At 36.7% G+C, this 72,089-nt stretch overlaps 2 protein-coding genes and 1 pseudogene across 3 annotated transcripts; 2 read left to right on the plus strand and 1 right to left on the minus strand.

Moving 5' to 3' along the window:
* Positions 1–33,903: 33,903 nt before the first annotated feature.
* Positions 33,904–39,172, minus strand: IAA9 (indole-3-acetic acid inducible 9). Its single transcript, XM_068459033.2, has 6 exons — positions 38,732–39,172; positions 36,473–37,139; positions 36,160–36,386; positions 35,912–36,053; positions 34,872–34,933; positions 33,904–34,211 (listed from the first exon to the last, which is right to left on the minus strand). The coding sequence occupies exons 2-6, from the start codon at positions 37,123–37,125 to the stop codon at positions 34,174–34,176; spliced, it is 1,122 nt and encodes a 373-aa protein (XP_068315134.1). The 5' UTR covers positions 37,126–37,139; positions 38,732–39,172; the 3' UTR covers positions 33,904–34,173.
* Positions 39,173–50,831: 11,659 nt separating this feature from the next.
* On the plus strand, positions 50,832–51,754 carry LOC137719375 (uncharacterized protein At5g65660). Its single transcript, XM_068458419.2, has 2 exons — positions 50,832–51,213; positions 51,519–51,754. Exons 1-2 carry the CDS (start codon positions 50,983–50,985, stop codon positions 51,684–51,686), a joined length of 399 nt encoding a protein of 132 aa, XP_068314520.1. The 5' UTR covers positions 50,832–50,982; the 3' UTR covers positions 51,687–51,754.
* Positions 51,755–66,245: 14,491 nt separating this feature from the next.
* Positions 66,246–71,744, plus strand: LOC148699204 (uncharacterized; annotated as a pseudogene). Its single transcript, XR_015965133.1, has 2 exons — positions 66,246–67,124; positions 70,867–71,744. The product of XR_015965133.1 is annotated as an uncharacterized LOC148699204 (transcript).
* Positions 71,745–72,089: the final 345 nt, after the last annotated feature.

Raw genomic sequence — 72,089 nt, forward strand, 5'->3', positions numbered from 1 at the left:
CAAGTAACACCGTTAAACTCTGTTAGTTATTTAACGGAATATTCTGTCAAACTGACAGAATATTCCTGACAGAAGTCAGGGCCTTGCCTATGCGTGGTGAGGCATATGGCCTTGCCTTAGCCGACGCATAGCTGCGCGTCCAGCCTCCGATTGATGTTCTGTCAATTTGTGTAGGTCTGTGACATCGAGTAGATCGATTTCGTATATTCAAACCCTATGTTTGAGCAATCTACGGAGGTTTTATTTAAGTTTCCATTGATGTGTTATTAAACTAATTAAAATAGTAATTTCACATTTAGGGGAAACGTATCCCGAGGGCGTACGGGTCAAGTAAGGCTCGAAGGCTTCGTTTCGACTACGTAACTATGAATGGGCAGTTTGTTTTTATACCTATATATAGGTATAGTTTCCATAAATGCGTATTTACTTCATTTTTACGCTTATATTGCCAAGCATTGTTATTGTGATAAATGCTGATATATGGTTGGGATATTACTGTTATGACATTCATACATATTTGTACATGCTCATCTTGTTGCACCTCAGTGTTAGTACTCCGCCTAGGACCAGGGCCAGTCCTTCACGTGTATGTTCACATCCGCACTATTGGCTTGCCTTGGATCCAAGTTAGGTGATAGTTTTGTCGTACAGATTGCATTAGGCAATTTCGACTCGTATGTGACAGCGCCTTGACCCTGAACACGTGATTATAGTAATAAAGCGTATTGATTACACCCAGTCTTGTAGTACAAGTTGCATTATGCAACTCTGACTCATGTGCTAGCATAGATAGATGAGCAATTGATCATACTTGATTATCATGATTATATTACTGTGGCATTTGATATATCGTGACTTGACATATTTTTGGTTATATTACTGTTGTATTGTTGTTTACATACTTATGTAGTATGTTTTATGTAAACTATACGTGTTTTACAGCGATGGGTTACTATGCTCGAAAATAAAGGTTTTCTCATAAATGTTGTTTTGTTGACCCACTCAACCTTGTTTTTCGCCCCTCCAGGTTTAGTATCTGTGCTTATGTGTAAACAAGGATTCTGGCAAATCTTAGGAGATGGTTATCTTCAGTGGTATAACCCTCATCCTATTTACTATATTGTCTTATGCTTTGACATCACGTGTGAAATGGGTTCAATCCCACTCACATGCGCACTTTTTTTATTAGGCACTTTTAGGTTTAAATTTATTCATATCTTTTTTCCACTACACTACACTTTATGGCTTCGTCACCTTCTAGGTGTCGGCCATCACAACTTGATTCGGAGTTTAAGGGGACATTCTGGGTCAGGGTGTGTCAATTACCATCCCTAATCCTGTTGATTTCATTGCGCTTCTTCCTTATCGTGCCACTCAGTTGGAAAAATCTTGTATTTTTATCTCCATATTTTAGCCAGTTAGCTTTAGCTTTTTGAGCCCACATTACCTCTTCCTCCTTAAGAACTTGAGTAAGTTGCTCATTTATATAAGCCTCTAATTGGATTTTATCAAGATGAGTATTTGTAACATTTGAATTGTTATTAAAAGACATAATTTCCTACTAAACTCGGTCAAGATCATTTAAAATCTTTTCTTTTCTTTCTTTGATCGAACCAAAAATCACACAGTTCCAATTTTTAACAAGGAAGGAGATCTTACCTAAGTAGCCCCTAAAATGATCTATAGGAGACATCCCCTCACTACAACTCCAAGCACCCTTCACAAAACTTTTAAAGTCCGATGTAAGTTCCACATGGCCTCAAACTTGAAAGCCCTCCTTTGTTGCCTAGTTTGAGAGCCAACAGTGTCTAATAAAATAGGACTATAATCTGAACCCAAGATAGGATGATTATGGAGGGAGTTGTTAGGGTGCATTTCAAGGCAGTAGGAATTAGCAACCACTATATCCAATCTCTCAAAAATAAGCGTTTCATCCTTGTGTTTATCTGTCCAAGTAAAAGGAACACCCGGAAGCTTGTAAGGAAATAAGGCCATCATTGTTTAAGAAATTCACAAACTTTGTCATATAAATATTTCGACTCTGATTTCCACCCCATTTTTCCTGAATACTAGTAATACAATTAAAATCACCTAGAACCATCCAGGGTTTATTAACGGGGTTAAGACCTAATACCTCATCCCACATGTTCTCTTGAAGAGACTTATGGGGATAGACATAAACAAAAGTAGCAAAAAAAAACAATGTTCAAGCACACATCTTTGACTAAAGCGTGAATAAATCTAAAAGAGATAGAAAACATAGTAACATTCATCATGCCAGAGTTCCAACAAATATAGACTCCCCCGGATCTCCCTTCAGGGTTACAACCAAAAAACTAATCAAAACACCTACTAAAACAACTAACAGGGGGCCTTTTCTACATCAAATTTAGTTTCAAACAAAAGAAATTTAATTTAGCCAAACTACAAAGATAACTAAAATTAATCTTGAACTTTGGTCTTCCCATACCCCTGCAGTTCCACACAATTCTTTTCATCAATCTAGCTCGTCAAGGTACGCAGATGGTCCAACCTCATCGACATTTTCCTCTCGGACGCGTTTCCTCGGACTCAGTATTCCCATAATTGGCCTAGCACTTGTTGAAGTTCCTTTAGCCACAAGTATCGCAGCCACAAAACTCTCAGAGTTCTCCCTAGCCTCAATATCACCACTTCCCACATTTGACATCACAAAATCCTGATTTTGTTCCAAAATACACATGACATCAACGAAATTTATTTTGCCTAAGCTAAGATCACTAGCGTAATAAGACTCAAACTTAGGATTTAAATCAGATAGATCATCAAACACAGCATAATCGGGCAAGACCCAATCATTAAGGAAATTAACAACTAGTCGAAATTTGAATCTATAAATGCCCCAATAATCTAAAAACCCTACACTTACCTGCTGATCATGTTCATTTGCTTTCCCAGGTTTCCTCCAATCCTGCACCAAGTCCGTCTTAGCCACCTATTTTGGCTTCGGGCTAGTAACCACCTCTTTATACGATCTATCTTCCCTAAAACTATCACCCGATTTTCTCTTATCCCATTTTCTCCTCCACCTTGGAATCACTGAAGTCTATCCCTCCTCATCCGGGCCCTCATCCTCCACTCGCTTTCCAGATTCCTCATACTTAGTAAAATCCTTCTCCACAGTTGTAGCATTAGGAAAGCAAAGCATCACATCCTTCTGTAAGCAGGCTTTGACATCCTCATCCACAATCACATCCTCCGGGTAGACAAACAGCTCATCCTCAAAAACTTTATCAATCATAAAGCAGCCACCGTCCACTTCTACTTCTAAACACACATGTCTTTTAATCATTCTTCTTCTGCAACAGAAATAAACCTTAAAAAAAAAAAAAAAAAAAAAAAAATTCATAGATAATCAGGATTGGACAATCCTCATCATGGTTGACAATGAGCACGCATTTAAGGGGGAAACGCAAATCCACCTGTAACAGAACTTTTACAAACAGGTCATTCAATCCCAGCGTCACTTCATCCACTTTAATCACTCGTCCAATAGGTTGAGTAATATCCTTGATAATCTTTTCCTCTTTATATTGCACCGTGAGCCAAAGTAAACACTCTCACACAACCAACATAGTAATGACATCAGTATCCTTAAAGCTTGTTGTCCACCTTTCAAGATGGAAGATTTGGCCACACACATACCACGACCTATTTGTTATGACAAATTTTAGATCATCTTCATTAATAAACTCGACAGAAAACCATTTTCTACCGAAGTGATCTAGATAAAATATGCTCTTCACCTCATTCTTCCATAAGAGTCCTAGCTTCCACTTGATCAAGCGAGCGTCAAGTTGTTGACCAAACATCTTCCCTATAAATACCCTAGAAAGTATATGCTCAACATTGATGGATGAGCAAAGGTGGGTATTAACCCTAGTCACACCACGTTCCATAGTGAAAGTGCTCATAGCTTTTTCGACAACCATTAGGTCATGCCTAGGCTGAGGAACAGAAAAAGGGTTCTACCAACTCGGGATATAACCCTCCGAGTAAATTCTAGGCCTACGGGCATTGTTAGAAGAGGAAGCAGCAAGCTGCGGGTATGTCATTGTGAAAGCACTAGGAAAGGAAAAGATCAGAACCAAGGAGTTTTGTGGGGAGAACAAACACCCCAAAGGTTGAAATATATAAAGCCACTTAAGGGGAAACCAACTATTAAACCCTACTAACACAATGAAACTAAACAAGCTAAATAAAGCTAGAAGACCTACAACATAGGTCATAATTACAAAAAAACACCAAAACCTAGGAAAGAAATCCACGTGCAAGACATCATGACCAAAACACTCCAAGGTAATCAGTCTAGCTCCAATCAAAATAAATGAGTCTGAGCTTGGAAAGACCAACCATCTCCATGGAGAACAGACCCTAAGGGAAGTTAAACCATCCTAACACCCCAAGTAAAGCCAGTAACGATTTAAAAACTCTCAAACAATTCAAGCGCAGGGCAACAAGTTTTCCAGAGCACATCACACAAAGAGTCACCAAAAATCACAAGCCAAAAAAAGCAAATACCAAAAACACAGCCAATCACACAGACCAATTAAAAAGTGGAAAACACAACAAGCAATACTTAACTAAGTCGAGAAGCCTAAAAACCCTAACAAATCATACCACTTCACCAGACACCACCGAACCCTTTTAACCCTTAGGAAACGAGAATACCTTAGTTCAAAGGTCTCCTTGGGGTTCTTTCCCCACTCCACTAGTACCCAATTATCAATCCATCCTACCCTATTCAAGTCATGATTAACTTTTTCCCAATTATCAAGCATCCAATTAGGTTTTCTAGGAACTCACCCAATACATAATCATCAAATCTCACCTTACCCCAAAGCCACTCAACTTCCTGCCAGTTGATCATAACCGACGGTGTATCCTGGATATTAGCGCGATAGCGCCCACAACGCCTCGCACCCAGAAACCCTATAGCCCCCATTCTTGTATTTTTTTTCGTTCATATTATAATCTCATCTACTATAAAAATAAAAATGAAATGATATTTATCCACCGTTGTGATTCCAAAAATAACCTCGAACTAGTCCCATTCTTCTGCAACAATTTTTTCTCTCCCTGTTACCTCCCATGCTTCTTTTCAATTGAACATTTGTTGCCTAATTTCTGATTGCAAATTTGCTCTATGGTATGAGACTTTAAATCAATGTAGCACCAAAATTTTCTATGTCAAATTCCCTATCAAAGTGTAAAAAACCTAAAAATCACAAGACTCGAAGAACAACGTCATTAGCAAGAAGGCACCCAACACTGGCATCAAGAAGGATGAGAAAGTTGTAAAAAATCATGTTGACCAACCTATGTTCAAGAACCGGACCGAATCGCTCGTACCAGTTCCAATTTCAATTTTCATCTTCGTAGAACCGCAGTAACCAAACCAAACCTTTTTTTTTTTTTTTTTTTTTTTTTTAAATATCTAATTCACTTAGTCCATTTTATATATAGACCCAAGCCTAAAAGCCATAACTAAACCCTAATGTTGAAAGCTGGTATTATTGTTTTTTTTTCCTCATCTCTTCCTCCCTTCTTTTTTTGCACCGCAACACTTTCCCAATTTTTTTCAGTCTTTTTCTTCATTTTTTTTTTCTTCAATTTTTCTCCTCATTTTTTTTTTCTTCTTATAATACCCCAAACAAAGTTTTTTTTTTTTTTTTTTATCCAATAAGTTGTGCTTGATGTTTTCTAATGGTTTACCAATATTAGAATTTATTTTATTTTATTTAAGAGTGTTGCGTGATGTAGTATTGTTAGTCATTAGTTGAATATATACTTCTTGCTGGCACTTATTTGTGTATTTATGGCATGCTTTAGCTTGGTATTAGGGTAGAGTAAAACTAGCTAGGTCATGCAGTATAAGACTGCTACAACTTGTCAACAACAAAGTTGATCAGCAAAGTATCCTATACATGTTCCATAGTAGGAGAGTCTTTCTACATGGGCCTCTCTGCTCCTTCGGTGGTTGCAACCTCAGGAGTTTCGTTACTCACTCCTGAAGTAGCGTCAGTGGTGTCGGGGGTTGGTTGTTGCCGACCTATGCGAAAGAGACATCTGTAGCTGGGCCACCATCAGCTGCCTGGGCAAGGCTAGCATTGAAAAATCTTTCTTTGGCGTTCATCGTTCAGGGGTAGAGTGATCTAGTCAAGAGGTTCTTGAATTCAACTTTCAATAAAAGCAACAATTGCTGGAACCAAATTCACGCAACATCGTGATTGACAGAGATGCTTGAATCCATTTACTTGTAAAAGAACACACAATCGTTGGTACATCTGGGTAGGGTGTGCCAGTTAAAGGTAGTAAGCAATATTAAAACTCAAGCAGTGGACGAGAGAATAATGTGTAATGTTTGCGTTACTAGAGATGAACCCTAGAATGGTATATTTATACCAGTCGAGGAGAGGACTTTTTAGGATAGTAGAATCCTTACTAAACTAAGAGAACTCATGAGGATATCTAAGACGTAGTTATTACATCATCTCAAGAGTGTGATTACTTGCGACGCACCCCAACCCTGAGATTGTAAGGCCTCCAAGATTAAGGGAAACTTGCTAATTCCATACTAGATTGGATTACTGAATGTTGCGGAACCAGAATGGTCTATCTCAGCAAAGTCGACGAAATTCGTCCACTGATTCAGGAACAAGATGATGGTGGCATCGCTAATCTGTTTAGTTAACCCTACTATGAAAGCTATGAAGTCTATGACCGGTCTTCTGAGGTAAGCGTACTTCGATCCATCTTACTCCAACCTTAGGAAATCATGGTCCCACAGCCTTGATTTCTCCTCCAACCCACGATGGACACATAGTCAGCATGCATCCACGATAAGTTGCACTAATCTCCAACTCCTAAATTTGAAGGCTGATGAAATTCCGAGTCGAGCGTCCAAGGCCTTAACCACCATTGCCCTTACTCTCGGGATACTACACAAATTTCAAAATGCCATTTTTAGGTCCCAGCCAACTCTTGCAACGCCTTGCTCAAGGACTCTTGGGCAAGGAGTTGGATGGATTTTTAATACAGGGTCTTTTTCGACCCTGACAGGTGCAAAGAAACACGGGACCCAAATGAGAGTCAAGGCCCAAAGAATTTGCGCGCTCTGAAGGGCCCATGGCCTCCGAGCATCTTATCAATAATCAAGTTGAGTGCTTCCTCTTAAGGCATTTTCCGAGCACCAGAGAGCAAGTTGGCCACTAACAACTTTAAGGCACGAGGTCCTAGAGAAAACAAGAGCACACCTAGTCAGACGTCAACTCCAAGTCACATGGTATCTAGACAAGAGAACATAAGCTTACAAAGGGACATAAAGGCTGATATGTAGGGCACTTAAATACAAGATCTACCAATCAAAGGTTGAGCAAGGCGCTCGGCTGCATCATCTTAGAAAATGACAAATGGACTTGCTCCAGTATCCCCTCATTTCCACGTGTCAGCTAAAGAACTGAGGGACGGTTAGTAGGTCTAGTATATGGATTTTGCACATTAAATGCAAAGAAGTGGGGGACTTGGACCCAAAAGCTGAAGGTATAGAAGAATGCTTATATAAGGAAGACGAGTAATTCTTTGAGGGGGGTCCGATGAATTGAGAGATGAATTATACTATTCTAGCTGAGTGCTATTTGTAACCTTGTCCTCAGTTTATGTAAAAAAACTCAATGGATGTTGCCCAGTTTTGAGGGGTCAATCACTTAAATTCTATGTCTATTCATATTTGTTTGCAAAGGCTAAATCTATCAAAGATAAACACTCGATCCATTCAACTTTTGTTAGCCTCATTAGTTTTGAGTATTAACAACAAACTTGATAAATTAAAATATATGTATATAAACGACTAGTTCGGCTATTGATAAAACATCACACTTGCTGCCATGTTAAATCGGTCAAGTTAGATAAAGTACTCGTGTTGGACTAATTAATAGGAAGCAAGCTACCAACGCTTTATCGGCGAAAACCAAGTTTGGTTAATAGTGTCCACCAATTCTGTCTCGTCTGCCTGTTGGCCCATGAATTCTTCATATCGAAATTACTAAATTGTGTCTCAGTGAAATCTATCTTTATTTAATTTTTTACCACAAGTTAAAATTTCTATAATGTTGCGGCTTAATTTGACTATCAATGCAACTCATGCATATGGCAACCATTTATCATGCTCTTTTGCTTGAGTTTTACGAGGACACAAGATCAAAAAATCGGCCACAAGTTGCTTGGTACTATCTAAATCATTTTCTCCTCAATATTTTTATCGACTGTTTGAATGATTAAGTAGTGTATCCCCACGCCCATACACAGAAAAACCACATGGTAAGGCAAATATTGCCAATAAGATAACCCTTTTCTCATATATTAAAGGGGACACATGCCTTTGACCACACTCCATGAATATACGTAAGAAAACGACTTGATATAAAATATATAGCAAGAAGGTTATGTATTGGTGAGCTTTATAATAATTAATAATTATCGATATTAAAAATAATAAAGGGTCCCAAAATTGTGACCACTGACCAGCCCAACTTAAGCTACCCCATTTCTCTTTTGACCTATAATAATGAGAGATTTTGATTTTGTTTTTGGCTACACAAAAGAGTATTTGTATCAAATCAAATGAGAGATTTTTCAAAACACAGCTCGTATATCACGTATAATAATAATATAAATAAAGAGAAAATGCATTTTGTAACATTCTTCTATTTATATTATGACGGTTCATGTTCAAAACATTAAAAAATCTCTTGTATCAAGGATGGGTATCTTACAACTTCAATGTCATTTAGGCACCCACATCATTGCCATTCTTAATCTATATATAGTTTTGTTAAATCACCATGGCACATGAAATTTGAACCAATGCACATGACAGATCGATCCAATAACAGTTGAATAAGTTGATCCGGTAAAAATAAAGTTTTGCAAAGTTTAGGACAACATAATCATATCTGCTTAGATCTTAGTTAGGCTTTAAGCCTACACGATTACATATTTTACAGATTGATGCACATTCCTGCAGCCATCAATGTCTCCCTCCAAAATTTTCTTTTATGAGTATCATTCTCATCATGAGAAACTTTAGTGCTGACCCGGTTGTATTCGACTATCTATCTTTCTTATTTTTTATCACATAACCAGTCTCGCAACAAAATAGATAAACACATAATTACATATAAGGTGATAGAGAAGTTTTTTCACCATTCTCAAAAGAGAATACCTCATGTGTAGAAGGTTACATATTATAGACAAATTATGCTCATTTTTCTATTATCTTTTTTTTTTCTTTTTCTATCGTTCTCGTCACAAGCAAACTTTAGTCTTAACCTATTGTATACGATTGTCTATCTTTCTCGTTAAATGACTAGTCTTGTGATAAAAGAGAGATACATAATTGCATACAACTGGTGGTAAATTATAATTTTTTTTTCTTTTTTTTTAGAGAATATCTCAAATGTAACCAGTTGCATATAAATCATAGGTTAAAACTCAAAAATCTTGATGTTTACATTTTCTAACCCACCCCATGTTATAAAAAGCAACATTTGCATAATGAGGATGTGGGGCGGATAAGCACTAATGTTGGAAAGGAACACCAAGATAACACTTGAAAAAAAGGATGATTAATAAGCATTTGTCAGGTTCTTAAACAGCTGGGGCTCATAAGAATTTGGTGAAGAAAAGATAAAGGTTTATAGTAAATCATCTCTTCCACCAGCATCTGGTGGGAATATTATTTCTCTCCTTGCTAAAAGTCTAAAATTCATCCCAAAAGGGGCAGAACCCAATGATGGGCTAACTAAATTACTCGGTCTACATGTCCAAACATAATAATAACTGTTTTATATTTTTTTAATCCAATCTTGTTTTTAACATACATATCGACGTGCATGCATCCAATGATCCAAACGTATGTACGTATAATATAAAGTATGTGGTTAAGTTGTACTTTAGGCCTAATTTCTTACAATCTCTATAATTGCATCCAATTAGATTTATTAATCATTATGTATAGTTTGCTAATATTTCAAAGTGCTCTAAAATGTATATCTCCCTGGCATTGATGGGTGGGAGACACACAATTTTTCCCTAACTTAGTTAACCAGGATAGAAGAATTAAATTAATCTTTTCACTTTCCATTTTCTTTTAACTAATGTGGCGATAATAATGTTTGCGACCTCTTTTCAAACAACTTTCTCAGCTTTGCTTTTAGTTCTACAATGTTGCCTTGTGATTTGAATCGTTTACTGTTTACAACACTCTTTAAGGATCAATTATGCAAAAATAAAGATTGGATCATTCTGCAACTTTTCAAGATAAGAAGAATACTTAATAAGATAAAATGAGAAGGTCTAAATGAGAAAATTGTTAGCATTTCTCTTATAAAGATTGGATGGATGAAATTAAGTACCAAAAGTACTGTATTGATTTCACATAACTGTATTCAATGGCGTAGCCATGTTAAGGGCTACCCTGGGCTATAGCCCAAGTAGCTTTCCGTAAAAAATTAATATTTTACATGTAATTTTTATTGATTTTCAAATGTGGCTCATTATATATTTAGTCACTAATCTTAATTCTCTTGGTTTAACCATATAAAATGATATAATACAGTTTACAAACCATCTCTTTTTGTTACATCCTTTTTCTCATCGCTTCTTGTACATGTATAAGTTTGGATTTGTTTGAATTTTAACACATATTTGTTTAATAACGAAAATTCTTGGCTCACCTTGTGAAATTTTCTTAAGTTAGAGCATACTCTTAAAAATACAGTATTAAGTTTATTTGTTTATAAAGATTTAAATCTTTAAACTAACCCACCTGGTAAAAATTTTCTAGCTCCGTCACTAAATGTATTAGGTAACCCTCTCAGTGCCATTAGATGATTAAAACCTAGCGAGGTAAAGTTGCATGCATGCATAGTTAATCATATTACGTACATAAAGGATTAATCAAAGTAGCTAGATATAATTAATCAGTTGGCAAATACATAATAAATAGAACTATAATAATCCTTCAAAATTGAGATGAAACTCTGAACGATTATCCCCGGCCCCTGGTTGGTAGATGCGAGAAGTTGTCACTGTTGAAGCACATGCCAATGCCATGCATATATAACTGCTACGATCCCTGTGGCTGTCACCCAATCATAATAATTGCATCGAAAAAGAGAGAATGTATTTAGAGCACGTAGCTTCCCCCATCAAGATTATCATTCATCAGCAGATGCGTCGGACTCTTTCACATTTGTTATGAGATTCCAAGGCCTCGATTATCACGTATTTAAGTAGTGCATGAACGTTTCCTTGTTTCATTTCCGCGGGACGTCGATTTCGTGAAAAACTGCTGAAACTTGGTTGATGTGGATGAAGGAGAGAAATGATGACGTCTTAAAAGATTTGTAACGAGAAAATTTATTATTAGAATGGCATATTTTTGCATCAAAACCAACATATGGCATACACAAAATGATTGATCGATTTATATCGGAAACGTGTGAGAATATTTATTTCTAATTGAGCAGAGGTCTTTTGTGAGACAATTCAACATCTGTCGACATGTGCAAAAAGTTAAATTAGAACAACAATGTAATTAGTAGTTAACCACTAGCTAGTATGTCTCTAAAACTTTGACGAAAATTATCATTAAATACGTGTCGTAAGTAGCTAGTTGAATAAATTATATACGTAGATCAGTGGCACGAGCATGTTTCACTGAAAGGGAAACTGAGAGGGAAAGATTTCCAGCCATTTGATTAGTATAGAGAGCTAGTAGCATTGTGGCATAATACAGAGCACATAGCAATGACAGCAATGTGGCAGCATAGAGATCATGTATATCCACAATATATAGTACGTGACTGAAGCATCATGGCACTGGTGAAAGTGAATGCTTTGATGAGCTTAGTGAATGTGGTGGGGGTGGACCGGGTGGTCAGGGCTGTATTAAGAAGGACACGAAAGGAATGTATGAATTTGCAACACTGCAATGGGAAGAAGGATTATTAATTGCTGCGCAACGACTCTCATTCCTACGTTAAAATCTTCATTTTTTCTTGTGGACCTACTATTTAGGGCATAGGTATTGATGAGAAAGATGGACAACAACTACTATTGCGATACAAAATACTATCAGACCATCCTCTGGAGACGAGATTTCTATTCTCGTTAAACTTAAATACTTATCTCATCCTTTAACAGATATACCGTCCCAACCAAACTCCATGTCCTACAATATTTGTAAACAAAGCATATGCTCTCCATCGATGTCTATTTTTCAAAATTCTATATGCTAGAGAGAAAACAAAGCAAAGCCTCCCCATCACCGACCCCTTGCCTTTGATCTTGGGATCGGTGACAATTTCTCTTGGTCTGCTCCCTCTCTTCTCTCTCCCTAATTCTCTTATCCTCTAACTTTATTCATATCAAGGTTTTGATTACTCTTTCGCTCCATTAAAAAGAGCAGTTGTGGTTGTAGTCGCTCTCTCCTCTATTGAGGACAAACTTTTGTAGCGGATATGACTCACTGTTCAATCATAAATCATGGAGCAATGACTTTTGATCATATCTTGGATTGTGGTTTGTGCGCTTGGTAAAAGATTATGAAGAGGAAGTTTGACATTTGTTGGAAGTAATTCATAGCAATGCTTCTTTGTCGATCATTACAAGATCAACAGAGTTTGGCCCAATTTTTTTCCTCATGGTGCCTTTACGGTAGTTCATTGACTTGCAAGGTTTATGTCTTGGGAATATTATCTTGGCGTTTTTGAACTTTAATATTATGGGGTTCTTGAACTTTAATCCTTGAAGAAGATTAAAATTCAATAAAAACCTAGTGTTGGATTAGATATTGATTTTAGTCCTCTAATGTGTACTTAATTCAAATTTATATTATATTTTTGTTTTAATATTTAATAGATATCTTATTTAATGTCATTACATTAAAATTAAAATTATTTATAATTATATATTTTTTAATTCATTATATTTATTTTACTTCCTCTAATTAGTGTACCTAAACGTTCGTATCATAATATATTTTACTAAATTAGTGTACCAAAATGTCTACACCTAAATATATTGTAGTGAATTAGTGGCATATAAGAAAATATGCATAAACATAAGTGTACCGAAAAATTCCGTACCTAAATATATGATACTAAATTAGTGTACCGAAATGTTGGTACCTAAATATATTATAATAAACTAGTGTACCGAAATGTCTATACCTAAACATATTATACTAACCTAATGTAACAAAATGTTCATACCTAAATATATTGTAATGAATTAGTGGCGCATAATAAAACATGAAAGAACATATGTACCAAAAAATCTTTACGAAAATTTTTCTTATATAAGATACTTACCATAATGAGAATTAAATTTATAATATTTTCACAAAATTTAATTTACGAACATGATAAAATTATAAATAAATAAAAGACATTTAATATGTTGTCATTAAATAGAGTCTATGGACTAAAATCAAATTTTAATCTTGTATAAGATATTTTCTAAACTTCATCTTATTTAAGAATTCAAATCTAGTTTTCTATATTATGTTTCTTATAATTTGGATGTGAATCCACTGTGGCTGAGAAATTGTCTTTTATTTGTGGTGAGTTTGTAATTGTAGAGTTATGATGTTTCCTGTGGCATGTGTGGCCTCTTATTCATACTCCAAGAGTTGTGTGGTTTCTCTTTGACACACGTTTTGACACGCATTTTCTGTGTTAGTCTTAATTGTTCTTAACGAAGATTTGTTTGATATTAAAAAATAAATATAAAACTCCCTCACTGATTGGTTTAGGTTATATAGTAACAAATCTTTAAGTTATCCAATAAATTAAAGAGTTGTTATTATTGGATAAGTTAGTAAATTGGTGATTTTAAGTCACGTATTTTAGGAATTTTATGTGCTAGAATTTTTTAGTAGGATAAGAAATATGATCACTTTCCTATTATTTACTAACATTTACTATTGCTTTCTTGTTTATTAAGAATTTGGTCTTTGTAATTACAAATTGTGACTTACTTGGCCAACATTAAGTTCGACAAACGTAGTCTTTTCACGTCATGCAACCGTCATTGCAAATATATAAGGTCAATGAAATAATGATATGAGTTTGTAATCAATTTGTTCTTTTCTTTCTTTGAATTTTAATAGCTTTTGTCAAGTTTTACCAAGCCACAAAGGTGCAAAATTTGGTAGTTTTCATTTAGGCCAACCCAATAACCAAACCCTAAATCTGTCAAGGGCATCCATCGTACGTGTATAAGTGGCAAACAGGTCCTACGTACCAATACTTATATTTAATATTTATAACTTGACTTGGAAATGTATCGATCTATGATTCGGGCAATTGCTCTTCGCACTAACCTTTAAAATTTGACTCAACCAGTTTCATTTCTTCTCCCCCTTCCATATGTGCCTAAGTGCGTGCTGATCAGTGCCACCATCTGGTTTAAAAGGGGGATGTATTTGTCAACTACAACTAGAAACTTCAACTTTACGGAAAAATAAAAACACCAGATTGGTTTGATGTACCGAATGTCAACATACATGTGATCCAATTTCTTTTCCGAATGATGAATAAAGTTTCATCCACAAATATTTGCACACCAACGAAATTTGGGTAATAATATAACACACGTGGTAGTTTTTGATGTTTCTAAGTATCGGATACTATGAACCTTTTAACCATTAGATCGTTAATAAAAAATACATTAAGATTCAACAATTAAAAACTTCGAAATATCTTATACTCCGAAACATCATATGTAAAATTTTTGACATAAAAAAGGTGAATATGTAAAACTCCTGTTTCAAAATCTTATCCTGTCCTGTATATGAATCATTGCTAATCCTAAAAAGCACATAAGACAAAATAAAATGCATATGTAAATACATATAGTTGTTGTGAGATGCCAACACCAATAAATGAAATGTCACACTCATGGCAATTTCATAAATGTGAGTTGTTTTTTTGAAAATGATCACTCAACTCCTCCCATGTCACAGCTTTGATCAAACGTCCCATTTTAGAAGGACTTCTATATCACTTATGGTAAAAAAGGAGAGATGATCGTATACATTTTCCACGCAATAATTTGAACATCTTCGGATAACATTGGGTGGCCGAGATCCTAAAGCGATGGTTCAATACATTACGTTTGATATTTAACTTGCTTAGCTTTCGTCACGTCCACGTAGTTTCATTTTGATAAGTTCTATCCTCGTTGTCTAGAGTTTGCAATTTAAATACAAATCTCTTTTTTTTTGTGAATCAATGGACGGCATGATTATGTCTTTACACATTTTTACACATGTTAAGTTATTCAAATAATTTTAAATAGTCGAGACGACGTTAGTGAAATTGCCAAATTATAAGAACTTGGTTGAAAATAGGGCAAGTTAACTACAGAAATCTCTAAATAGTTTTTTTTTTTTTTTTGGGAGGAAATTGAAGGCGGCAAAAATTTCTACCATAAAATTAGAACCATAAGAACTTTTGGAGAATTCAAGTCAAAGATTAAATTAAATGTTTTTTTTGTTGAGCGCTTCACCGATGTTAGTGCAATACACCGCGTGACAACATCTAGCTGATGAAATAATTATGATCACATAATTAGAAGTCTTAACGAAACACTTTCGGTACTGTTCATTTTAACGAAAAATGATATTTTTACTCTAAAAAGTCATTTATGGTACTATTCACTTACAACACCTTTTTGTCCTTTTGATTAAAACTCAAAATTTTCAAACCATTTTCATTAGTTTTCCTCACATATTTCACTAAAATGATCATCATGATATATTCCTCTTTTGGGTTTGATGTTTAAACGATGTTAGTTATGATGTCACATTTGAAGATTGGAAATAAAATGGAAAGAAAATTGCTAACATCGCAAGATGGATCGACGTTAGTGGGATTATATGTCACCTTTCCACCTCCAGAATATCACACGTTTAGGAACAATCTACACGAAGGGGAGAGTACTTCCAAATTTTACCAATCCTTAGAGCAAGTCCAGCGTGGGCGCATGCTCGGGGGACAGGGGACAGAACAAGGGCCCGAGGCCCGGTGGATCAGCTTCAGCGTGGGCAAGCCCGAGTGAAGGTGGAGGCCCGAGCTCCGGGCCCGTGGGGAATTGCCAGCCCGAGAGCCTGAGGCCATGTGACGTCAGCCTGGCGTCAGGCAATATTTAATTTTTTTTGTGTCAGGCCCGTGCACCCCACTCACGCGTGGGGGCGCGTCGCCGACACAAAATCAAAAAAAAAAAAAAAAAACTTTGTCAGTTACTGTTGGGAAGCCACGTGGCTTCCCACTGTCCGTTAGATCTCAACGGTTATTTAATTTGGACCGTTCGATCTCAACGGTCAAAAAAAATAAAAAAGTCTTATTTAATATCCACCGTTCGATCTGAGATCAACAGTGGATAGTAATATGCTTTATAAATAAAAAATAAAAGAAAAAATAGTTTTAAAATTAAGAAAAGTTACTGTTGTGACACGTGGCACAATCTGGAGTGTTGGAATTCAAATTTTTTTATATTCAACGGTAGAGATTAATTAATTGAATAAAAATTTTAAAAAATTCAAAAAAATTCAAAAAAAAAAAATCTGAAAAGTCTGAAAAAATCTGAAAAATCTGAAAAAAATTGTAAAAAAAATTGTTTTTACTTTTCTATAAATACCTTCTCATTATCATCTACCTTACACAACATTTTCATATTTTCTCAACTACTTTCAATCACATTCCTTTCTTTGTCTCAAAGTTTGAATCCATTTTTTTTTCAACAAAATGACCACTGATGCAGGTACGAATTGGTCGCTTATTGAAGATGTTGCGTTGTGTACTAGCTGGGTTGAAGTTACTCATAGTTTGCTTACGGGTAATGTGATGCAGTTGCGAGAAATGTGGAGTCTTATTCATACCAATTATCTTGAGAAAATTAGTGGGAAAAGAACCAAAGAATCGATGTCCAATCGTTGGAAATTACTTAGCAAATCGTTTAGTACGTGGAGAGACGCCTTGGCACAAGCTAGTAGTAATATTCGAAGTGGGGAAAATTACTCGGATCAGGTAACAATATATTATTTATTTGATACCCAAATTTACATTATAATTATTTGTTTGTATTATTTATTTGTTACCTACATAATTTATTATTTATTGTTTGTATTATTTATTTGTTACCTACTTACATTATAATTATGTTGTTTGTATTATTTATTTGTTACTTATTTTCATTATAATTATTTATTTGTATTATTTATTTGTTACTTATTTTCATTGTGTAGGAACTTCAAGCACAAGCTTGGTACGCTGCCAAAACCAAAAGCAAAAATAAATCATTCAACCGGTGGGAATGTTGGAATATTGTCAAAGATTGTCCTAAATTTAGAGTTGTGCCAGTTGGTCCAGAAGTGCACATGAACAGCACCCCTCTACACTCTACACCCGATCATGTCTCGCATGTTCATGAAGATGATGCAGAAGAAGTGCCCGAAACGCCCCTCCCTGAACAAGCGTCGGGTTCGACCCATTATCCAATTAGGCCTCAAGGTAAGAAGGCTTCAAAGAGAAAAGGAAGTGCTTCCAAGAATGATTATGCAAAGTTCATGGAAGAACTTACTTGCCAAGGTGAATTGACTTTGGCGAGGGAACTGGCGAAATATGAGGCTGATAAGGCTAGAGAGGACGCAAAAGCTGCAGCTATTGAGAGAGAATTTCAGGCTAATGAGAGAGAAAGAGAGCTACTTAGGCAAGAAAGGGAACATGTTAGAGAAGAAAGACGGGCTCAACGAGATCGTGAGATTATGAACACGCCTTTAGAAGGGAAGTTTCCAAATTCCAAATTTTTTTGGAAGTCAGAGAAAGCGGACGTGGTGTGAAGGAGGCGTGCAAGAGAAGCGATAGCAAGCCAATGTGGTCCTAGCACCACAAATTGGTTAAGTGATGATGAATAGAGTACTTTTTGTAATCGGAGCCCATAATTTTCCAATCACTTTGGGTTGTAATTTATTATTTATTGTTTGTATTATTTATGTTGTTTCCAATTTATTGAATATTTATTCAAATTAATTTGGTAAGTTATTTATACTAAGAGAATATTTATACTAAGAGAATATTTATTGGAATGACAAAAACACACCAAATAAAATTACATAAGCATACGGAATAATTAAAAACTCACTAAAAAAATTACATAAACATACAAATAATAAAACACACCAAATAAAATAACATAAACATACCAAATTCAAAAAAACACACAAAATGAACTTAATTATCTTCAGCTTGTTTCAATGCCCACTGGTGCTCTATCAAGTCAATTTGTTGGGCATTGTGCATGTCTAGCATTTGAAATGCAGTATATCGTTGAATGAGCCTTTCATTGTAACTTCCATCCCTTTGTAATGGCTCATGTTGCACGGGCTCATCGGTGGCGTCATGAGCACAATATATACGTGTTCTTGAATTGTTCATCGTGTCTGGCTCATATTCATCAACGACTTCATAATCGTACTCATCTTCCACAATCATGTTGTGAAGAATGATGCACGTCATCATGATGGATCGAAGTGACTCTACATCAAACAATCTGGCAGCACCCCTGACGATCGCCCAGCGAGCTTGGAGGATACCGAAACAACGCTCCACATCCTTCCTGCACCCCTCTTGACAGCTTGCAAAGTGTTTTTCCTTTGCACTTCGCGAACGTGGCACTGTTTTGACAAATGTTGACCATCGCGGGTAAATGCCGTCAGCTAGGTAGTATGGCCCGTCGTACATACGTCTGTTGACCTCATACGTGACTTTTGGTGCCTTTCCTTGCAGGACATCATTGAACACAGGGGATTGGGCAAGGACGTTGATGTCATTTTGAGCTCCCGGGACCCCGAAAAAGGCGTGCCAAATCGATGTATCAAAAGATGCCACCGCCTCTAGAATGATACTTTTTGCTCCTTTTCTGTCCCCATAAGCGCCTTGCTATGCACTTGGACAGTTTTTCCACGTCCAGTGCATACAATCAATGCTTCCAATCATCCCAGGAAAACCACGCATCTCGGCCTTCTTCAACAGTCGTTCCAAGTCCATGTTTGTAGGTTTGCGGAGGTACTCAGCGGTGTAGATAGATTCGATTGCTCCATAAAACCTCATCAGGGACTCAAGAATGGTTGATTTCCCCATCCTCGTTATCTCATCCACTTGGTCTGTAGATGCTCCATATGCAAGCATCCGCAAGGCAGCAGTAATTTTTTGCTCAGGCAGTAGACCCATAACACCAAAAACATCTTTCTTTTGCACGAAGTAAGAATCATGGTTGCAAACAGCAATCATGATTTTGTTGAACAAATGTCGTTCCATTCTAAAACGACGTCTAAAGTACGTATCAGGGAATGCATTATTAGGAACAAAATAATCATCCAAGAGTTCCATACCTCGTCGTTGTCTGCTTCTATCAAGGTTTCCGGAACGGCTAGGCCTGCAGATCTGAGCCATAGCTTGGACGACTCGACGGGAATGTGAGGCTCTGCCCATTCTTACTTCGTCATCTCTCCTTTTACGTTCCTCATCCTATTCCCTCTCATTTCTTGTCCCCTGGTGATTAAACATTGCTTCTGATTTGTTAAACAATTCTTCCTCTTCCTGATCGAGTTCCCACATCATCCTTGAGGAAGAAGAAGACATTGTAAGAAAGAAACAGAAACTATGAATAATGATACAGATTTTTGTGAAGAAGGAAGCAGAAACTATGAATAATGATAGAGATCTTGAGAAAATTGGTGTGAGATTTGTGAGGATTGATGGTGGATTATATGAAGGATTCATAAATGATTAGGTTGTACATAATGCCACGTGGCATGCCGTCATTCGTTACAAATCAGATGGAAATCTATCCTCAAAGATTGTGAACAGATTATGACACATGGCATGCCGTCATTCGTTAAAAATCTGATGGAAATCTATCCTCAAAGATTGTGAACAGATTATGACACATGGCGCGACGTGATTGGTTAATAATCTTATCAGAAATCCATCACCAATAATTGTATTTTCAGATAATGACACGTGGCATAACGAGTACGATTAAAAAATTTATCGGAAATCCATCCCCAATAATTGTCTTTTTGGATTTTATGACAAGTGGCGCAACGACAACGATTAAAAATCTTATCCGAAATTACAAATAAAATTATTTTGTATTATTTAATAATACTTCGGATAATGACACGTGGCGCAACGAGAACGATTAAAAATCTTATCCGATATTACAATTAAAATTATTTTGTATTATTTTATAAATAAATAAAATACTAATATTTTATTGCCTATTGCCAGGGCTATTGAAGTGTAACGGTGGATATGCAAATGCTACTGCCAGGGCTATTACTATTCATTAAGGGCAGTTACTGTTCATTAGGTGGATTGAATAGTGCATAGCCTTGGGGGAGGGCTCCAACGCTGGAGTTGCTCTTAAAGATTACTGAGTACGAGTGTGACATCCCACATCGCCCAGGGGAGTGATCCTTATATGTATATTCCAATCCCTACCTAGCACGAGGCCTTTTGGGAGCTCACTGGCTTCGGGTTCCATAGGAACTTCGAAGTTAAGCGAGAGGGGGGCTAGAGCAATCCCATGATGGGTGACCCACTGGGAAGTTGCTCGTGAGTTCCCAAAAACAAAACCGTGAAGGAATGGTAAGCCCAAAGCGGACAATATTGTGCTACGGTAGTGGAGTCGGGCCCGGAAAGTGGTCCCACCCGGGCCGGGATGCGACAATTTGGTATCAGAGCCTAACCCTGGTCGCGAGTGTGCCGACGAGGACGTCGGGCCCCTAAGGGGGGTGGATTGTGACATCCCACATCGCCCAGGGGAGTGATCCTTATATGTATATTCCAATCCCTACCTAGCACGAGGCCTTTTGGGAGCTCACTGGCTTCGGGTTCCATAGGAACTCCGAAGTTAAGCGAGAGGGGGGCTAGAGCAATCCCATGATGGGTGACCCACTGGGAAGTTGCTCGTGAGTTCCCAAAAACAAAACCGTGAGGGAATGGTAAGCCCAAAGCGGACAATATTGTGCTACGGTAGTGGAGTCGGGCCCGGAAAGTGGTCCCACCCGGACCGGGATGCGACAACGAGTTTTACCAGCATGTAAGTATGTTCCCCAGTCCATCGGCCCAACAAATAATGACCTTTGCCGTCTATCACATTTACTTGGTACTGCGCCCAATGTGCAGCACATCAAAGAAGATTTGAGCCACTTTATAGGCCTATTATTGGTCACCGTAAAAAAATAATAATAATAAAAACTCATATTTACTTATATATATATATATATATATATATATATTTTTTTTTTTTTTTTTTTTTTTTTTTGTCAAAAGGCAAACTTTATTAAATTCTAATAGGAATGTTTACATCTTCAGCAAGAACATTAAATAAAAATTCTGGACCAATAGCATCTCAACGGAAGGCACCTCCATGTGAGGCAACGTATGAGGCTACAACATGAGTAGCGACATTTCCATTCCGCTTGACAAACCCAAACCGAAATTGAGATACCAACTGACCAATATCATGAATATAGCATTCCAAAGTTGCATTTACCACATATTTCCCATTAATCATACTAATTATCACATGAGGATCAGACTCAATTTCCACTTCCTCATAACCCAATTCTAGACAAACTAGTAATGTCGCACGAATCGCCGTAGCTTCCGCCATAGCCGCCGTGTTGAAAAATAAACCGCCCACCCCCCAGCCACGCGCAACAACCCAACAAAATCCCGCATAACCCAACCATATCCACCTTTGCATGTCTTAGCACACCATGCACCATCGTAATTGACCTTAATCACTCCAAAACCTGGTCGCTTCCATCGTACTGGCTGCCTAGCAAAAACATCCCCAGCCACGGCCTCTCTCCCCCAGATTCTTGATTTGCCGCAGAAGAGCAAACTTTAAATTCCAAAAGTTGCTTACGTACCAAGTGAACCATCTCCATGGGATCATTTAACACCTCATGAAACACCGTTTCATTCCTACTCTTCCATATTCTCCACATAATAAATACACACTCCTGCATCAACTCATCTTTCCTATCATTTTCATGAAATCTCATACATAACCCCTTCCACGTCTCATGAAAATCTCGCCCAATAATAGTTGTGATATCTAACTGCAGAGAACAACAGTACCACAAAACATGACTAAACTCACATGCAAAAAATAGATGGTTCTCTATCTCCTCGACGGCTCCACACATCACACAATTACTTTGTACTCGCATTCGCCGTCAAAGTAGGTTAACTCTAACTGCTAACGAGTTATTCAGCAGCGCCAAATAAAAAATTTCATTTTATTTGTCATAACCAAACTCCAAATTTCCCTTTAGCCCCAGTCAAAGTGTGAAATCTCGTTCCCGGATTTCACTGTTATAATCTACGTATTTGTATTATTAAGATTTTATATTATTTTTGAGAAATTATATTAATTTATTTGAAATTAGATTTCAATTAAACTAGACATGAAGGGTGAAGTTTGGAAAATTATTATTTACTCGTTGATCTTTTGAGGTCACAAGTAAAGTTTTCGAATAGGTCTTGAAGCCACGAGCGAATAGGCAAAAGCCATTTGCGAGTCTGAATTATAATGGTATAGTTACGGACGTTTGAAGTTGTGAAACTATAGATTGTGGAAATTATTTTAATTTTCACTTAGGGGTATAAGTGGCCCAAACCCTTTTTGGGATGAAGGGGGGACCGGCCATTTTAAGGGGAAAAGGAGGGGGGGAAAGAAAAGAAAGGAAGAAAGAGATCTCCCTTTCCCGTCCGTACACCCGTGCCCCACCCCAAGCAAATTCCGGCGATTTTCGCCATCTTTTCCGTTGAACCACCACCATTAACTACCTGCAATCTCTTCCACTACCTCCCTTCTACCTTTCTCGCCTAGGATTGAAAGGTTTTGGGTCCAAAACCATGTAAAAATCATGTGGGTGACCCATGGAGTTTTGACGGCGAATCCGCCGTTCCGGTGAGTTTCACCACCCACCACCACCCTTAGTCAACTCCCCTTGGACCTAGGATCAAGACCCAATAGGTTATAGGGGCGTTGGGATACCGAGGAAATCGAATTGAAGAGCACCCATCTTTGGGTTCCGGCGGTTCGTGGCCAGTTTGGGGTGTTTTCCGGCCAAATTGGCCTTGGCTGCAGGTATAAAGTTTACTCTACTTGTTGAGATCTTCATTCTTGTGAAATTTGAGAATTTTTGGGAAAAGTCGAATTTTCTGATATGTAACATTTGATTTATGAAATGCTTCTTTCGTTACCAAGCTTCTAGACCTAGAAGGGAATTCTAGTTGAAATAACATCTTTGTTAATTTTGTGCTTATTTCAGTGTGTTTGGTTGGGGTTTAAGAGTTTAGTTTGTTTACGAGTATTTATATTCAAATCAATGGTAAACGAACCAATTTCTCTTATATATGTATATATGTGTGTCTATATATATATATATATATATATATATATATATATATATGTATGTATGTATATTTGCGGCTTATACATGTTGAAAAGGGGTAGTGGCAAGAGTGAAGAGTTAGTGTTTCGAAAACCATTAACTTTAGGTTGGTTTATTAAAGGATAAAGAAAGAAGGTTACGAAACATAGGCATAGAACCTTACGATGTTGATTGCATAGTTGAGAAATATTATGCATGCTTACTAGTATGAAAATGTGAGTTGGTTTTATAATGTGATTTCTATTGAAATGTGAATTTTATATACTTATAAACCTATGCTTATTAAATAGGATTTGGCTTGTGTACTGATGAGGATTGATTGTACTTGGTACATTTTGTAGGCGATCATATTTGGTTTGGTTCCGTTGAGTGGTCCGGAACCCGAGTCATTGTATTTCATGGAGTGGCCTAAAATCCCATTATTTGGAGAAGTAAGCTTGGCCTAACTAAGTCACTCTAGCCTTAGTTTTTACATACATTTTTGTCAATAGTTTCCAGAGTCTTATGAATTGAGTTAGAAAATATGTTGGATGTCTGAGTGACTCATTCGGGAGGTTTCATGATTCGATTATGATTTCATAAGGTATGAATTTAGAAGATATGGGAATGATTGTTATTACTTTGATCAAATTAATTAATTAGTGCGGCTAGAGAATGGTTTTGTGTTTCGTCGGTTCTTAAATATGATGTATGTTGTGAATTGCGATGTCATGATGAGACATAATGATTTATATGTTGGATGGGTGTGAAATCATGATTTCATAGGGGTTGCTTATGTAGCCTGAGTCCAGGAACTACATGTTATCAGGTTATAATAAATGTTTGAGGAATGCTTTGTTTTCTTTCTGAACTTAGTGGAATAAACATCTGATTTTGTGTTAATGAACTACGAATGGCTTGATCCTTATTTGAGGGTATGTAGGCATTCTAACGAGGAGGTTAGATGCAGCCATAAGGTAAACGAAAAATTTCCTTGAGATTTGATTCTCAAATTGTGAATTGCCATATTTATGAGGCGGGGTATGTGAGATTTACGAATATTTGAGTGACGTCATGTGTCGATCCTGGACGTATGTCGGGATCGGGGCATGACACAAAGTCCTCTTGCCGGCTGCTAGTCCCCATCCCTTTCCTTCCAAGTTCCCCATTTTCTTGCATTTCCATAGCAACAACATACCCTGTTCGAACCATATAATCACCATTTTTAGAATAATGCCATATGACTCTATCAGAACAACCTCCAATACTCACTGGTAATCCCAATATAAGATTAGCCTCTTCTTCCATAAAACATCGTTGAACTAAATCATGCTTCCAAACCCCCACCTCGAGATCAAGCAGCTCCTCTACCATTACAAGCATGTCATTAGGTTCAATCGAACTCTAAAAGTATGTGGTCGAGAAAGCCATGGATCATGTCTAATCCAAATACAACTCCCATCACCAATCCTTTATCTCATGCCTCTCACAAGAATCCTTCGTCCTTGTATAATACCTTTCCAACCCCACGAAGACCGTCTACCTAACTTAGCCTCCATAAACGAACAATCTGGAAAATATTTTCCTTTAAGGATTTGGCCCAAAAGCGAACTCGGATTATGCAAGATACGCCATCCAATCTTTGCTAAATAAGCTAAATTAAAGGAAACTAAGTCCCTAAAACCGAGCCCACCAAATTTTTTTCCTTCTTTTCATTTTCTCCCACGATAGCCAATGCATGCCATGTTTATCCTTGTTCCCCTGCCACCAAAACTTAGCAATAGTAGACTCCAATTCCTTACACAGACTCACCGGAAGTTTAAAACACAACATCACATAATTTGGCAATGCCATAGCAACCGCTTTAATTAGGCACTTCTTTGCCAACAGGGGAAAGAAACTGCTTCGCCCACCCATTTATTCGCCCTTCCAACACTTCCCTAACCCCTTCAAACACCGCCTTCTTAGAAGAACCAAAATCAGCCTTTATCCCTAAGTACTTACCAAATTCTTCTTTGCCCGTGATATTTGTACAACGAATAATTGCCTTCCTCTGAATCCGCGAACATCGCGCCCCAAAATACAACGAACTCTTCTCTCTATTTATAACTTGCCCCAAGGCTTCCGTATAGCATTGTAAAACATCCATGACCACATGAGCTTCATCCTCCTCGGCTCTAAAGAAGATAACAGCATCATCGGCAAAAAATAAATGGGATAATGACATTCCCCCAGGCACCACCCACATCCCATGCAACGCACCCCGCTCCTCCCTCTTCCGCAGCAAAGCCAAGAACCCTTCAGCACAAATTAAAAATAGAAACGGAGACATATGATCCCCTTGTCGTAGCCCTTTTTGCGGGTGAATAGACCCAGTGGAAGAGCCATTAATCAACACACTATAAGTAACTGTCGTAATGCATTCCGCGATTCTATTCTGAAACTCATCCAGAAAGCCCATAGCTTCCATCATTGCCAATAGAAAGTTTCATTCAACATGATCATAAGCCTTCGCCATATCCAACTTCATAGCCACCGACACCTCATCCTCATCGCCCTGTTGATTAAGAGAATGAAGTATCTCATGTACCACCAAAACATTATCCTGAATCTGCCTCCCAGCCACAAACGCCAATTGATTCGTACTAATAATATGCGGCATAGCGAACTTCATACAATTCGTGAGAATCTTTGCAATTACCTTATAAACCACATTACATGAAGAAATCAATCTTAACTGAGTCATATTCTGTGGACTAAGGACTTTCGGAATAAGAACCAAATGAGTATGATTTAGTTTTTTCAAGAGTTTCCCAGAAAACCAAAACGCCTTCACCATCTTCACTATATCACGACCAACCATATCCCAATACTCATGATAAAAACTCCTCGTAAATCCATCTGGCCCTGGAGACTTATCAGGTGGAATTCAGAACATTGTTTGTCGTACCTCCTCATCCGTTATCAGTTGCAACAATCTTCTCTTATCCTCATCAGATATCTGAGCCTCAACACAATCCGCTATCTCATCTACCCTACGCGGAGTACACATGAGGAAAAGATCTTTGAAATAATTTACTGCAATCATATCTACCCTATTGGGATCGGTACACCAAACACCTTAATCATCCTCCAATCCAATAATTTTATTACATTGTCGCCGTTTCACAGTTTGAGCATGAAAAAACTTAGTATTCTTATCCCTCACCTGGATCCACTTGGTTTGAGATTTAAGCTTCCAATACATTTCTTCCTCTCGCACCCAAGCCTTTAACTCCTACTCCTTAAGCCACACCTCATCATTCACAAATGTCAAAGATTTATAGGCATTTCGAATTACGACAATTTGTTCGCCTCCAATTCTGCAATCCTCAACGTACCCATTTCAATTTTTCCACCACCTGAAAAGCACGGGAGCCCACAAAACTATGCCGCCAATTTTCCTCCACAATGTCGTGACACGCCTTCTCCTTATTCCACCGTGGATCATAAATAAACCGTCTCCATCTCTTTGATGATATAACGTTCATATCCAAAATAAGCATTGCATGATCAGACCCTTCTAACACTTCATGTAGAACTTTCGCATCTGGATACACATTAACCCATCCATTTGTTGCTAAACCACGATCCAAACGTTGTTTATAGGACCTTCATCCCTACGATTCCTCCACGTAAATGGATAACCAACAAAACCCAAGTCAAGCAACCCGTTACAAGAAATAAACTCTCTGAAATCCCTTGTACTAGCGACAGACCGATAATTGCCCCCTTCCTTCTCCTAATCATCCAAGATATCATTAAAGTCGCCCATAACCAAACATTTGTCACCAGCAACCTCAAGCTGTTGAGACAACACCCTCCATTGATCCCTCTTCTTCTTATCTTTAGTACTCACATAAACCGCAAATAACCTCCACGTCTCAGTTTTTATTCCATCATAAATTCCTACCTCAATAAAGAAATCTGCATACTTAACAAGCAACACTTGATCATAGTCCTTCCAAAAAATACACATACCACCCGCAATTCCTTTTGGCTCCACAGCGTGCATGAAACTCATCCCAAGCCGTATTTTTAAATAAACATAGCGATTACTCTGATTTTTTGTCTCCAATAAAATCACTATGTCGAGGATGTGAAGCCTATTCTGCTCCAGCAAATTGTCAATTGTCAAGTCACCTCCGATACCCTGACAGTTCCAGCAAAATTAGCTTCATGGGGACTTGGGAGACCCCTCAAGGCTGGTCTCCTCCGCCTTAAATAAAGACATCTTCCGTGGTCGATTTTTTACTAGTTCAAAACACGCTACAAGCTCCACATATTCCACCTCCTGAAAGGAACGTTTTTTCCCTTTTGTCTCACTCATGACAGCCTCAATAATGGGAGCCAAGTCAAACGGATCATCATTTAGAACTTCATGACCTCCAAGCCCCACTTCCACTGTCTGCATTTCTATCCCCACCACCGTGTCCTCTATATCCCCGACAATGGCATTAGTTAATTGCACCTCCACATTCAAATCATTCCTTGCCATTTTCCTGCGACATACACACCCCATTGACTTGTTCCTCCCCTTCAGGCAACTTCTTAAGGATAACTTTCTCTACCCCATCCGCAACCACTCCCCCCGGGCCAATTAACCCCGCATCGTAGGCCACCTCCCTATCCCTCCTCGCCCTCTCTTCTTCCTCTATCCGACATCGAATTATCTCGACAAGGGAAGAATCATCAGCACCAAAGATAAATCATTATCCTCCCTAGCAGTAACATAGCCTCCACTTAAAGAATCCTCACCCTCAGTATTCCCACTGCCCCACCTCTATACCGCCAATGAAGATCTCGCACCTCTCCATGATCCATCCTAATCATCACTCATCGTCTCCCTCCATCTCCTTAGGCTACGCTGGCTCCCTTCAAACCCCCCACTTCGAAACCCGAATCACAGCGATTTACCTCCAAGATCGGTCTCTGCATCCAAACCGCGGTACACCAGGTTATCCTCCAAGTCCCCAAAATCTGTACCACATGCCCTATCCACCTCCAGGACCTCATTACAAACCCTAGTTACATGCCCCATAATCCCACAGATAAGGCAATACTTTGGCAAAGCCTCATACTTAAATTCCACCCAAACCTTCCCTTCGTCTGGGAAGTGGACAAACGTCCTGCTCATTAATGGCTCACTTACATTAAAACGGATTTTAACCCGTAAGAACCTACCAATGCAATCCCGACTCACCGAAGTATCTACCTTCCAAACACTCCCCATAAGCCCTCCAATGGACTCCGCAACCGCAGCAGTCATACTTATAGGTGGAACATTATAAATCTGCACCCAAAAAATACCAAGGGATAGTGGCGCCCATCTGTTCAAACCCATCCCCATTCGATTTGCCACCATCACCAGATCACCCTTAAAGGTCCAAGGCTGATCCATATCCATCACCTTTTGCTGATCACTAGATCCAACAAACCTGGCTACAAACCTACGGTGCCCAATGTCTCGAATGAATACACCCTCCCTTCCCCACCACAGCAATGTAAAACAATCAATGAAAGCTTCGCCATGCACGTCCTTAAAAGTAAGCACTTCTGCAACCAAGGTGTATTGGAACCCAAATAGCACATTCCTCCACATCTACCCGATCACGGTCCGCTGCCATAACAGCAAACAATAACCCCCGCGCGCAAGCACCATACTTACACCCGCACTACAGCATGCTCACCATATCCCAAAACACCCTCCCACACCCTCACTCAGTAGAATTCCTCAAAAGTATTGCAGAAAGCAGACGCCGTTGGAAACAATTGCAGAAACCCTAACCCTAGGCCACACCCTAAACCCTCATTTCGAGGAAACAAAAGCTGATAAAATGGAGCATTTTACTAATTAAGGTTGTTGGTGCTCACTTTTCTTGTGGTGCATGTTGTTCGTTACACAACAATATGCAATTAGATTGAGGTTTGTGTGGCTCAATAGTCGGTACAAGACATTGGGAATCACTACTAGCATCAATGTATTCTTACACATTGAAGATAAAATCAAGATCAAATTTTGTTGTAGACCCCAAACTGTTCCATTGCACACTTTATGCAATTATTCATATTTACTTATATTAAAAATTGTAGAATGGTCCCTCAACTCAAAATTTATGACTATTGGTCATTTAACTCATTAAAATAGGCAACTATGGTCATTTTTGTCAATTTCGTTAAAAGTTTCATCAAAATGAGTCACGTGCCACGCACATAAGGCTGAATCAAGGGACAAATATGGGAAACTAAATGAGAAAATTGTAGAAATGGTCCCTGAACTTTAACTCAATTGAGGAAATTGTCCCTCAACTTTAACCTAATTGGAGTAATGGTCTCTTAGTTTTAACCCAATCGTAGTAATGATTCTTTCAACATAACTCGTTTTGACAGAAATTCTAACGAAGTTGACGAAAATAACCATCGTTGCATGTTTTGAGGAGTTAAGGAACCAATGGTCATGGATTTTAGTAAAGGAAGTATTGCTACAATTTCCTCTTACTTATACTTTAAATCCCCCTATAAAATTCATTTTTAAAGCCAGACAAGAATATTCCCAACTGAACAACTTCAAATGAACTCATAATTAACTACAATGGATCTTACTTCACTTCAAATGAACCCATAACAACAGTTAAAAATTCGAAATATCTAATACTCCGAAACACCATAAAAATCGCTTATTTTTAATCTATCTTATGATATTATGTTGTTTTGAAATTGGACACGGTAATAAACTTAATTCAGATTCTTAATGTTAAACTCTGAACCTCAAAACAAGTACCAAGTTTAGTAGAAGATATTGTTCAATTTTTTTTGTTACCATGAATCAACGTACCACAAAGTATACGATAAATTGTTTTTATTACCCAATTCCCACATCGAAAATGCGCATAAGAATATTTTGGGTAATGAAACAAGCAAGGGCTAGGAATCCAAAAGTCAATTTCAGTTGACTTTTTTAAATACGTGGAAGATTTTGAGATCCATTAAAAGGTGAACTATGATATTAGAATTCCAAATTGAAAATGTATTGGGAAGATTTTGGGTGCTGAAGCACAATTGAGAATCTAAAGTAAAGATTTTGAAATCATATTAGCGATATATTACTAATTATTGTCCAAATTTAACAACTTGCACAGCTCGACAAGTATTGATTTTTATCGCAAAATGTTTGATGCAAAAAAGAGTGGAATCATATATAAATTGCAATCTTTTATGTCACGTTTCTGATGTCAACTTAACAAAATTCAAATTATTAGTTTGATTTGATTTGATATGCAATAAGATTCATTGTAACCACCCTTAGATATTGGATATCCTTAAGCGTTACCATTAAAGAGAAGTGCTACTTTAAGCTTGTACTACAAATCAAATACCACAGCCTTGTTGAACTCTCTTTGCCTTAATTTGTCACACTAATTAAGTCCCACTCTCCTTAATAGATGGAAAATGGGAAGACAATGACAAAAAAATTCATCTTAATCAAGTGATTAGTCAGAAGCAGCATCATAAGCCACCCACTTCATATGATTGAAATCAAAAGTAACATGATGATTGATGGAATCTACAAATTAACAAACCCAACTCCAATCCAAATATCAGTTTGGAAATTATATTATTAAAATGCAATGTTATGATTATGCTTAACACTAACTAACTCACTGACCTCACAATAATTAAATTAAATTAAATTAGGCTTAAATCCACAATAATTCAAGATCACAAGGCTAATAGTTTTGCCATCCAAAATGATCAACATTTCACAAGAAAAAAAAGTCAAAAGGTTCATTAATCAAAGTTCAGATAATTGTCACATCACATATAATGACAAATCAAGCTTAATTTATGATAATGCATTTTTATTTTATTTAAGAAAATGTTTTTTTAATTTTAATTGTTGACATACATACATATATACCCATTAAATATTGAATTATTATTGATTCCACTTAAGAAGATGGATCATACTATATACTTTATTAGCAAATCTACCAAATATTGATCTTCTGCCACAAGAAAAGAAAAGTAAAGGATTTGCTTTTGCTGCATCAAAAGTCAATATATCTATCCAACCATGTGCAAATATGCGCTTTACCTTAGTTACTGAATCTTATAGATTCACCTGAATCATAAAATAAATTGACAAAGCGGTCCACAAGCGCAAGCTCTACTTTTGGCTTCAATATATGCAATTTTTTTTAATAGTACGTAAAGTCTAATGAATCTTTGCAACGATTAAATCTTGTATAAAATTCGTATTATCTAATTGGTACATATTATTGTAATTGGACCTTAATATACGATACCATTTTGATTTAAGTGAATTTTGAACAATGGGTTTGTCATTGCCACAATATATTTTTCTTGAGTACATGAAAATCATCCTATAATTTCAAATATGAAGTTCAAGTCCCCTCAGAAAACCAACAAAAGAAAATGAATTTCGCACTCTTTTTTCACCTAGCACTACTCTTTTCTTTTCGAGCCTTTAGATGAATAAATTATAGAAGAATCAAGGAATATTTTTCTTATTGTCACCATTTTAAAGAATCGAGTTCAAAAATATTTTTCTTATTGTCAATTTGGTACTGCTTATATTTTTTTAAAGTGCTTATAGAGCTACCCCATTATCCTATTTTTACACCCACATTATGTCTCACCTACCATTAAAATTAAAAAGTTAAAATGTTATTTCTCCACCCACCATTATTCCTAAAATAACATCTTTTTTTTTTTTCAAAGAATAATATTAATACATTTTCTAAAACACCCGTCATCCTTCCTTAATTGCAACACCGCACCTGCATTACCCTAGCCACAGAAACACCTCCACCCACCCAATCAAAAACCCAAACCTTTGACACCTGCTTGGTGGCATCTCCTTTGCAAAAAGAGAGAAATGGGAGGGGGAGGAAGACAAAAGCACACGGGACGAAGAGAGAGAACTAGGAGGGAGAGGAAGAGAGAGAAGCACGAGGGGAGATTGCTCGAATAAACAGACAGATTGCTCCAAATCGATTCATTCCAATAAGGATTATGGCTGCCTCATTTGCTGCATCTCCATTTTGCACGTGACTGGTGGCCATTGGTGTTCGTCTAGGAGGAAGAGGGGCTGGAGGTGGTAATACCGGAATTGAAAGGGAGAATGGGGTGGTGCTTGTCGATGGATTTATTTTTATTTTGGTAAGTTTTAGTTTTTCTTTATTCTGTTTTAGTTTATTTAATTAAAACTATAATAAATTTATAAACATGGATTTATAAGTCTTTTGCTAGAAGGGTAAATATGTGATTAACATTTTCATTAAATGGTGGGTAGGTGAGAAAATAAGATGAAGTAATTTTAATAGCACTCTTTTTTAAAAAAGCAAGAGAGAAAAAAAAAATTGAGCTCAAAATTGTATTTGGTAACGGAGTAAAGGCCCACTAATTGAAAAATTATGGGGAGAGAGAGCGAAAAATGGAAGCAGCTATATAGCTGCTTTCAAAAATTAACTTTTTATCCCAAACCATGAGTGAACAGTGCTCAAACATCGTATTTTTTGCTACAACCATTGTTATAACTCGAGTTTACCAAATACTCATCAACTTTATTCTAAACCTATTATTCTTACAACGCATCAAGAGTAGGTTTTTTTTTAAATTGCATGAGAATACCAAATAGCCCTAAATCCCACCGGCCCAAAAGAAATGCAAGAGAAAAGGACAGAGAAAAACATCATAAAAAAATAACAAATTTCTGAGTGCAAAATTATGTCGGATCATCCTTCTGATCCAAGGGACAAACAAGTTCTGTCGAATTTCACATTTGACGGACGAATCGGGGATTAAAAACTGTTTAAGAAACTAATTAAGTTACTAAAAGTTAACAGTGGCAAAAACAAAACATGATATCTGTTATTTGAAGCTAAATCTTATTTAACCAACACGACAAATGAAACCAAATATTAAGACAAGACAGACACTAAGTTAATAGTGGCAAAAACAAAACATGATCACCTTGAACAATGTCGTCCACCAATTTTATATAACAGGCCACCACATGGGGCGGTAGTCAAGGCGCAGAGAGGAAGAGAATCCAACACGACGGAGTCGGTCGGTGGTTAATCCAATCTGCAAGTTATGAAAACTTAAAACACGTGATGTTCGAACATATTTTTATGCATGACATTTGACCAAGTTTTATATGTAAATCTGAGTTTACTGGGTCGGGCCGCACAATGTCCAAAGCGCAGTTATGTCGCAGCCCGAATGAATGAAGAATATTATCCTTACTGAAAAAGGGGTGGATATGCAACGAAGAATTATCAGCATCACCAATTCATCAAATTAAACAACTTCAACTAAATTGGCTATAACATTAATCAACTCCACAAATTACTAACAGTCTTAACCAGTTTTAAGATGTTTTATAATAACAGACTCGACACGACCCAACTCAAACATCAATACATCAACAAGTTACTCGACATGATGCTACCATCCAGCCAGCGTTCTTCCTTCCAAGTTCCGACTTTTGCAGCTCACTCCTCTTTCCCCACAGCTCAGATGTTCACTTTGATATCAGCCACTGGCTAGTTCCGGTTCTTGGATTTCTCCATGGCCCTAGGAGCTATATATGGAACAAACAAACAGGATAAGATGGGATAAGAGTACAATTCATCATTTAAATCAAAAGGTGAAAAGATCAAACGTTTATCTCGTAAAACCATAAGCTGAAACCAGTAGTAATCTAGAATTTTAAGACATTACAATTATGCACAGCAGATCCATATAAAACTTGAACAAAAAAATGCAAGCGTCTTCTGGTAAGGCTAAATGAAGTGCATGGCAACAAAGCATGAAAACTGAAACCATCGCGTTCAATCATTCTACTTCCCACAGATACCGCAGTTTTTATGCTATGAGCTGTACTAGAAAATAGTTCATGTCAACATACCAACTTTACTTGTTAGATTGTTTCATTAGGACTCCAAGGGGCCACATAGATTGTCATAAATTTGCTTTAAGTTCAAGTCAATTAAGAGGGATTTACTCATTGCACGGCCATCACACCTAATGAAGTAAATAGGAAACTCACTTGTCTACAAAATTCACCCATTTCGTTCAGTGCCTCAAAAATCTCCCATTTTATCTTTTATAAGTAATTTTATTTTCCCAAATATCCATCTGACGTGGAACTGATATTGGAAACAAATCATAAGATTATTGTTAAACACAATCAGTACAAATTAAGAGTAGTCGAGTAGATCGCTAAAGTAGAAAGACAAACCTAAACCAATGGCATCGGAGCCCTTCATTATCTTCAACCTCTTGCATGTGTCAATAAACATCCTGTAAAAAAACAGAATATACAAGATAAGCATCATGGACCATAGGATTTAGAATATCCAACGTTATAGTGAACTACTTTTGTTGTTTCACTTTTTACTCTTCCTCTTTCGGCTGGAGCAAACTCATGATATGTTCTTAATACTGAAATCTATTGAAAATATTGCATTCATAAAAGTTCTATAAATAGAAACGAACAGAAGAACTTAATTCCTGAACAAGGCTATCACATTTTCAAAAGTTTATGAGTCAGTTTAGCAATTGAAATACTTTAATTTTAATTCTACAAGTTATTATCTTTTTGTACTTTATTTTAGAAGAAATACTAAAAATAAATGTGGAAATAAAGTGTAAATTAAACAGTTTATGCAAGGGTTCAACTGGGCCTCAAAACTTTATATGTTATGTAAACAAGATTCATGTATGCTTTCACAAATTTTGATGTTCCTGTCAACATAAGCTTTAGTCGATGAATTGGAGATTAAGGACTAAATGTAGATTAATTTAGATTCCAGACTATCAAGTCCCTCAGACGATTAAGATCTCTAGTTTCTTGCAAGTCTACAATACAGTATCGCCCTCCTGACAATGGAGTAATGAAGCATTTCATTAATAAAACTCTCACCCTTGTCATAATTTCTTTTTTTTTTTTTTTTTTTTTTTTTTTTTTTTTTTTTTTTTTTTTACGGTTCATTAAAAAAAAAAAATAAGCATCACCCTCCATAAGGGAAGTCCTCCCTCTCATCGATGGGGGAATCCTAATATTCCCCGCTTATAACCCATACATGTAAATTGTACCGCGATACATCAAACTTTTACAGTTGTTTGTGTGAGAAGGGTCATTTAATTTCAAAATATATGTTGTACAAACAAAAGGCTTCAACTCTGGGAAATAATGAAACAATGTTTCTGCACTATAACAGTTTAAAAAATTCTCCCTGTGGAAACCAATCAGAAAAATACAGGAATATTAGAACTTACTCCCATGGGACATCCCCAACAAGCATCCAGTCACCATCCTTATCCTCATATGTAAGCACATATTCTGATCCGTGAAGAAGATCTCTCAGCTTACTCTCACTCAGTCTTTCCCTCCCCGGAGCTCCATGGGACCCATATTGCCCTGAAATCACAATAGAAAAGTGTGGAAATTGGGTCCATGCAGAAATGGAATGTTTTTCTATATGTAAAGACATGATATCAATATTAAATAAAGTATAGTAATTCACCTATGGTAAAACAGCTGAACATCTTTTCCAGAGCAGAAGACAGATCTTGATATGTAGAGTAGGTTCTCAGGTCTACCTTCCTCAGGTAGGGAGCCCCATCCATGCTGACCTTGACAAAAAGTCCACCGGGACCAGGTTTTCCATTCACTTCATCATTGTTCTTTGACGTAGTGGCTAGAGAATTCTTCCTAAATGATCTAATTGGCGGCCATCCAACAACTTGTGCCCTGCCAACCAAATGTAGATACAATTACGAACAAACCACAGATTTCATATAAAGCTTCAAAGTCGTCCATCTAAAATTCTAACTTACTTAGCAGCTGGGGCACTTCCATTGTTAGAAGCACCCAAAGGGTTATGGCCGCCTCCGTTTGTAGCATTAGATTGTTCTTGTTTAGTGCGTGCTTCTTTTGTTATGGTTGGCTGACTCCCAGAAGGCCTGGATGATAGCATTACATTGATTGAATTCACAGGAAACTTCCCTTGTCCAACAGATTCTGGAGATTCAGAATCAGAGCCAGCTGCATGAAACATCCAATTTCCTTCAGTATATGCATTACTTTTCACCTCTGAGAATCCATCCAGAGTGTCAGCAAAGCCCCTTTTGTTGCCATTCTTCTGTGATGAGGAGCAGATTCCATCTTTTGAAGGAAGCAAAGGAAACAGTGGCTTCTCGTTAAGTTTCCCCGAGTTCAACAAGCAAAGATCAGGTTCCCGTTCTGGTGATTGGGATCCAGGAAGACCGAGCCTCAACTCCGTAGCCTTAAAGTTCAGATTGTTCTTAGTCCCCTCTGACAAGTTCGAGACCGTGGAGCTGTCGACTGAAGAACAATCTGACAATCCTAGGTAGTTACGTTCTTTCAGTCCAGAACTGTTATGAGAGATACAGTCCATAGAGCGTGAAAAAGCTACCATAGACCCATTGCTCTGCCCTTCCTCCTCACCACCCAATAGTGGTGGAGACATTAGCAACTACACTACTGCAAAAGGGAAACAATATGAACCAAATTATCAGATTCATTGCTTGTAAAACTACCAGCGAAACCAAAACATGAAAATCCCAACAGCACAAGATGGAGAAAGCTTCATTAGTTTAAGGTTTAACTGTCTCATCTAATGGAAATTAAATTCACATCAAGTATAAATAGAGTCCTAGAAAATTTTACGAACAGAGAATCATGAATTTTCTCATCATGATTTTCCCATCAAAATAATTGTGAGCATGACTAAAGGGGTTTTCAAAAGACAAAAGTCACAAAACTATCTGATAAAACAAACAGTGGCTATCCAGAAACCGGTAACATGTAAACCATATTAAACCAAGACAGATCAATATCCCAATGGAACAGATTCAAGCTTCTCCTAGAATAGTTTCCGGTGAGAAATGAAACTCAAAAGGATATATATATGAATAATCTAAAGAAAAAATAGAAATATTTGACAGGATCCATTTGGGAAATGTAGATTAGTCGAAATACAATCAAATCCATGAAGGGGAAAAAAACCCAAATTGGGAAAGTGCTCACTGGTCTGCCCATATAATCAATGTACCAGAGAACATATATTTATATGGCTTCAGATCAAACCACAAGCCACCATAGTCCAAGCTAAAGGTTCAGATGCCAGAGGTTTGTAGCTCAAGCGCTTAAGAGCATTTGTCCTTGCACCCGAAATCCTAGGTTCGATTTTCCCTCCCCCAAATACCGCTCGTATAAAAAAACTCCGTAAATTCAAACAAACCCGAACCATTACACAACACGTTATGAACAGCCTAAGATAGTTGCAAAATTGAAAGAATCTCAAGAAGAAACTAGGACATGAAAATCCTAACAAAAATGGAAAAGTTACATTCACCGGCAACGAAAGGTTGTAACAAACACAACAAGTATCCTCCACAACTTCAACCTCACAAGCTTAATAGGAAATTTTGCTACTTTATGATGTGATTCCATCAGAAACTAAACCAAATGCACATCAAAAACAAATTGAAAAGTGAATCCGTATTTATACTTTCTTGGAAAGGAAAAAGGTCAACTGGGTATTTAGCATTTTGTTTGCATGAGCTTAAGCTTTACCATTTAAAAATAAATAAAATAAAATAATCTCCTTTTTCTCATCTCCCTAAATTTTCTAGGAAACCAAACAGAAAATGCAAAAAAAATGTTAAAACAACTTTTAAAAAGAAAATTGTACAGATCCACTGCGATATATAAAAGTCCAAAAAAAGTATAGCAAATTAAGCTGAAATGCTCCAGGAATTTACTCCGAATATTGAACAAAACAATATGCAACTGAAAAAACAAAAAACCCAAAATAAATAAATAAAAATCAAACCAGAGAGAGAGGCAAGGTTACAGAGAAACCACAAAACACTGAGCTTTCAGAACGAACCCAAAACATACAGAGCATCAAGATCTCAGAACAAAACGACCCAGAATTCAAACAAGAAAAAAAAGCTCAGCTGCAAAATCATATACTAAATTATACACAAATATTAATTAAGACTGTAAAAACAAAAGTTTTTAATTAGCAGGAAAACAAAATAAAAAATGGGAATATTGGTAGCACGCACCTGAGGAACTTGTGTGGATCAGACAAGGAAAAGAAGACCGACGAACCCTTTTTCTGAATTCTCAAGGAAAATGCAAACAAAGCATCAAAGTAAAAGCAGAGAAAGAAGAGAGAGAGAGAGAGAGAGCTTAGGACCCTTCCATTAGGCAGAAAGCAACAAAGCTGTATTTTTTAGGCTGAGCTCGCCGAGGAACTCGAAGCCCAAAATAATTAATATATTTTGTTGAAAAGAAAAAGAAAAAAAGTAGGGGTAAAACTGAAAATACGGGTAAAAGGTGGGGTTTTGTAATTATATTAATCTATGCTTTGTCTGTGAAAATACGGACCGGCTGGTTTTGCACGGCGCCGATCTGGGACAGGAATGGGGAGAGGATTGAAGGCTCAGATTGACTCTGTTCACTGAATCTGAGCCGTCAATTTTTGGTTCCGCGAAAATATGTAGTTCTGGCGCAAAGACGTTCTCCCTTTTGCTGTAACTACTCGTTACGTTATTGTTTGTTGCTTTGTCAATGACAAAATGTTTGTTAATTGGCTTAAATGTTAAAAATGGTTTGTGTATTTTACCTGTTCGGTCAATTTTAGTTTTCGCGTTTTTATTTTGGCCAATTTGATTATTGAGTTTCAAATTGTTAGCCAATATAGTCAATTTCATTAATTTACAGTTAAATATTTCATTTAAAATTTATTAAAAACCCTATTTATTTAAGAAATCTGAAAAGCTTAATGTAAAATTTAAATAAACATAACATAAAAGTTCAGATTAAAACTCAAGACAGCATCTCTAACCACGAACGTGCAATGGAAAGGGAGATCCACAAAGGAGTAGAAGGGATGCAGATCAATGCTACGAAGATGGTGGATGCGGATATGACGCGGAGTTGTATGGGGTCAACACTAGCGCAGGAGAGCAAAAGATGGAGAGCAACAGAACATCGACCTCACTAGAGAAATAATGCGGAATTTGATGGCAGGTGGGAGACCGTGGGGTGAATTTTTTTTTCTGAAAGAGATAGGATGGGTAGTTACAAGGTGACTCGTAGTGGTGGCTTTGGATGGGTGGATGATGGTGGTGGCTGGGATTGAGGGTAGAGGTGGAAGGGTTTCAATTTTGTTGTTGTTGAATTTTTATTATTTTTTTCCCTTAATTTTTTCTTTCTTTTTTTTATCAATTTGAAACATGTTTGGATGGAAAATGAGCACGTTGACTAACTGAGGAGCCAAATCGGTCGTAAGGGTAAAACATAGGACCATTTTAACATCTAAACCTTATTAATTTTTTAAATTATGAAAAAAAATATTATTTTAAGATCTTTTGTTTTAAATTATCAATTAACAAAAAAGTACCAATAGAAAAGACAACCAAAGCAATTTATGAATACACTATAATTTAAAATAATTATAGGATTACAACTCAATTCTACCACGTTTTCCGATCGCCCAATTTTTCCGAGGAACAGACGATCATATTTTTTTCATCTCAAGGTCACTGTCCTTTTTCAAAAAAAAACGTAATGAATTTTTCTCAAAGTTATTGATTTTATTGTGTATGCGCCACTTATTACTACGATTGAATGATATTCGTTTTCATCTATAAGTAGAAGTCTTAGGTTCGATTCTCGCCAAATGCGAATATGAACCAAATGACTGTGGTTAGCCCATTGTGAAATTTAGCTCACTCTCACACCCCTTAGTATAGATAATATCAAATGCATTAAAAATAATTATTGAGTATACATATGAAAAAATAAACTCACACAACAAACATAATTGAAGATGAAAATGTTGTACATATTGCTACTTTTCTTGTGAGATCAAGCATTCTAGTGTTAGGAATGTAAAAAAGTTAGACGAAGTTGTCTAGATTACCTCTTCATTAAATATTTGTCGAAAGATGTGTTACAAAGTACAATGAACAGTTGCAAGTCAAAACGTATGCAGTCTGCATGCTCATTTATAATAGTGAATGTTTTGCCATCTGAGTCTTTGAGTAGCCTTTCCTTCTCCCCTACTTTGAAAGAGCAAGGCTTGACCCCCAGAGTCATAATAGTTGATGGTATGTCCACTCCTAATTGTCTTGATACAAACCTTTATCCTTCTTGTTGTAATGAGCTTATTGAGAGTAAAAATCATTCCTCTTGCCAATGGATGAATACGTTTGGTGACTTAGTGGGCTACTAAGTGGGGGCAGGAGAAGATATAATAAGTGTTTGAATGGTCAAAATTTGCTCACCTGGTAGAATTTGACTTCCACTCCCCACTTGTTGATAGGGGTAAGGATTCCCTTGATATGTCTTTGCCTCGGCAAATGTATGATTGTAAGCTTGTATCATCACCTCATAGTAAGTATTCCAAGTGTTAGCATTGTTCATGTACTTGGAGAAACATTCATGCATGCCTACCATGAAGGCCCTAAGAACTGTTTTATCATTTGTCTCTACACAAAGAGAATACTCATGGCTGAAATGACCCACATACCCATGCAGTGACTCATTTGGCTTCTAAAAAATGGTGTATAAATCATCAGAAAAGTGTAAGCGATCAATGTGGAAGATATGTTGAGCCACGAAAAAGTCTCCTTAGCTCAGCGAAGGAATCCACTGTATCATATTGAAGACGACAATAACAATTGAGAGCTCTACCTCCACTTAAGAAGGTGGAGGGAAAATGAGTCATCGACCATCATCACTGTTTCTTTGGTAGACCATGGTGGATTCAAAGAGATGAATATGCTCAATTAGATCTTCCCTCCCAGTATATGGCTCATCTTTTGTTTTGTTTCTCCTCGTAGAGGGGTGCCAAAGATCCTCCTTGTCAGAAGGTCGGGCCTTGGCATATTCCAGTCAAGTATCATGCCCTGACGCCCAGTTTTTAGTTTGTTCACTTATTCAAGGAGTTGCAGGATAAAGGGATCCTGAGTGGAGTCAAGCACCATTATAACCCTCATTCGTAAGTTTCCATCATCTCTTTGAAGTTGGAAAGCTTGGGCAATGGCATGTGGCCTTTCCATGGATTTAGCGTACTGGGTCGGAACATGCATCTTGGAAGCACCCCCCCCCCCCCCACCCCCAAGTTTCCCATACCTTCTTATCCCTTTAAGGCTTTTTGTTCCTTCCCTAGGTTGGTAGCTAGTATGGGTTATGGCAGGGGACCGAGTCTGTTGATGACCCTAGGGTTGTTGATCTTTGAACCTACGTGGATGGGTTTTGCATCTAAATTTTTAAAGTTTTAAATTTCCACGTGGGCCAAATTGACACGTGGCACCCAATCATTGTCAACATGGGTGCCACGTCACAGGTTATTTGCAATTCTGACGGAAAGCTTAACAGATATATAAAAGTGTCACAAAAATTTCACTTTATGTATGAGACATAGATGAAAACAAAAATTATTATATAAAAGTTTGAAAACCACAAAATTTTAGGTAAATAATAACATGAAGAAGGAGAAACTTCCTTGTCTAGGCTGCATTCCCCCTTCTTTCCAAATATTTCTACTACTACAGAGCAATACTCCGGTGAGTTGTAGAAAAGTTACAAAGAAAAATGCAGTGTTTCTAGAATCTTAAAATGTTGATGATATTTGAAATTTTAAGGGTAAATTACACAGAACTACCTTAATTATTGGGTCATTAACAGTTTCATACCTCGTCTTAAAAAAGTTTCAATGTCATACCGTATCTTCGAATTTGTTGCAATGTCATACCTTCCGTTAGTTGTCTGTTAATTCCTCTGTTAAATACTGATGTGGCACACTTTCTAATAAAATATTATTAAAAACTAAAAAAAAATCATTCAATATTTTTTAAATATTAAAATAATAATTAATTAAAGAAGAGTTATTTATATATTAAACAAACAAAAAAAACCCCAAGTTCGTCTTCCCCCCCTCCCCACTCCTTGCAACCCAAAAAGAAATAAGAAGAAGAAGAAGAAGAAGATAAAAATAATAATAATAATAATAACACATCTTCATCTTCCCCGACCCCACCTTCCCTGCCATGCACCCCTTTCTTCCTCCTCCCGTCTTCCCCTTCCCTCCTCCTCCGCACCCTCCCTCGCACCCATTACCTGCAACTCAGATAAAAATTTAAAAAAAAAAAAAAAAAAAAACATCCTCATCTTCTCCAACCCCCCTTTCCCTACAACCGAAATCTCGTCTTCCGCTGATTCGTCAGGTGGAGAAATTGGGCACGGAGAAAATGGGGGGAATGTGTGTGGATTTAAGGAGTGAGGGGTGTAAAGGAGGGAAGATGGTGGGTGCAGAGGGTGGATGCGGAGGAGGAGGGAAGGAGAAGACAGGAGGGGGGAAGAAAGGGGTGGGTTGCAAGGAATGAGGGGTCAGGGAAGATGAAGATGTTTTTTTTTCTTTCTTCTTCTTTCTTTCTGGGTTGCAGCGGGTGGGGGAGGGGGGGTAAGATGAACTTAGGGTTTATTTTTTATAAATAACTTTTCTTTAATTAATTATTATTTTAATATTTAAAAAAATATTAAATGATTTTTTTTAGTTTTTAATAATATTTTTTTTTAGTTTTTAAAGTGTGCCACGTCAACATTTAGACAATTGACGAAATGTATGATATTACAACAAATTCGAAGATACGGTATGACATTGAAACTTTTTAAAGACGAGGTATGAAATTGTTAATGACCCAATATTTGAGGTAGTTCTGTGTAATTTACTCAAATTTTAATATAAATTGAATTTGAATACTATATTTTATGGAATAGTATAATTTATAGCCAACCTGAAAGAGACAAAGTAAAAACATAACAAGTGCAGACAAGTCTATCATATTCAGAAGAGTAAACCCAGGCATTAAACCAGGAATGTGGTTTGATAACTTGATATTAATTATTAACTAGTTTGGTATGAATTATATACTTGGTGATGGGTAGAGTGTTGTATTGCTAATCAATCATATATGAAATGGTTGCTTCAAAAATCAAATATAAACGGTGGACTTGACTTTTTCAACCTGAATTTATACGCCATATTTTACATTATTGAGTTTGGGTTGATGATAAAGTGAGTTAGTCATAATAATAATAATATAGTTACGAGCTTATTATAAGACATCAACCAAACAGTAACATTAATGATAATCAATAATAAAATAATTGCATACTTGTTATAGTGAGCGTCGCAACCGTGTGAATCAAAGCTAAATTTTTTTTTGACCGAATAAATAAAATTAAGTGTCGCTAAACTAATTAATTAGGAGTATTGAAAAAAATAATAAACACAGAAACAAACACTGAAGAGGGTAGGGATTAAGATTAGGAAGAGGGGGAGGGGGACAGAGAAAAACAGGGGTAGGAAGTGTGGTAGGGGGGGACAAGAAAACGGCAGCTGACGTCTGTTTGCCGGGTGGTGTGCAAGACATCTAACCTCCCTCCTCCATCATTTTTCTCTTTCCATAAATACCCTTCAATAATTAATTGTTTATTGTTTTACCAAATTAAATTATTGTTTATAGACGCCTAAATTAAAAATTAAGATTAAAATAATGAAAATGTTGGTGGTGAAACTTGGTCGGAGTAGCATCATGAAACTGGCAGGAGTGCTTTCGCACGCTTGGGGGCACAAGCATTCATGTTTTGTGCATGCCACAAAATATTGTCCATCATCACCCTAACATCACTCCCCACGTCACCTGCACCTACTACTACTTCATTGCATTTGCCTGCCATTTCAACAAGGGTATACACCGCGTTCTGTTCAATAATGAATTATTACATATAATTATTTACATAGTAATAAATTATAAATTGTGTTATTCATGAATAATTTTTTACTTTTTACATATTATTTTTAATTTTTAGTTGTAGGATTAAATGAATTAAAAAATATTAAATTACAGAAATTAACAAAATATGTGTGGGAGATAAAATTTTGTATGTGAATAGCACTACGCTAAATTATTAGAATGGAACATTACGTGCCAATGAAATTGTTTTGTGTAGGTCATGAGTTGAATAATGCAAATTATTTTGTTCAAAAAAATTTTCACGTAATAATACATTATCGGACCGAGATGCTTCTATATTAGTGAACTCGTTTGATGCCATTCAATTGTTCACTATGATCTCTCTGCCTTTTTATTTTTGAATTTTATTTTTTAGTGTTTTTTTTTTTTTGGCTGTGCTGTATTAATGGTTGTTTCTGCAGGTACTAGTATATAGGCTCTGCAATAGCTATATGTAGGCGCTGTTCAGTTAAGCAAACATGGGGTACTGTACTGTTTGTGAAAAGGACAAAAACATGTTCTTTGCTTGTTGCTATGGAGAAATTGTTCGTGCCTGGAGGCCGTGCGGCCAATGTCTGCATTTCCTAGTGAAATAATGCAATAGGAGCTTTTGTGCTCTCTTCTCACTCGCCTCATCTAATTGGATTGGATTGGATTTTTGTTTAAGATTAGGTGGATTAATTTTTGCTCTAGTTAATGTTTGTTAGTTCATAAGGATCATTTTTGTACTAGTAACTATGTATGTTTTGGTGAATGTTAGATTAGAACATTCGTCAATCCAGAGACTTGACTGGCTTCTGATGTCATGACTTGAGACTCGAACCCTACATTGAAGAATCAGAGTTCAAACTCTCAATCTTTGGCGCCATAATAGAACTTGAACCTCAAACCTCGAACCTAATGGTCACTATATAACAAATTGACAATAGCCAATAAAATTTATTGTGCCTAATGAAATTAAACAAAAACCAATCAGTGGCTAATGAGGTGAGTAAAGATACTACATATTCACCACTTTAACCATTGATAAGGCTTTACTCACCTTATTATGTACAATTATTATTAGTGATTATTATAAATGATGGATTGCTCTTGTGGTTAAGATATTCTTTTTTAACCTACTGCATCTTGTGTTCAAACTTTCTCCTTTATTTAATGTAGAATATCGCGCACTTGTATTAAAAAATTGTGACTACGGTCGAGTTTTATCTTGATTTGGGTTCAGGATTCAATTTTCGAGTCCCCATTTCCTGGTTCACCGCTCGGAATATGAACCTCGACTTAGCTCACATTAAAGAAATATAAAATTGGATATAAAACTGTAGGCCTAAAGTTTCACAGCCCAGTCCAAATCCGGTTTACACACCTCAAAGATTGAGGCCCAAGTTTTGCAGATCCCACTTGCATCTTAGCTAGCAAGTTGGGACTTTCATTTTCTTTGGAAGTATTAAACCCCATTCACTATCAAGATATAAGAGAGGACATGTGTTGTAGTATTATTGGTCCATTGTGAAAAGAAAAAAAAAAAAGGTTTTGAATGATTAGCATGCAAGTCTTGTCCGAAAAAGTACAAGGGACTGGTTCCGAATTTTGATCATGACAATTTCAGTTTATTTGGGTTGATATGAAAGTTTGAGGTGTGATTTGGAGATGGGCGTATCTTCAAAACACTGCACAAAGCTCTTCATTTTTCTTTTCTTTACGAACGATAAAATAAATATATCAAATTCATCTAAACTGCAAAAAAGATGATTCAAATTTGAGTTTAGATGATAAAGGACATTACTCTAATCAAATTGGTCAACCAAAGCCAGACATTTGCACAATTTTTTTGGGATGATGTTGTCTAGGGTAATTGGATTTCCAACTTTCTAACCCTTTGGAAAACCCTTTGATACAAAAAGGAAAAGAATACAAGGACATGGGCTAAATTACCATCCACACATATAATATGACATGTTTTCACAACCCTTTTTTTGCCCACCATGTTTGCACGGATGAAATTTGTCTTGAAGGTAGGAACAAAAATGAAGTTACAAAGAAGTTGCGTCGATGTGAATCATCGATGCTCTCCAACAGAAAGGAGACTGCGTTTCTTGGAAGCAAACCAGCTTCGTTGGGTCTGCAACTCTCTGAAAGATAAAAGCCAAGGGTACAAATGAGATATGACATATACACAAAACATATGAATGTCCCGGAATTAGCAGATAGCTGAGAGCTCATGGCTTCAAAAGTTTTGCAGGTGTACGTGAGGACTCGCACGTTGGACAAGAGTAAGGGTGGCCAACTCTCACTTGGTTCCAACAAGCAATGACAAGCCTAGTTGCTGATGTTGTTTTTGTTATTTTTGGGTTTTGATTTTAGTGGTTTGGTCTGATACCATGGTTGGATTAGCATATCTAATTCAAAGTTAATTGTTACTTAGTATTACTGTCTAACGATAGTCATTTATATTTGTAAGTAAAAAGTTTTAACCTTAACTCACGTGAGTGAAACTTAATTCTACCATTCATTTTATTCATTTATATTTGTAAGTCAAATATTTAGACTTCATTTTGTTTTAATTTGCCATATTATAACCAACCTGAGTGAAACTTAATTCTACCTTTTAAGATCTCTAAAATGCCAAAATCATATATTTTGTTATCTAAATTTTACTCTTTCGATGTCAGATAATACTATGTTTAATTGTTAATTGTACCAAATTTAAAATTGCCAACACCACTTCAACTTTGTTTCATTTTCTCTTTCTTTTGAAATTGCATGAGTTCAATTCTTGCTTTTCCTCCTCTCCGGTTCTTCTTTCCATAATGTTTTACAGTTTGCATTACGGGTGAGAAGAACTTGTAGATCAAGTGAATTTTTTTATGGCAAGATTATGGAATCGATTGGATCAATTTTTTTTTTAGCTTCATTTGCGTATTAAAAAGTCAACATCATGGAGAAAAAAATTAGTACGGACGGATTTTGTTTGCCTTTGTCAAGAGAATTACGGTTTATTAGCAAAAATGTCCGCGCAATGTTGCTAGTTTTAAAACCATGACTTAGGCTACTGCTTTGGGTGTTGGTGGCTCAACGGCGTAGCTCGAAGCCACTGCTCGCTAGGTTTAAAAAAAAAACCCTAATTTTTTTCTTTCTTTCACAACATCAATCCACATAAGAGCAATATTATGAGTATAATGCATGCACAATTTATGTAGAATCTAAAATTCATAAAATGTAAAATTGGGTCATGCATTATAGTGAAGTTTCATGCAAATAAGGCTAAAAAAAAATATCTAGATCGATTTTATATAGAGGTTTATAAAGTGATGGGTTTTTGTCTAGAAAATAAGTGTTGTAAGGGGTTAACTCTAAAGCACCATTTTCTTTACCCAATTATTAATTATAGTCCAAACGATCCCTATAATAAACAGGAAATGATAAACAAACAACCCTTTTAGCGCTTCACACACCCCTTATTTAATCACGTTCGTTGTTTTTATTTAGTTTATTCAATCTAATTATTGTCAAAAGTAAAGAGTAGTGTGTGAAGGACTAAAAAGAGTGTATATAATCCGCTCCCATAATAATCCCTTCCAATTACTCCATTAATTTAAACAGTAAAATTAGAGCTCAGGTTAGAACTGTAGAAAATTTGATTGAAGAGTCTTTAGTCAACAACTGAATTGATGTTTTGAACCATTTTTTAAGTATTAACAACGCACAACATAAAGTGTTCCGACATGCTAAAAAAGAAACATAAAACGGATAAACACACGAAAAGAAGTATTAGTATAGGTTTGAGGCCTAACTGAGAGGTAAAACGGATAAACACACAAAAAGAAGTATTAGTATAGGTTTGAGGCCTAACTGAGAGGTTCATAGCCAACATTTCAAAGTTTCAACATCCGTTCAAAAACCTATGAGCAGGCAAAGAAAATATACAATCGCTTTGGCAGAATCCATGAAAACTTGATCCTATTAATCATAACTTTAGTGTGTTTTTCTTAACATGCACTGAAGTACAAATTTACTTTTATGCTAACTGCTCGTCTACAAGACTACACAGCACAAGCAACATTTTTCTTGACCTCCAAGAGTTGGGTGACACGTTGGGTGTGCAGCTTTGTATGGAAAAGTTGTATCAGTCTCATAATTGGGAAAACTCACCAACTCCCCTACTCGGCAACTTTTGCTCAAAAAAGCTCACATATCATATCATAGTTGTCTACCATTTTAGCCCCAAAAAGAAAAGGACTAAAGACTAAGTGTTTGGGAAATTATAAAGAAATTATGATAAAAAATTTACAATAAAATAATATTATTTTAATAAGCACTTAGATAATTAGGTTAAAGTGCGGGTATCTCGTTCTTTTTAAAGAGATTCAAACCCACAATGGTTTGACAAAGTCCACGAATCGATGCTGCAATGTATTTCTTGACTTGTCCATTCCAGAATACAAAAGCCCAATTGAATTATTGTGTGACTCAAAGTTATATGCACAAAAGGAAAAGTCCAAAGCTCCACCGCAAGGACATCCTTCTTTGGCCAGTAAGTAAAACGGAAATAATGGCAGAATGGAGAGAATAATTGTTGTAGAAGAAATTGAGTAGTGAGATAATAAATAAAAACGATGATGGAGAAAATGCTACTAATTATAGATTTAGTATCACCCTTAGTGAATAGGGTAATAAAACACAAATTAACAAAAAAAGAGTTACAATAGTTACATAAAACGAAAGGCTAATAGACTCCACCTTATTTTTCCACTAATTTACTCATTTATTTAAAATTAAGAATTCACCAACACTACAGTTCCACCGTCATCCTTATATTGCAACAATCGGCTCTTTTAATTTAAATTTGAGCTGAATGTAAGAGGGTTTGTAATTTAAATAGCTAAGAACTCTTGTGTTTGGAATCTTTTTATCGATTGTCTTTTCTTTCATTATCTATCACCAACAAGAAAAATGAAAAAGAAAAACTCTGGAAATAATTAGTCACCAACCTCATGCATCAATGATTGTTCGAGACAATGTTGGTTCCCTGTTAATGCTATGCACATGTTAATCACCAAATCCTTGAGCCATATTAAAATGTGAGGTTTAATTATGAATGCATTATTTCTTCCTTCCACACAGTAACATGCAGCACAGCCAGCCATTCATGAACACAAAATTGAATGGCTTTGTGCAAAATAGCAAGCACGCAATGCAGCCAGCTGAAGGCCAACTTCCTAACTTCTTTAATATTTAGATTCAATATATCTCAACTTTTTATTTCCACCTTTTTTTTTTCTTTGTTAGTAAGGAAACAAACAAAATCTAAGCTCTGTAGGGATACAGGTTATCTACAAATATTCATTGAAATTCGAAGCTATTTGACTATTGAATTAAATGGTAGTCATATTAATCGGTTTATCAAATTTGGACCGTATTTGAATCAATTTGAATCATCGAATCTAACTTGTCGACCCATATTTGATTAGCATTGAGTTCAAATTGAATAAGATCCTTATCAAATCTAATTTACGACCTAAAAAGATTAAAATATCATTGCTAAAAATACAATATTTATTAATAAAATGAAGGTATAAGTTTATTTTATATTCATAAAAAGGCTTAAATTCCTCACACAAATATGATAGTTAAAAATAAAAATAAAAAAAAATAAAATGTCAAATCAGGTTATTATCAAGTCGGATCACTCTTAATTTATATATGGATCCATTTATAATCGAATTATCTAATTCGAATAATCGGATTGGAAATCTCCATTTCTATTAATTCGGATTTACTATTAGTAAAAATCCGATCCATTGACAGATGACATCTCTATAATTGTACTACAATTGCTTCCACATTTAAATTCAACATTTTATTTCCATATTTTTCATCATTTTGTTTCTAGAGGGAGCAATAACGTTAAAGGGTTAAATAAAAAATAAAAAATGATTGTGCTCCACCATTATGATAAAACGACTTCTAACATTATTTTGTTTCTTTATTACCAAGGATACAAGCAAAAGTAGAAAGCAAATAGTCCAAATCCGCTCTTTATACGCTCGTTTGAAAGTGTTTTTAAATTAATTAAAAATGCTTAATAAAAATGCTAATGAATTTAGTAAAAGCATTTAAAATACTTCTTATAAAAGAACCACTTCAAGCATTTTTAACATCCAAAAATATATTTTCTTAAAATATTTTTTATTATTTTAAAAGTACTTTTCAATCAAGCTTATCGTTAGCACCCAGTTTAACTGACCCCACATCATTCCGTACCAAGGACCTGGACGTATCTTTACACGTACTCACACTCTCTCTCTCTCTCTCTCTCTCTCCTCACTCATTTTTTTTATAAATTACCTCATTTCCAAACTCCCAGACACCAAAACCAAAATCCCAATTCCTTAACCCAACAACTCTGGCTCGTCTGGGTCCTCCTCAACGCATGAGTGAAGGAAGAGGACAATCACCGCCACCGTCACAGCCGCCACCGTTGTTGTCATCATCGGATTCAAGCGATGGAGAGCCCGGATTTTTCACCACCCCACGTGGATGCATCACGGCCGTCCTTGGGCTTCCCTCTTGGCACGGCTCTCCTCTTGATCATCATATTTAGCCTCAGTGGAATCTTCTCGTGCTGCTACCACTGGGACAAGCTCAGATCACTCCGTAGATCTTTCAACCAAGACGCTGACCCCGAGGCCGACGTCGAACCGCCATCTCCCACCAAATCTAAACCTGCCCACATGGTAACTAATTAATTACTTTCAGTAGTTCAATAGTTCAGTAATTTTACTTTATCATTACTTCCCTCTCTCTCTCTCCCCCCCCCCCCCCCCTCCCCCCCCCTAACTATGTTACTTTTTTAGACTGTAAATTTAAATAATAATTTAGATTCAAGTCTTTCATCATAACATGTCGTATTATATGTTGTCAGATCGTGAATATGAACGGTTTATATCATAACATGTCGGATATCAAAAACAGAACATTACCCTGTTTTTGTTTTCTTTTATATTGAAGAGATTAATGATGTTAGTTATTTCTTAATTAGGATTTGAAGCAGAAGCAGAGGCAAAGCTTGCCGGTGATAATGGCAGGGGACCAGATTCCAAAGTTTATGGCATTGCCATGTCCTCGAGAACCTCCGAGAGATGACAAGATTGCAGTGAAGGTGCAGAAGCAGCCCAAGCCACCTCGATTTCCCGTGCCTCTGTATTAGCAAATTTGTTAATCATTCGGTGTCTTGTACATATTACGTAATGATATATAATATCTACCATTCAATTACATTTGTAGCTCAGTTTTTTTATAAGACAGAGAGATAATCACAAATTTTCCACTATCATTACTTGCTTTATTTTTATCTTTAATAGCGATATTCTACACTAAATAAAGTGAAAGATTTAAACTTAAAACACAACGGTTAAAAAAGAAAAGCTTTAGCCATAAGGCAATCCATCACTTGCGTCCATTACGGATTTTTTATTAGATTTGGCAAAGTCGAATACAATCGCCACTATTTGGCAAAGTAATCATTTTTTTGGGTGCAAGTGTGTGTTAATTGAGTGCGTTGCTAGTTGCTGTACTTTCTTTTTCCGGGGCTTTGTAGCAAACTGGGCATATCCTTTTAAGTACTACGAATGTTGATTAACATTTTCGAAAGACCTAACTGATGGTGATTAAAATGGAAGTGGAACCATTCGGATTCGGTGCGGTAATGATATGCTGCCAAAATATCCAACTCAGACTTGGATTGCCAAGTGGAGTTAACTTGAAAAGGCAGCTTGGCAGGCTTGAAGTTGAAGGGAACACCAGCTTTTGGATTTGGAGAGTAATATATTGCAGATTGATATACTATATAAATATATGGGAGGAGAAAACTAAAATCAATCTACCATTCATATCATCCACCATCCTATAATGGCTTTGTGGCACTAGACTTTTTATTTCTACTAGTTTTAAAATCTTTAGTGTTGTTTTTTTTTGTTTTTTTTGTTTTTTTTTTAATATAAACGATATTATTTACATTAAGAGAAGGGAGATGAGCTAAATTTTATAATGGGCTAGCAATAATATGGTTCAAATTCGCTTTTAGAGAGAATCGAATCTAAGACTTCTCATTTACAAATGAAGAAAAATATCACTACACCATAGTATTAAGTGACATTAGTGTTGCCTCTTAAGTACGGTTGAAATTTCAAACTGAAGGACCTCTTGAACCAACCGAACCGGCCGGAAGTCAAATATGTTCATAAGTTTTGAACCGGTAATGAAACCAAACCAACCAAATTTTAAAAATAAATCAAAGTAAGAGTGAGTAATATTTCAAAAGTAAGAGCCATCATTAGTTGAACCGCAAACCATTCACTTATATTCTTAGAGCATCTCCAATGTATCGGAAATTTAGGACTTAAAATTGGGAGCATTTTTGTTTACCATTACTAACTTTGGTGAGTGCTTACCTCTCTCTGATAGCTTGTCACGTGTTCTCTCACCAAATCATAGTTAAACTGTAATATTAACTGTTTCTAAAAGAATAATAAATTATTAAAAAAAACATTAATTTTCCTCTCCCTCCGCCCACTCCTCTCCCTTGCAATCTGTCAATCCTAATCCGTCATTCTCAAAAGCTCCACCACCGTCCCTAAACTAGGCTTCCGTGGTACATTGCTGGATTAATATCCACCCCAATCTTCTTCTCCTTCACCTTCATCGACTTCCACGTCAGATTGGCGGTGGGGAAGTCGCCAATCTCGGCAGCAACCACGCCATGAACGTCCGAATCTGCGGAATCGGCCATTTGGGTTTTACTTTATTGGAGATTTTTAACATGGGATCGACAAAGATCCCACCTTGGAACGCCTCTAGGGCGAAAAAGTCGAGATTTCACCATAAAATTAATTGACGATATAAAAAGTAGTCCAACTACTTATTAGAACATGCAAACCGAGGTGATATTTAGATCTAAGTTTAAGTTTCCGGCCAAAATGAGATTTAAGTTTGAGTTTAATAAGAGATTTGAGTCTAAGGTGAAGGCTATGCCAACAAAGAAACATATTCCACAACCAAGAAAAATAAGATTTGAGTTTATATCCAATGATTTCCAATGCTTATACTCAAATTTTTAAAACTCAAATTCTAATTTTGAATCCCATGTTTTCTCCTCCAAGTAAAAACTCAAATCTTAAAATTCAAAAGATAAGAATATAAGTATAAGAGTATAAGTCTTTGCATTAAAGAAGAAAATCAAATTTCTCAAACTCACCACCTTTTTTGCGCTCAAATATAAGAATATAAATTTAAGATTTGAGTCGCTGGGGATGCTCTTAACTATATTTGGGTCTTAAAAGTGTGGTGAGTTTGTGTATTTTGGTTTTCTCTTCCAATGCAAAGATTTATATTCTTAGACCTATATTTTAATATATTCTCAAGAAGCAAAAAAATGGAATCAACTCAAAATTGTGCATTGGAGGTCTTGGTTGAATAAAATTAATCCTTGTTGGCATAGACTCCACCTTGACTCAAATCTCATATTGAAACTAAAATATGAGTCACTTTTGTGGGAAATTCTGTCACATCCCGGCTTGGGCCCTCACCACATCTCGGGCTTGACACCACTGTAGCACGATATTGTCCGCTTCGGGCCCTGACCATGCCCTCACGGTTTTGTTTCTGGGAACTCACACGAGAACTTCCCAATGGGTCATCCATCCTGGGAACGCTCTCACGCGAACTCGCTTAACTTCGGAGTTCCTACGGAACCCGAAGCCAGTGAGCTCCCAAAAGGCCTCGTGCTTGGTAGAGATGGAAATATACATATAAGGCTTACATGATCCACTCCCTGGGCGATGTGGGATCTTACAATCCACCGCCCTTAGGGGCCCGACGTCCTCGTCGGTACACTTCCGGCCAGGGATTGACTTTGATACCAAATTGTCACATCCTGGCCAGGGCCCCCACCACATCCCGGGCTCGACACCACCATAGCACGATATTGTCCGTTTTGGGCCTCGACCACGCCCTCACGGTTTTGTTTCTAGGAACTCACACGAGAACTTCCTAGTGGGTCATCCATCCTGGGAATGCTCTCGCGCGCTTCGGAGTTCCTATGGAACCCGAAGCCAGTGAGCTCCCAAAAAGCCTCGTGCTAGGTACAGATGAGAATATACATATAAGGCTTACATGATCCACTCCCCTGGACGATGTGGGATGTTACAAATTCAAATATGAATTTTTAAGAGTAATGTACATTGGAGAGACTTTTTTCTCATATCAAAACTCAAATATAATATTTTAGTCCTAAATCCCTATGTTCTTTCTTAAGTGTGTATAAAAATATATTTAAAAGTAATCTAGTGAATATAACTTACAAATGGGATTAGTTGTAGGGCATAGACCATATCGAACTTCAATGATCCGAACCGTTTAGTTTAAAAGTCTCAATTCATAGATCATCTTTGAAAAATTTCAATTTAATCTGAAACCATTTGCCTATTTAATTGTCACAATGAAATTTCAATGTTTCTTATAACATAGTGTTCGTTAATTTCTTTGAAATTAATTAGATGCCTGGAATATTTTATATTTGGCTAATATTTTGCAAGGATAATCTATAAGGTGTAACTTGAATCTTTGACGTTCGATGTCGTGTGAGCCCCACCACTAATTCCCTTATTTTTTATTTTTTATTATTAAATGGAGATATCTTCCATTAAGGGTTTTGTATATATACATGTCCTATAATGGAATGGATCACTATTTTTTTTTTAAAAAAAGTGAAGATTAGTTGTGGGACTCAATCACATCGAATTTTAATGACCTAAATTGTTTATTTTGCGAGTCTCATATTTACAAAAACTCAATTTAATCCAAAACCAATTGCCCTTTTAATTGTTACAATAAAATTTCAATATTTCTTAGAACAAAATGTTCATCAATTTCTTTGAAGTCAATTAGATGCCTCAAATATTTTCCGTTTTGACTAATATTTTTCAAGGATGATGTATGACACGCAACTTGAAAAATTAATTGTTCAGATCATTGAAGTTTGTTTGAATAACGATAAATATACATCAAGTGAGAGATTTTGACTAAGCCATATAATGAGACAATCATTTGATATCGAACTCATTAAACATGAGTCGAACCTTAGACCTCTCAGTTATAAGTAAAAAAAATCACTAAATCGTAGTATTAAGTTCCCAAAAACTCTTTTCAAACTTGATGTGAAATGTATATTATCTGCATGAGTAGAGGTCAAGTGGAGACAATTATATAAAATATATAAAACCCCATCTCATGATTAAAGTACATCCAGGAGGATTCTCTTTATGAGGATTTTGGGGATTCTCAAATTGTGTCCGTCCATCGTATATTCTGCGATCAGTTTTCGTCAAGTACTATTCATATTTAATTTAAAATAAAAGTATTTAACATGATTTCTGACAGCATAATATTCGATAAATAGATAAGATTTGAGGATTTTGAGAATCCTCACAAAAAGGATCCGGAGAGAATCCTCCTTCAAAGTACATATAACCACATTCCAGTCTGGTATAAATGATAGAAATGGCCACTAAATTAGTATATTCAGCCAATTGAAGAATTCCATGTTTCTTTGGAAGGTTTGCTTTATTATTGGGAGCACGCCATGGTTAAATGTCAAGCATATTTGCCTTGTTAACGATGGCTGACAAGTGATAAGTACGTCAAAATCTTTCAACGACTTGATCTAGATGAACGAGGATCCTCTTGTGAGGATTATGAATTCTCAAATCTTATCCATTCATCGTAAATCATGCGGTCAGAAATTATTTTAAATATTTTTATTTAAAATTAAATGTAAACAATATCTGACAAAAATTGACCGTACAATATACGATGAACGGACACAGTTTGAAGATTTCCGGATCTTCACAAAGAGAATCTGAAGAGGATTCCCATATGGTCTAGATATCCTTCTAAGCAGAAAGTACATTGGTGGTCTAATTAAATCTTACATAAAGGGAGAACAAATCAGTAGTTAACTTTTGTTTTCAGGACCAATACTCTACTCTTCAGTCACTCAATTTACATGGCTAGAGACGACCGATTTTAAGCCGAAATGTGTATTTGTTGCACCATCGTAAAAGCACCCAATCAAGACCAACGAGCACCACTACCAGCTTATAAATAATAAACTAGACAAGGCATACAATTATGTTGCAATACAGGCTAATGTATAGTGACAATCTGAGAGCACTCTCTCTAATTCTCATTCTTCATGTCCTTAATTCTGTTGTTTTTTTTTTTATTTTTTATTTTTTATCAAAGTCATTTAGGTATGGATCGATGTGATCAGGCTTCGGTTTGAAACATAAACGTCCAACTGTACACATTAAAACACAAGGGATAATTCTAGATACAGAAATGTTCACTTGCGCATTTGGGTTGTGCATTGTTTGTGGCCATGGCATATTAACAGCATAATAACAATATAATAACGATACACTATCTATATAATATTTATATGATGAGAATATGTTGTGAATACATTATCTACCCGAGCATGTGCAAACCACCCAAATTGAGCAAACCAATTGTAGATAAGCTACTTTGAATTTGCAGAAATCACAGTTTGTACACGAGTCAATGGTTTGATGGAGAAAAATGTTCTCTCCAAAACGCAACGAGCATGAATCTCACAAAAATATGCGTGGAACTTGCTGTTTAGGGTGGATCACACAGTGCATGAATATCCAATTGCTTAGGGCACAAGAATTACTTTTTTTTTTCCTTTGTAAGTATTAAATTAGTGATTACGATTGAAGAATCTTTCCAACCACGTTTGGTACGCGTTTTATGCTTTATAATTTTTTTCAGAGTACAATAGTTGAGTCACACTTACGAACTCCACCTATGTTGTTAATATCTAATAAGATCTAGGCATATATGTGAGATTTCTCTTTACATCATTACTAGTATTTGGAATATGTGGTACAAATACATTAGTCTTATTCTTTATTTTAATGTGAGTAATGATATGCATGCCTAGCAATATATTAAATGTATGAATCATGATGCTTATGGTGGTTATTTTTTAAGAATAAACACCACAACCAAAAGAAATTCGAGAGGGAAAAGATTTTCCATATTTTTTCTTCGTGCATTCTTATTTATTTCAGGCATTTGAATTTAATAAATCAAAAGAGAACTAAAAGATAAAAATAAGCACAAATATGCGGAAAAGAGAAAAATGACATGTTAACATTGGTAAGAGTATGAATTTCACATCGGGAAAAAGAGGAACCTTGAATGTGCTTATAAGTAACTGGGCTACTCCCATATTACTAATTAGTTTTATTGTGAAACGTCAACTTTCTTTATAACATGAAAGCAGATTGTTTCATGTGTGAAGTCCAAACAACCATGCATACTTCACGTCATCCAATTTGTGTTGACATGCAACATAAGGTGAGAAATTTCAAGGAAATTAAAAAATTTAATTCATTAACCAATTAATTTGACGTCACGGAAAATGATATTCCAAGACCCCAAAGAGCATGATGACCAACAAAGACTATCTTACATTTCATTCTTCAACCACTCAATTTTTATTAGCCCCACACTGATCATCTTTTATTTTCATGTCCTAATTTCACTGTTTCCATGGACCATGGTGCTTTCTAACTTCAAATATATCCATAATATCCATGACAAACTCACGACGTTTTTCTTCTCTGTACTGAAACTTTGTACACACACACAGACACACGCGCTCTCTCTCTCTCTCTCTCTCTCTCTCTGTTGTCGTCGTTAGTGCCAGAGCCATCTCACTTTTCCAGTTCATTTCGATCTTTCAGCAACAGTGGCATTTTCAGGAGTGTTCGTCGCAATCACAAACAAGCTAGCTAGTGGGCAAATACTTGGTATGTTGTGAAAAATACAAGGGTTATTTAGATATAAGCCCATGCACACTTATTTTCTTACAAAAATCCATCTCATTTTAAACATCGAAATAAAACTCAAATTTGAAGTAGACTGCCATGTAAACAAATAAATACCTCTTATTTTCAAACTATTTACAATTGTGCCACAACACTCTAATTATGTTAATGAATTTAATTATTCACCATAATTGTGAGAAATAAGTGCCTTATTATTATAAAATGATCTACTTTATACTTCTCTTACCATCATATGTTTCATTTCTTTTATTTGTTTGACAATCATTGTAGGTAAATTATTTTGCATGTATGTATTAGACACATTTTGTTAAAATTATATATATGCGTACAAATAATTTATCTATATTTTTATGTAAAATAATATGCAATTAATTTGTGACATCCCACATCGTCTAGGGGAGTGATCCTTATATGTATTTTCTCATCCCTACCTAGCACGAGGCCTTTTGGGAGCTCACTGGCTTCGGGTTCCGTGGGAACTCCGAAGTTAAGCGAGAAGGGGGCTAGAGCAATCCCATGATGGGTGACCCACTGGGAAGTTGCTCGTGAGTTCCCAAAAACAAAACCATGAGGGAATGGTAAGCCCAAAGCGAACAATATCGTGCTACGGTGGTGGAGTTGGGCCCGGGAAGTGGTTCCGTCCCGGGCCGGGATGTGACAATTTGGTATCAGAGCCTAACCCTGGCCGTGGTGTGCCGACGAGGACGTCGGGCCCCTAAGGGGGGTGGATTGTGACATCCCACATCGCCTAGGGGAGTGATCCTTATATGTATTTTCTCATCCCTACCTAGCACGAGGCCTTTTGGGAGCTCACTGGCTTCGGGTTCCGTGGGAACTCCGAAGTTAAGCGAGAAGGGGGCTAGAGCAATCCCATGATGGGTGACCCACTGGGAAGTTGCTCGTGAGTTCCCAAAAACAAATCCGTGAGGGAATGGTAAGCCCAAAGCGGACAATATCGTGCTACGGTAGTGGAGTCGGGCCCGGGAAGTAGTCCCGCCCGGGCCGGGATGTGACAATTTGGTATCAGAGCCTAACCCTGGCCGTGGTGTGCCGACGAGGACGTCGGGCCCTTAAGGGGGGTGGATTGTGACATCCCACATCGCCCAGGGGAGTGATCCTTATATGTATATCCTATCCCTACTTAGCACGAGGCCTTTTGGGAGCTCACTGGCTTCGGGTTCCGTTGGAACTCCGAAGTTAAGCGAGAAGAGGGCTAGAGCAATCCCATGATGGGTGACCCACTGGGAAGTTGCTCGTGAGTTCCCAAAAACAAAACCGTGAGGGAATGGTAAGCCCAAAGCGGACAATATCGTGCTACGGTAGTGGAGCGGGCCCGGGAAGTGGTCCCTCCCGGGTTGGGATGTGACAAATACAATCCACCCCCCTTAGGGGCCCGACGTCCTCGTCGGCACATCACGACCAGGGTTAGACTCTGATACCAAATTATTACATCCTGGCCCGGGACAAAACCGTGAGGGAATGGTAAGCCCAAAGCGGACAATATCGTGCCACGGTGGTGGAGTCGGGCCGGGGAAGTGGTCCCGCCCGGGCCGGGATGTGACATAATTAATTTGAATCAATTGGCTAAAAACATTTATTTATTTTGTAGGTAAATTATTTTTCATGTGATATTACATATATACTAGCCACATTTTGTTATTATTATATAGAGTGTGCAATCAATTGACATTCTTTTATTTTGTAGGTAAATTATTTTGCATGTAGGTAAATTGTTTTATATATATATATATATATACATATATATATGCAAAATATTGGCATTTAATTAATTTTGAATAAAAAATATTTATTTATTTTGCAGGTAAATTATTTTGAATGTATCATCACATAATTTACTAGGAACTTATATTGTTATATATGTTGTGCAAAATAATTTACCTATGTTACATTTAAAATATTGATAATTTTGAATAAAATAAATTGTAGGATATACTAATTTACTTGTTAGCATCATGTGAAAACAACTATATAAGGAACATTGGTATCATGTAAATTTTTGCTATTAAATGCATAGGAATCATGACATTTAAATTTTTTTTTCCAAATCCCCATAAGGTATTTGAACATTTAATTGAATGAAATAATGTAAAATAAATGTAGATAATAAGTGAGAGATCCAAAGTAAGTGTTATTAGGGGTAATTTAGACATCAAAAAATACAAATTTTGCCAAGTCAAACTTAATTATGAATATTGCTTATTTGGAGCCTAGTCATTGGGCTTTTGTTAGAAAAATTTATCATGATGGGTTTTAATTAAAGAAAATTGAATTTAAAGAGGTGTACTCATATTTTCAGAAAAAACAATTCCATCACATTCTTTAGTCTTTTTACACAAACAACATATCTCCACCCACATTCTCTCCCCTAGGGCATAGGGGATTTTTGGGGCCCAAATAAATATCTCTGCACCCTTACCATATGAGAAATCTCACATTTTCCCACTCTTTTCTATATTTTTGAAATGTTGTGGATCCGTATATTTGTCGTAAACTTGTGTCTCATGTTTGACTCTCACTCGTTATCAGTCAACTAATATATTTTGTAAATATTGTATCTTTGATCTTGTGTGCTGTTATGTCGTGGTGTGCTAATTATGTGCTTATTAGTGCATGAATAATGTTTTACTGGAGATGAAACTTTCAAACCACTTTGTAGCTTTGAAGAAAATGCACTCGGATCAAAATTCACCGTAAAATATGACTCCCACACATTTTTACATTATTACATATATAGTTGTTGGTAAACCTTTTTGTATGCCATGATGATCCAAGTGACTCCGTACAAACCAACTGCTCAACACACCATTTTTTTCTTAAGATATCTCATTTCAGATTTGTCCTTCCATACCACCAAATATATATACTCTCTCGAAGAAAATCAAGTGAAAAGTAGTAGGGTTCGTAAACGTACGGATGATAAGCAAGCTACATATATATATGCATTCTCGGGTCCCAAATTGCACTAAAATCACATGGGGACAGTACAGAGAAGCATTTGATGGACAACTATTAGTGGAATCCGTAGTGGGTTTATCTCAACAGTGCCTGCTGATGTAACGTGCATTTTTTGTTTTTGTTCTTATATATAGGCCATCACACATGAGATTAGCCATCTCCTGAATCAAATCTTTTATAATCACTGCTTTAAACATGGTGGGAGTACTGGGAGATGGCATAATTGAGTCAATTGACGGAAAGGTAAAAGAAAAGATTAAAAGAATGGCTAATATATTCTTGGATTGGATTGGATCTCGTTAATGTCTGCTATAGTACAATTATTATAAAGAAAACTAATAATAAGAATTTGAAAACTTTGAGTTTTAACGATAAGGACAAAATAAATGGTAAAGTAAATAGTACCATGATTGATTTTTAATGTAAAAACGTGATTTTTCATTAAAGTGAACATTACTAGAAGTTTTTCGTTAAAGTTCTCATTATTCTATAGTAAAACATGGTCCATGGAAATTAAGAGCTGCATGCATGTTTCACGACTACATGAATAAAGAAGTTGCTTCAGCAGTACATCCTTGAAATTAGTTCAAATTTGTATCTTGGTACAATCATCAAGATTAAGTAATCAAAATTAAGAAATTGAACTACATTCCTTCATGAACTCAAACGAGTCTTCCATAAATAAAAAAATCTCCTCATAAGGGGAACAACACGGATCTCTTCTCACTTTTGAATCTCGATTTGCAGGTTCCAGACATAGAGCCTGGAGTGAATCTTATTCCTAATTAATGAGCGTAAAGAATCGACAATTATTGATGCATGTTGAAGTTGAGCACAGTGAATATCAGCAACTAGCAACAGTTAGACTTTCCCTTTTGACAATCATTTCATACTAAATAACGCTCGCCTTTCTATTGCGAGGTTAAAAGTTGGATTTGAAAAGAAAATGAAAACAAGCCCGATTAGGACATCACTGCATCAAGAAAAAAGGGCAGAGAACATTACCATTTGGGAAAATTAGGTCATTGCTCCTTCAAGCTCAACTCAATAAGCTGATGTTGATGTAGTGGGGCATTGCAGGCACAAATAAACCATCATGGGCTGCTTTGTCCAAGGATCAGTAATAGTACTAATAGTGGAAGTCCATGTACAAAGTTAGGTTTAAGTCATAAAAAGAATGAACATTGAACATTTTCTTTCTTTAATTTTCTCTCTTGCGATTTTTTTTTTCTTTTCGAAAGAGATGTGGATACCAACCAAAATGCTCTCCTGGCAGCTTCCAATCTGCAATGGATATCTTATTTTACATGGGTTGTCTAGGTGTGACTTTACTACTATGCATCATTTGTTGCGAGTGTTTTAGTTGTTATAATTAATTTTCACAATTTTAGATATTCTACTTTTAATCTCCACTATTCATTTTCCGTACCACTCAGTAATACGGACTATTAAAGAAAGTATGCATATTCTCATCAAATAATATTTTAATAAGAACTTATCAAGTTGCATGAGTGGGATACTTGGTCCTACATAGACATCCTCTAATTTCTTGACTCTGCTTAGATGAAGATTCTGAAAGTTGTACATCTTATGCCTTTGTTTTCAACTCCCGTTTGAAGGTGTACTCCCCATACTTTATTAACTCAACAAGTAATAAACTAATAATTTGCAAGTTTGGTTAGCAAATCCACATTATTTAGCCCTTACAGCTGCCTTGTAGTGGAGAGGATAATAACGGTCCATCAAAATGGAGAATCTTAATCCTAAGATTTAGTTGACATTATAAGATTAACGGTTTGTTTAAGTAACAAAGAAAATGTTTGACCCCTCTTTTTTTTTTTTTTTTTTTTTTTTTTTAAATAAATTTTTTTAATACAAATGATAAGATTTCTACATTAAACTATGGGGAGGAGAATTTAAACGCGGGACCTCGAATGTAAGGGTGCATGTTCTTAACCAACTGAGCTACAAACCACTTGCATTTTACCCCTCCTTTATAAAGGGGTTTTTTTTTTTAGCCAGGGATGATTTTCAATGACATGAATTCGGGCACGATTTTTTTTAGTTGATAAACTAGAAAATTCATGCACAAAAAGTTAAAGCATTCAAATTCACACTATCAAGTCAAGTCACATGTTTGAGCAATTTTTTAACATAATTTTTAAACGAGCACCAACCACATCAAAAGATTGAAAATTTGCAAGTAGGGACAGACTTAGGATTTTAAAAGGTTGGGATATATACCTTATATAAAAAAGTAGAAGAAAACTCGACGATACAAGTGAATTTGGAGCATCCCCACAACCTTAAGAGAGCGACAAGACATCGACAACTTTGACGATGGCCCGATTCATGCATGCCTACGAGAATGTCCAACCCTAAACATTTGGTGCTATAGCACACCTTATAGTCGGCAATGCGTATGTGAGGCGCCATTCCATGAGCCGTTCCACTTGCATATCAAACGAGGTTAGAGTTGGCAAGTGCCGGGCGACAGTGTCGGAGGTATAGGTCCCATGGTTGTACGTGTTGTGAGGGACTTAGTTTCCTTTGAATTAGCTTCTCCTTGCAAATAGTTGTGGCAAAAATCAAGGCTCGATTTGCATTTTGCTCCATCTGGACAGGATCTTGGGTATTTCAATGTCATCGAAACTCTTGGATCAAGCAAAAAATAGTTCATGGATGAAAATTGAGTTATATGGGCCCAAAAGGAGGCGAACTGCTTGTTTTTGTATACTAGATATCAACCACATTCACTCTGGATGCATTTCTCCATTGACATATTTGAAGGAATCGATGTTGGACTTATAGGATCCTTAGCATATCATTCAAAAATTGTTTATTGAGTGTCTCTAGAAAGCCTGTTTTGAGAGATAAAATGAAAGGTATGAATGCTTTATTTATCACCGATTAGAGATGAATACTATATGGTAACAACAGAAAATTGGTGTTGAATTAAGGTATTCAGAAGAATAGATTGTTCCAGCTCGATGCAGTCAAGAATTCTTGACTATTGAATAGGAACAAGTTCCTATTTGAAGTATGTTTTCCTTCCAATATTCTTTCATTGGAGCTTACTTACATCGTCAAAGTTCTTGGACTCAGGCTAAACCCTGATAAGTGAGGGATATATGAATTCCGTTACCACCACATCATCGTTAACAGAAGAATTAATAGTCCAACTAACAGAGGCATGAAAGTGATTAGAGAACTATAGTTTGAGTATATGATAGTGAGACAAAAAAAGATAGCAAAGTCTCTCTCCTCCTATGAGAAATCTCCTATCCTTTTGTGAGAGTATTTCTCATCGCCTCTTGTGAGTAGTCTTTGGTTCCATCGCTCTGCATCGCTGCTGTCCCTAGCTGCTGCTAGGGTCGGTGGCAGTCGCATGCCTCTTCTGTCTCTTCTTCATTTCTTTTCTTTTCTGATAGCTTGCAATTTTCCTCGTCCCTGCCTTTCATTATCTTCTCTTCCCTTTTCTCTTTTGGCCTTTAATCTTACCATTTTGAGCTCTAATTCCCAATCCTCATTTTCCTTCATCCTCCTCAACCCATTCCCTTTCAACATCTCCATCATTCCCTTCCATCATTTCTCGGCCCATTCTTAATTCCATTCGGGTACTATCTCTGTTTTTCGTGATTTGTCACGGATCTATGGGAGGGTGTGTAGAGCTTTGGCTTGGGTGTTTGCACCACCACCCATGTTGTCTCTTGTTGGTCCTTCCCGATGTTCGCCTTTACTGGCGTTGTTGCTCGTGGGTTATGTCTTCCTGCATGCTTCTTTGGTTTCATGGTGGCAGTACTTGAGATGGTCCTTGGAGGATGTGGCAACTTTGTTCTTCACCACTTCTGGAATTCTTGATGGCGTAATCCAAGGTGCTCGTGGGAGGCATCGGATAGTGCGTTTTCTAGTGATGGTGACGACGATTGCAGTTACAGGAATAGTAGTTTTTTTAGGTTTTCTTGTAATGTTGTTTTTTGTGGGTTGGGCTCCAAGGCTTGCCTTGTGGCTTTGTCTTTTGTGTGTTTTTGGCCTTTTCTTTTATTGTAATTAACCTGTGTGTGGGCCTTTATTGTATTTGTCTTCTTTGGTAATGAATTTTACCATTTGACCAAAAAAAAGAAAGATAGCAAAGTCAAAATTTTAGATAATTTGAGGGGTAGTAAAGTAGGCGGTAATTTTTCTCCCACATGTTTTTTTACAAATAAACGGTTAGGATTTAACTAAAGGATATTTGGGACTTGTTTAGAATTGCTTTTAGAATGATTGAAAGCTCTTTTGGTAAAAATATTTTTGAAACTAATCCGTAGTAAAAATTCAATTAGATCATAGAAAAGCACTTTAAAGTACTTTATGCAAAAAGCAAATATTCTAGTACTTCTTCCAACATTGAAATTCAAAATTAATTTCATCAAAACGAGTTCTTACTTAAATCTCAAACATTTGTTGTTGTCAAATCATGCCCGGAAGAGAATGAATTGTGAAGTAGAACTTGGTCGGATCGGTTTAAGGTTTCTTGTTTCCAACCCACTCTTTTTTAATACTTGTCGACTTACCGGATAAGCCCAGTTTATCCGATGAGGAGAGAGTGACCTGGATGGGTAGCGAGAGAGAGAGAGAGAGAGAGAGAGAGAGAGAGAGAAGGAGAACGTGGCCTTGGACTCGATGAAGCGGACATGGACTCGAGCGACGACTGTTGAGTGAATTCGTAATGAGACAATGAGGTTCGGACCAAACATGCCAAACAAGTTAAAGTATTTTTATTTTCATTGAATACTTTATGAAAACGATTTCTATCGACGACTGCCGAACAGGGTAAAGGTTTGAATTTCAAATTCTCTTCCCTCCGAAAAAAAAGTCTCTTTCATGAAAAGAAAGCCCCACCAAGTGTTTGCGAAAATGCCCGTGAGAGCCTTCGTAGTCAAGATAGCATAACAGAGCACAACTGTCCGAAGATCTCCCAGATTTCTTCAACCCCAGAAAACTCAAGAAGTAGAGCTATCCATGGCGATTCTCTGGAAAAGTCAGAGACTTGTTCGCCGGGAAAAGAGCGCTGCGGAGTCTGAAAATCCGAAAACCCCCAAACCCACAGCCAGAAGCAACCGTGTCGTACGTCCTTCGAGTCTCCCACTCAGCTCTAAGAAATCGAGTGAATCCCACCATGGGTTGAGGAGATGTCTGAGATTGAACAATGGGGTTGAGGGGTTTCAGAGTCTTAGACGTTCTTCAAGGATTTTGAACGAGCAGCTCATCCTCGTCCATGAAGGTAAGGGTCCCCCAAAGAAAATCTCGAAGAAATTGGGCGAATTGGAAAATGGGACGGGTAATTGCGGAAATTTCAATTCTGGGTCAAAAAATTGTCGAAGAAAATCTGTCAGGTTGTGTATTGAGCAATCTGTTGTGGATCAATGCACTGATAAGGCAACTGGTTCTCGATCTAAGATGGAAAAAAAAGGTCATTGAAGAAAGATGAGTTCTCAAGCGTTGGAAAAGATGGAGCTCGTATTGATTCATCGAAAAGAGTTATGAAAAAGTGCAAAATGCAAGAGATAGACGGTGGAAATAAAGAAACGACGGTTAGGAGGAAGAGAAAGAGGGAGGAGGAAGGGGGGAAGAGGGAGGAAGAAGGTGTTGGGGTTGTTCAAGGGTGGACAAAGGAACAAGAATTGGTATTGCAGAAAGCTTATTTGATAACGAAGCCAACACCCCTCTTCTGGAAGAAGGTTTCTAAACTGGTGTGTTGCTATTCCTTCTATGATCCTTAAATTCTGAAAATCTTGTTTTCATGTCAAGCTGCTTAGTTTTGTTTCATATTACTAGCTATAAGAAGATTGAATTATGTTATGCCCAATTGTTCGGTTTCTGTAGTTTAATTTAAAGAAGTAACCTTATAGTTTGCTAAAGTGTTTAGTATGATCAAAATTACATTTCCTCGTTGTTTGATGAAAAGGATGTTCCCCTGTATTTGCTAAGTTGGGAAAACTAATGTGATAGCAACATAGAACCACACCACACCACGATGAAGAAATTATCTTCCCCTTTTGATCGTTTTCTTAACGAATGTGATGGAAATGTATACTGTGGACAACATTCAAAACTTACCAATTACAAGGTGAAAGTGGAGTCAGTCCTACATTATCGGGATCAAAGTGGAGTGTGGACATCAGAACTGTAAGATTAAAGTAGAGTCAGTCCTACACTATAGGGGTCAAAAGTAGAATTTAGCCTCTTAATATGAAAATTAAATTGAAAAAGAGTACTAATTTTTTTGTGTGTCTTTGAGTCATTGACAATTACTCCTATGTTTTGTTGATATAATGGGACTGGATGTACACATCTTGTTTTTATTTTTATCTCGGCAAGTCTTTTGTTATCTAATTCAACTAAAAGCCAAAAGAGCGGAGGGAAAGATATTATATTGTCTGAAATTCATGTAGTTCAATTGTGGAACAAAACATCACTCTAACTTTCGAAAGGAGGATTTTTAAGATAGGGGTAGATGATGCATTGCTTTTCCCAATGAGTGACAATGCAGGTAAGTTTGGTTGCATACTGGGAACTGGTCTTAAGCAGTTCTTCTCAAATTCGGTGCGGTTTTGGATATTTTAGATATATAGTTTGGAGCTGATACGGTAGTCCACCTTATAGAACTCAACAGTATTACTAGCCTGAGAAGGTTTTGTTTATGATATTTTATGAAGGCTTATGATTATGCAAGTAGGTGATAGGCCTGGTTGATAGACTAATAGTCCTCTTAATTGTCAGGAAAGATTGTACTGGTGATAGGCTAAAATTGGGCTTACTAAGAACCGAACTTTAGGTATGGCTTTTAAGAATGACTTGGTATGAAGTTTTTTTACCTCAGTTGACCTAAGCACATACCTTGTTGACCCAAGCACTTGGGGTTTTTAATATTTGACTGTAATACAAACATGAGACTCAAGCTAATAGAAGAATGCCTGTGTTCGCTAAGAACCATAACTTCTGTTGGGTAAGGACTAGCCAAGAAGAGGACCCTATTCGATATTCCTTGTTTTGGCACATCATAGCTTTCTTCTCTTGCTTGAGAGTTTGATGACCAAAATTTTCTCGAATGAAAAAACTGATAACAATAATAGCTACAAAGTCTCTAGGCAAAAGGTTATTTTTCAAATGACATAGTACAAGTACAAACCAAGGAGAAATTTTTTAGGTTACTATAATTTTTTAGTACAACCACTTCTCCCTCTCTAGTTAGGGGTATTAAGTTAATGAGTCATACAATGAAGCTCTAACCTCAGGGATAGAGTAATTGAGCATAGACTGAGGCAAGAGACACGGGTCTCGGACAACCAATTTGGGTTCATGCCAGGGCGCTCAACCGTGGAGGCAATCTATCTCTTACGAAGATCGATGGAAAGATATAGAGATATGAAAAAGGATTTGCACATGGTCTTTATAGATTTGGAAAAGGCGTATGATAGGGTCCCAAGAGACATTCTTTGGAGGATTTTAGAGAAGAAAGGAGTACGAGTAGCATATATTCAAGCTATAAAGGATATGTATGATGGAGTAAGGACTGCCGTAAGAACTCACGAACGACAAACCGAAAGCTTCCCCATAACTGTAGGGTTACATCAAGGCTCATCTTGAAGTCCTTACCTTTTTGCATTGGTAATGGATGAGTTAAAGGGACATATTCAAGATGATATTCCTTGGTGTATGCTTTTCGCAGACGATATAGTGTTGATAGATGAAACTCAGGAAGGAGTAAATGCGAAGCTTTACCTTTGGAGAGAAGTGTTGGAATCTAAGGTCTTCGCCTAAGTCGGTCAAAGACAAAGTATATGGAGTGCAAGTTCAGTGCAAACAGAGGCTCAAATGAGTTAGGGGTGAGGATTTGAGATGAGGAAGTGCTAAAGAGCAACTGCTACCTAGGATCTATCTTGCAACAGAACGGAGAGTTGGATGAAGACCTCAACCATAGAATACAAGCTGGATGGATGAAGTGGAAGAGTGCATCCAATGTGTTGTGTGACCGTCGTATGCCACTGAAGCTTAAGGGAAAATTTTATAGGACGGCAATAAGGCCAGCAATGCTTTATGGCACGAAATGTTGGGCGGTGAAGCATCAACACGTACATGAAATGGGTGTAGCGGAGATGAGAGTGCTTCGTTGGATGTGTGGGCACACATTAGGAATGAGGATATCCCAGGTAAAGTAGGAGTAGCCGAAATTGAAGGAAAGATGAGAGAAAATCGGTTACAGTGGTTTGGACATGTGAAACGAAGGCCTATTGATGCTCCAGTTAGAAGATGTGATTACGGGACAAAGGTTCAGGGCCGAAGGGGTAGAGGAAGACCTATGAAGACTTTGGAAGAAACTCTAAGAAAAGACTTAGAGTACTTGGATCTAACGGAAGAAGTGACACAAAACCGAGCGCAATGGCGTTCTAGAAATATAGCCGACCCCACTTAGTGGGAAAAGGCTTTGTTGTTGTTGTTGTGTATAGTTTCTGAGAAATTTGAGAGATGGAGAAAAGTAAAGAGGAGAAAGGTGCATGGAGATATCAAGGTAACAAAGCCTTTCAATAAAATTTATAGACGTCATACATCGAACCAAAAAGACTTGAAAATGCTGAAGACTTATTATTTATTAAAGGCCAGAAAACTCTTTAAAAGCTAAAAGACAAGGTCAATAAGATTCTCTAAGAACCAAATAGAATGACTCTTGGTAACTGTAAGATACGTTTAAATTAGCCCGAATGCTAAAAGGAATTTTAAGTTTCTATGGTTGCCACACTCTTGATAATCATGGGCATTTCTCTTTCAACCAAATATTTCTTATTAATTAACTTCGGCAATGGGTTAGTTTTCGTTGCGGAAAGGATTCTTTTGTAACCAATCTTTTGATGTTGCTTAACATGGTTTTCACCTTATTGGTTCTCCTTAAGTTGTTTTTTCTTTGGCTGTTAAAGCATCATTCTGTTGTTTGAACTTTGAACACTCCATTTAATTTTTCATAACAAAAACCATATTACTTGCAGCAAAGTGTTTAGTAGGAGCAGTAAATTCATAAAATTAAGGATAGCTGTCAGACTGACATTGCGTTCGTTTCCATATGATTCACTTATAAAATCTTAATGTTCTTCTGGTACATGATACAAATATGAGATAGGGATTACATTCAACCTTTAATTTTGCATGGATAACCTTAACAGTTGTTCATGTTCCAAAGTTTGAAAAGCTTTTTAAACTTAACCTTTCGTTACTTACAACCAACTGCATATTTCTCTCCATTATTCTATCCTGAACAGTTACTTGTTTGAATAGTTAGCTGCCAGTGAAGCTTTTAGCCATGAAGCAATGCTTTGTTTGAAAGTTCCTTGAGCATTTAGCGGCCTCATTGCATTGGTTCTTGAGACAGTAACTATGTATCATCGTTCTTTGACATGCATATATCGACGGTAACTTATGTTACCTACAAATTGATCTCAGGTGCCTGGAAAATCTGCACAGGAGTGCTTTGATAGAGTCCACTCGGAGCATAGAACTCCACCTCAAACTCGTACCCGGTTGAAGGCAAACACACTAACAAATTTGTCTCCCTTTGGACAGTTTTCACTCTCTGCAAGTAAACTGCTTAAACCCACTGAGCCAAAGTCTAAAAGGCCAGCTTGCGGTAAACAGAGGAGTCATCTTGCCAAGAAAACTGTCCGAAAGTTGTTACAAAAACATCAGCAAGTGTACCAAGATTACGAGGGAGATCTATTTTCAGTGCTTGAGCCCAGTCTTGGTTCATCTACCGAGAGTCAAGCGAGTGTTATACCTTCTACCCCAAAGAATTTACAGGTAAAAATGGGAATTCTTCAAAACCGTAGTCAAAGATCTTCAGGTCGTAAGAAGCAACTGTCGAGATTTAGTAGCTTATGTGGCAGACCTCTCGTTAGCCCCCCGGTACTGAAGAGGTCCGAAACAAGGTTTGGCATGAGAAATATATTGATCAATTACATACCAGGGAAGCAAAGAGAAAAGCTGCATCTACATGCACACAACAATCCACTTCTGGAATTGATGAAGTGGATGTGGTAAGAACTGCAAAAATTGCCCTGGTTTCTGATGCAAGAGATGCTATCAATAAACTCCAACATCTGCAGGCCAATGTCGCCAGCGACTCTTCTGATTTCGACGATGATAGCATTGTAAGTGATGATGAGGAAGGTGAAGATGATACTTAGAAGTGCAACTCTTCTCTTTTCCTTAAAAATGTACCATATGAACAGAGATGTAGCATTATTTTTCTGCAATTGCTGACTTCAGAACCTGTACTGTTGTAGTCTATCATCCATATTTGGAAAGTTAGAAATTCTGTGAAATATTTTCCTTTTTTTTTTCTTTCTAATCATAATCCAAGTTCTTGGATGATTTCATTATTTGTTTCATATCCTCGTGCAATTCGTTTAAAATTCATATCCAAGTTCTGTAAATTTTGAAGTTCTGCTATGCATTTAAAATTCGAGAATGATGACAATAGTTACAGGTATTTAGCACAATTACCATCTTATTGCCAGGTATAATTCATGCGACTCTGTATTTATACTAGGAGTCCATATCTGGTCGTTAGACGGAGATTGTACTAAATACTTGTAAGTAGCATCTAATTTTTAGTTTAGCTAACACATATAACAGAATGGAAGACAGTGAAGGTTGAGATATGTCGG

The sequence above is a fragment of the Pyrus communis genome, chromosome 1 (genome assembly GCF_041283825.1).
Source record: "Pyrus communis isolate YQ-2024b chromosome 1, ASM4128382v1, whole genome shotgun sequence".
Classification (NCBI taxonomy): domain Eukaryota; kingdom Viridiplantae; phylum Streptophyta; class Magnoliopsida; order Rosales; family Rosaceae; genus Pyrus; species Pyrus communis.

What these genes read in the sequence shown, in the direction of transcription:
- IAA9 (XM_068459033.2), bottom strand. Translation starts at nt 37,125, where the DNA reads ATGTCTCCACCACTATTGGGTGGTGAGGAGGAAGGGCAGAGCAATGGG. An exon ending in GGAAGTGCCCCAGCTGCTAA is followed by an intron (nt 36,387 to 36,472) that starts GTAAGTTAGAAT and finishes TTTGGTTGGCAG; the next exon opens with GGCACAAGTTGTTGGATGGC. An exon ending in CTCCGATGCCATTGGTTTAG is followed by an intron (nt 34,212 to 34,871) that starts GTTTGTCTTTCT and finishes TTCCATATATAG; the next exon opens with CTCCTAGGGCCATGGAGAAA.
- LOC137719375 (XM_068458419.2), top strand. Translation starts at nt 50,983, where the DNA reads ATGGAGAGCCCGGATTTTTCACCACCCCACGTGGATGCATCACGGCCG. An exon ending in AATCTAAACCTGCCCACATG is followed by an intron (nt 51,214 to 51,518) that starts GTAACTAATTAA and finishes TTTCTTAATTAG; the next exon opens with GATTTGAAGCAGAAGCAGAG.